Genomic DNA, 72,089 nt, shown 5'->3' on the forward strand with positions numbered 1-72,089 from the left:
ACCTGAAAAAGGTATTACAAGAAAAGAAAATAGACCAATATTCCTCATGAATATAGAAATAAAAATCCTTAAAATATTAGCAAATTGAACCCGGCAACGTATAAAAAGGAAAATACTAATACATCATGACCAAATAGGGTTTATTCCAGGAAGGCAAGTTTGGGTCAACATTAAAAATTTAATCAGTATAATTCACCTATGAACAGAATAAAAGAGGAAAACCATACAATCATCTTAATGATTACAGAAAAAGCACTGGACAAAATTCAACACCCTCCCACAGTACAAAAACAGGAATATAAATTCTTTAATAAAGAGCATCCACACTTAACATCATACTTAATGGTAAAATATTAAAGCAAGGATGTCTGCTCTCACCATTTCTGTTCATCCTTGTTCTGTAGGTCCTAACCATGCAGTCAGTCAAGAAAAAGGCATAAAGATTAAAACAAAAGAGTTGACATTCACAAATGACAAGATTGTTTACGTAGAAAGCCTTATGCACTCTACAAAAAAAAAAAAATTCAATCAGAACAAATAAGTGAATTTACCAAGATCTTACAAATATCAAAGTCCAGGGGCATGCTAGTGATTTAACTGGAAACAAATTTTTAAAACAACACTTCAGTAGCAGTGAAAAACATCAAATTCTAGGAACAAATCTATAGAAAGACTTGGCACTGAGGAGTACGAAAATTGCTGAGGAAAAAAAAAATGTTTAACGTAAATAAAGGCTTTCCTGGTGGCACAGTGGTTAAGAATCCACCTGCCAATGCAGGGGACACAGATTCAAACCCTGGTCTGGAAAGATCCCACATGCCGTGGAACAATTAAGCCCGTGCACCACAACTACTAAGCCTGAGCTCTAGAGCCCGCAAGCCATGTCTACTGAGCCCATGTGCCACAACTACTGAAGCCCGCACACCTAGAGCCCGTGCTCTGCAGCAAGAAGCCACCGCAGTGAGAAGCCTGCACACCGCAATGAAGAGTAGCCCCCACTCACCGCAACTAGAGAAAGCCCACACACAGCAATGAAGACCCAACGCAGCCAAAAATAATTAAACCTAAATAAAAAGACGTATATTCATGAATTGGAAAACTCAGTTATTGTTTAAGGTATCTTCTCCCCATATTGATTAATAGTTATGCAGTCCCTGCCAAAATTCTATCAGGCTTTAAAAAAAAAAAAGAACAAAGACTGGTTGATTAAAATATATTAAAGTTTATGGGACTTGCCTCGTGGCTCAGTGGTTAAGAATCTGCCTGCCAATGCAGGGGACATGGGATCGATCCCTGGTCCGGGAAGATCCCACATCCCATGGAGCAACTAAGCCCATGCACCACAACTACTGAGCCTCCCCTCTAGAGCCACCGAGCTGCAACTACTGAAGCCCATACCCTCTAGGGCCTGCATGCTGCAACTAAGAATCCGCCTGACATTGCAGGGGACACGGGTTCGAGCCCTGGTCCAGGAAGATCCCACATGCCACAGAGCAACTAAGCCTGTGCACCACAACTACTGAGCCTACCCTCTAGAGCCAGCGAGCTGCAACTACTGAAGCCCATGCACTCTAGGGCCTGCATGCTGCAACTAAGAATCCGCCTGACAATGCAGGGGACACGGGTTCGAGCCCTGGTCCAGGAAGATCCCACATGCCATGGAGCAACTAAGCCCATGCACCACAACTACTGAGCCTTCACTCTAGAGCCTGCGAGCCACAACTACTGAGCCCACGTGCCTATAGCCCATGCTCTGCAACAACAGAAGCGACCACAATGAGAAGCCCACGCATCGCAACAAAGAGTAGTCCCCGCTTGCCACAACTAGAGGAAGCCTGTGCATAGCAACCAAAAAATTTAAAAAAAAATAAAGTTTATGTAGATGTACAGTGACCTTAAAATAGCCAAACCGATCTTGAAATGGAAGAACAAGTTGGAAGACTTGCTCGTTCTAGTTTCACGACTTACTATAAAGCTACAGTAATCAAGACTATGATGTCAGGATAAGAATAAATTAATACATCAATGGAACAGAATCAAAAGTCCAGAAATAGACCTAAACATATATAATCAATCTTTGACCAGTGTCAAGTTAATACAGTGGGAAAAGGAGAGTATAACAGTTATTGGTGGAACAACTGAATAACTATTAAATAAGATGAGCCTCAACCCTTAACTTTCCACACACACACACAGGTGAATCATAGATCTAAATGTAAAGCCCAGAAACAAAAGCTTGCAGGGAGAAACATAGACTGTGTTTGACCCTGGAGTAGGTAAAGATTTTTTTGGGGTAGGACACAGAAGGTACCAACAAAGAAAGAAAAAAAGGATAAGTTGGACTTTATCAAAATTTTAAATGTATTCAAAAGTATTCTATATCTTAGGTCAGCTGGGAAGTACAAATTAAAAGCACAATGATACACCAGTTCACATCCACTAGAATGACTGAAAAAGACTAATATCAACAAATGCTGCTAAGAATATGAAGCCATTGGAACACTCCTAGTTTGCTGATGGAAGTGTAAAATGGAACAACCACTTTGGAAAACTGTTCATCAGTTTCTTATTAACGTTAAACACTTACTAACCATACAACTCAGCAGTACCACTCCTACACATTTACCTAAGAAAATAAAAATATGTTCACAACAAAAGCTTGTACAAGAGTGTTGATAGGAGCCTTATTAAAAATAGCCCAAAACTGTAACCAAAATTGATAAAGTGGTGGATTCATACAATGGAAAACTACTCAACATTAGAAATAAACTAATGTATACAATAAGTAAACCTCAAAAGCATCATTAAATGAAAGCAGTTAGGTAAGAATACATTATGACTCAATGTATGTTAAATATAAGAACAGCCATAATTAAAATGATGGAAGAATGAAAAAAGACAAGGTAACTTTCAGTAGTGATGGAAGTGCTCTATGTCTTGATTTGCATGATGGATACATGGGTATACTCAGTTGTTAAAAATTCAAAGAGAAAACCCAAGATCTGTGTATTTCATTGTACATTAATTATGCATCAATTTTTTAAATACCTTGTTAAGTCAGACAAGTGTCTGGAATAGTGAACTATCTCTGGTAGTGTTACAGATGGGCTGAGCACCATTGAAGACCTTACTTCATGAGACTGTTTTCAAAGGTCATCAGTGGAAGTTAATGGAGGAAAACTGATAGTGATATTCAGAGACATTTTTGCTTTTAACATGACACAGTCCATTTGACCAGTGGTTCTTAACCTCTTTTCTGCCCAAACCTAAACCTAACAAGTTTCCATCAAAAATAGTGCTTTAGAATCACTGCCCTGGATATTTGTGTGATCTGCTAACCAGAAGTGCCCCAGGAAGATTCTGTAAGATAGTCATAAACACAACATTTTTGATGATATTCTCTTAAACTTGAATAAGTTTCATGGAGTTAGTCCAGAGAAATGTGAATTAATGTTTAACACAGGTTTTACAGGCTTCTTACAAAATGTCAAAAGAGCATTAAGGTTGACTATTCATTTGAATATTTTCATGTAGTGGTTGCATGACAGAATTAAATATCTATGGACCCACAGTTCCCAAACTGTCATCTGAGATGCCCTGTGGCACCACTGTGAACTCAAGAGGCATTGTGGGACATTTATTTTTAATTTTTATTTATTTATTTATTTATTTTGACTGTGTTGGGTCTTCATTGCTGTGTGTGGGCTTTCTCTAGTTGTGGTGTGTGGGCTTCTCATTGCAGTGGCTTCTCTTGTGGAGCATGGGCTCTAGGCATGTGAACTTCAGTAGTTGCATCACATGGGCTCAGTAGTTGTGGTGCACAGGCTTAGTTGCTCCGCAGCATGTGGGATCTTCCCAGACCAGGGATCAAACCCATGTCCCCTGCATTGTCAGGTGGATTCCTAACCACTGCACCACCAGGGAAGCCCCTGTGGGACATTTTAAATTTTCAAGGAGAACAGCAGTACCTGTCAGAACCACTGGAGATTATAGCCCAAGGTTGTTCAGTTTCAACATTAGATCATGTGACATTACTTTAGAAGATGATATGTATTTATGAAGCTGGTTTTCAGAAGTTGCTGTGATAAAAAGCAAATACCACCTGAAATTCTATGTGCAAATGAGTTGGTAGTGTTCAATATGATTCCAAGATTTGGCAAGTTACATAGTGGCCAGCAGATGAACACAACCCCAATTAGTAATTATGATTTAAGGATGCAATAAAATTAATTTACATGTTTTAAAAAAAGAAAATATTTGGATCTAAATGGTTAAAAAGGGGCACTAAGTATCTTTTGGCAGGGGGTGTGGGGAGAGATAAGGGATGGGGCACCCTTTTAAAATTTCTGCAAAACTAAGGGCTCTGTGAAGTGAGAATGTGAGAACACTGATACCTTGTTCATTGGAAAGCAAATAATGTTCCTGGACATATTTGGGTTTCTTATGCAAAATCATAAAGGAATACATAGGAATACCACCTCCCTACTGTGCTTTAATTTTCAGGAACACATCTAGGATTTTTAAATTATAAAAGGCTATTACAGGGACTTCCCTGGCAGTCCAGTGGTTAAGACTCCATGCTTCCAGTGCAGGGGGCAAAGGTTTGAAACCTGGTCGGGAAACTGAGACCCTGCATGCTGCATGGAGCAGCCAAAAAAAAAAGGCTATTACAGATAATTAAATTCCATAAATATGTGGCTGGTAGGATGACCAGCCATCTTGGTTTGCTGGGACTAAGACGTTTCCCAAGATGCAGGACCTTCAATACTAAAATTGGGGAGTCCCCAGCAAACGAGGACAAGTTAGTCACTCTACTCCCTTCACTGAAAATAGTATGTGGACATTTTGGTTAGCTGCCTAATTTAGAACAAAATGACCTGCCTTGAATTTCACCTGCATTCTGCTGTTCCTCAGGAGCAAGACGTTAAGTGCAGTGGTTCTCAAAACTAGCTGTACATTAGAGTCACAATGAGAGATTTTTAAAAAATGAATATCCATTCCTCACCTTCCCCATCATAATCTAATATAGTCTGGAGATATTTTTTTTTAACTGAGTTTAAAACAGTTTTGAAAACTCAGACATTTCTGTGTTTTAACAGCCTCATCACCTATCTCCTGAACCACTTTAGACAAGCTACTTTCCTCTCCCAAGCTACCTCATTTGTAAAAACAGACACCTATCTCACCAGGTTTTTGTGAATGTTAGAGATAGGAAATGCCTTGCACAGTGTCTGAAACATAGGAACCCTTCTACTGGGACACAGAGTAGCCTGTCCTTGAACACTGAATTTATAAATCATTTTTCTATGTATAATAGGAAAACCTAACTTTTTGAACTCCGAGTTATACAAAAGACTCAGGGAATTATTTCTTTTAAGATAATAATTGTCCTATCACAGTGCTAAAGGGAGGTTTAAAAATAGCACACACTTGAGAAAAATGATGGACTGGGCACATCCAAGATCTTGATGTCCCAGAGAAACATTGAAAAAATGAGGAACATTCACAACCAGCTTTTCCAGAACTCTGGAAAACAGTCAAAACTTTATAGCAGCCAAGTAAACACTGAATCCAAAAAAAAAAAAAGACAACTTTTAAATGGTAGGAAGTCATCAAGATAGCAACATAGGACATGCCAGGCTTTGCTCCTGACTTCACTCCTCTTCACAAGTTAAACTAACAGCTATTCACTGAGAAAATCTTAGAACATGGAGGTGAGGCTGAAGTACTGAAGCTTCTATCCCTGAAGCACCACAGAGGCTGAGACAGACTGCATATGAAGGGTAAGAGAAGCAACTGCATTCAGAGCACATTGCCCCTCCCCCAGGCAAGGGCAACACCACACCAAGAGGGTTCCACTGAGCCTACAATTCCTCCAATGGGAACAAAGAGCGCAGGGTGGACATCCAGCTCCCCCAGCATTGTTGGCTGCTTCTTGGGAGTTCCACTCTGGCCTCACCTCACAGGGAAAGCATGGTTGGAACACCTGGAAAGCTGTGTAACCCAACAATGCTCGAGCAGAGATTACAGTAGGCAGAGCTGATCATCCACAGAGCAAAGCCAGGGGCACCACTCAGCCAGGGAATTGCGAGTGAGGGTTACCTTGATTCAAGACCACAAACAGAGCTTTTCCAGAGTTGGAGCTGGTTCCCTCTCTCTGCCCAGGCAGAGGAGCTAATTCATAGCCTCACCCACTGCTGAGTATAGCTCCCAGCCCCTCTGAACCACAAATCCTGGCTGGAACACCTGGAAAACTGTAGCCCAGCAATAGACTCTGACAGGCACAGATGATCATCTGCAAATCCAGTGGCCCCATTTGGCCAGGGAACTTGGCACATGGGTAGGCCTGAGTCAAGACCACAAATATCCTTGCCAACCTTGGATCTGATTATTCCACTCTGCCTGACAGGAAAATTAATTTGTAGCCTTGCCTACCCAACCAGGGAACTTGGGAAGCTGCATAGCTTATCCAACAGCTCTGCTTACAGTGGCACTTGAACACAGAGCCAGCCTGTGGTTTCCCTGTCTGCAGAACAAAAGGAGTGGCCCCATCTGGCCAGGGAATTCAGTTTACAGTCTTGCCTGATTCAGGTCCCCAAACAATAAACCATGCAGGACCTGGGACCTGTTCTATTGCCCTGCCAGATCAGGCAAGCTAACTGCTGAGTATAGTACCCAGTCCTGATCATCTAGTAACCCTAACCAGAGAACCTATACAGCCTTGCTTGGGCAGGGAACTAAGCCAGCAGTCCATTCCAACTGTTCTCAGCCACCAGCATTCCCCCAACCTCAGATCTCAGGCTGTGAACTCACCACAAAATAGACCCTGATAGCAAGACCCACCTGCCCTAAGATGTTACCAGTTGACAGGTCCAAAAACCCAAACTGAGCTGACTGCCAAGGCAAACCTAAAAAGTTTGGAACAGGAGATTGCTAACTCAGATGCACAGACACCAATGTAAGGAGTCCAGGATCACAATCAGGTAAACAGGACAGCACCAAAGGAACTAATAAAGTTCTGATAACTGACCCTAAAGAAATGGTGATCTATAAACTGTCAGAAAAAAAAAAATTCAGAATAATGCACTTAAAGAAATTTAGTGGACTACAAGAACTAAAGGAAATTGGGGGAAAAATACATGAAAAAGAAGTATAAGAAAGAAACAGAAACCATCAAAAAACAAAGCCAAAGAAAATCCCCAGAAATCCTAGAGCTGAAAAATACAATGACTGAAGAAGTCAACAGAGAGCTTCAAAAGCAAACTCAACCATGCAGAAGAATCAATGACTTATAAGACACTTGAAATTATCTAATCAGAGGAACAGAAAGAAAAAAAAGAGTGAAAAAAAAACCTATGGGACTTATGTACACAATCAAAAGAAACAATACCTGCATTATAGGAACTCCAGAAGGAAAAGAGAAAGGGGAAAAGTATATTTAAAGCAACAATGGCTGAAAACTTTCATAACCTTGGGAGAGAAATGAGATTCATATCTATTCAGAGCCATAAGCCCCAAAGGACAGCAACACTGAGATAAATTGTAATTAAATTGTCAAATCAAAGACAAAGAAATTTGAAAGTAGAAAAAAAAAATAACATACAAGGGAACACTGTAATAGTATCGGTGGATTTCTCACAGAAACGTTATCAAGCCAGGAGAGAATGTCAAACAAAAAAACTGTCAACCAGGAATGCTATACCTGGAAAAGCTGTCCTTCAGAAATGAAGGAGAGATAACTTTCTCAAACAAAAGCTTAAGGACTTCATCAGCATTACCCTGCCTTACAAGAGAAGCTAAAGGGAGTACTTTGAATAGAACTAAAAGGACACAAAACAAGGTAGTGTAAAACTCACTGGTGATGATATATAGTTAGATTCTGTAATATGGTATGGCGGTATGTAATTCACTTACAGCTCTAGTTTAAAAGTTAAAAAATAAACATAGTGAAAATAACCATAACTACAATAACCTGTTGTTGGCTGTTCAATATAAAAAAATATATAGAAACTATAACATCGATAACCTAAACTATGAGGGGGAAAAGTCAAAGTGTAAATTGTAGGGATACTATCAAAGTTGTTATCAGTTTAAAATAGGGTGTTATAATTTAAAGATTTTTATGTAGGCCTCATGATAACTACAAGGGGGAAAACCTGTAGTGATTACACAAAAGAACAAGATAAAGAAGTCAAATACTCTGATACCAAAAGACCTCAAAACAAGAAAAACAAACAAACAACACACACAAAAAAAAAAAACAGGAAAAGAAGCAAGGAACAATATATCTACAAAACAGCCAGAAACAAACAATGAAAAGTCCATTGTAATTCCCACCTATCAATAATTACTTTTCGGTTTTTTTTCCATGGGAAGACTTTTTTATTTAAAAATTCTTTAATAGATACAGCACTGTTAGATTATCCATTTCTTCTTGAGTGTTTTTTTTTTTTTAACATCTTTATTGGGGTATATTTGCTTTACAATGGTGTGTTAGTTTCTGCTTTATAACAAAGTGAATCAGTTATACATATACATATCTTCCCATATCTCTTCCCTCTTGCGTCTCCCTCCCTCCCACCCTCCCTATCCCACCCCTCCAGGTGGTCTCAATAATTACTTTAAACAAAAATAGATTATTTCTTCTGTCAAAAGACAATGAATGGCTGGAAGGATAAACAAAAAGACCCATTGATATGCTGCCTACAAGATACACATAGATTGAGTATGATGGGATGGAAAAGGATATTTCAAGTAAATAATAAGAAAAAAAAAAAAAAGGCAGTAGCTACTATACTTATTTCAGACCAAATAGATTTTAAACTAAAAATGGTAAAAGAGACAAAGAAGGTCATTTATATAATTATAAAGAGGTCAATCCATCAAGATATATAACAATTCTAAATATTTATGCACCTAACATCAGAGCAACTAAATATATAAAATAAAAACTAACAGAGCTAAAAGGAGAAGTAAACAGCAATACAATAATATTTGGGAATTTTAATACCTGACTCAATAATAGATAGATCATCCAAACAAAGAATCAAAGAGAAAAAAGTGAATTTGAACAACAGAGACCAAATGAACCTAACAGACATATATAGAACATTCTATCCAAAACAGCATATTCTTCTCAAGCACACAGGAACATTCTCTAGGATAGGCCATATATTAGGCCACAAAACAAGTCTAAGCAAATTCAAGAAGATGGAAGTCATACCAAGTACTTTCTCTGACCACAGTGGTATGAAACTAGAAATAACAGGAGGAAACTGGAAAACTCACAAATACAGGGAAGTTAAATAACACTCTCCTAAACAACCAATGGATCAAAGAAATTAAAGGAGAAATAAAAAAATTATCTTCAGACAAATGAAAATGGAAACACAATATGCCAAAAGTTATGGGATGCAACAAAAGAAGTTATAAGAGGGAAGTTCATAGAAAAAAACACCTACATTGAGAAACAAGATCTCAAATAAACAACCTAACTCTACACCTCAAGGAACTAGACAAGGAAGAACAAACTGAGCCCAAAATTAGCAGAAGGAATGAAATAATAAGATCAGAGCAGAAATAAATGAATAGAGAACAGAAAAACAACAGAAAATATTAACAAAAGAGTTGGTTCTTTGAAAAGATAAACAAAATTGACAAAACTTTAGCTAGCCAACCAAGGAAAAAAGAGAGAGAACTCAAACAACAAAATTATCAATGAAAAAGGAGACATTTAAAACTGATATAACAGAAATACAAAGGATCATAAGAAGCTACTATGAACAATTATATGCCAACAAACTGAAAAACCTTGAAATGGAAAAATTCTTAGAAACATGCAGCCTAACAAGACTGAATCGGGAATAGAAAATCTGAACAGACCAATTATTAGTAAGGAGACTGAATTAATAATCAAAAATCTCCAAAAGAAGAAAAGCCCAGGACCAGATGGCTTCCCTCATGAATTTTACCAGGCATTTAAACAGGAATTAATACTAATCCTTCTCAAGTTCTTCCCAAAATTGAAGAGGAGGCAATACTCTCAAGCTTATTTTATGAGGCCAGCATTACCCTGATACCAAAGCCAGGAAAGGACACTGCAAGTAAACTACAGGCCAATATCCCTGATGAATATGGATGCAAAAATTCTCAATAAAATACTAACAAACTGAATTCAATAGCACATTATAAGGATCATTCACCATGATCAAGTGGGATTTATCCCTGTAAGGATGGCTCAACATCCACAAAGGGATAAATGTGATATATCACATTAATAGAATTAAAGGAAAAAAAATCATCTAAAGAGACACAGAAGAAGCATTTGAGAAAATTCAACATTTGTTGATGATAAAAACTGTTAGGAAATTAAGTACAGAAGAACCAAACAGCAATGTAATATAGGCCATATAGGACAAGACCACAGCTAACATCATACTCAGTGGTGAAAGATGGAAAACTTTTCCTCTAAGACCAGGAACAAGGCAACGTTGCCCACTCTCATCATTCCTCTTCAACAAAGTACCGAAAGTCCTAGCCAGAGGAATCAGGCAAGAAAAAGAAATAAAAGGCATCAGAATTGGAAAGAAATAAGTAAAATTGACTATATTTGCAGATGATGTGATTTTATAATCCTAAAGATGCCCTCCCCCCCCAAAAAAATGTATTAGATCTAATCAATAAATTTAGTGAAGTTGCAGGATACAAAATTAACAAACAAAAATCTGTGGTGTTTTTGTACACTAACAACTATTATCTGAAAAAGAACTAAAGAAAACAATCCCCTTTACGATAGCATCAAAAACAATTAGAGGGCTTCCCTGGTGGCGCAGTGGTTGGGAGTCCGCCTGCTGATGCAGGGGACACGGGTTCGTGCCCCGGTCCAGGAAGATCCCACGTGCTGCGGAGCAGCTGGGCCCGTGAGCCATGGCTGCTGAGCCTGCGCGTCCAGAGCCTGCGCTCCAGAACGGGAGAGGCCACAACAGTGAGAGGCCCACGTACGAAAAAAAAAAAAAAAAAAAAAAAACAATTAGAAAATCTTAAGAATAAACTTAAGGAGGTAAAAGATCCCTCACTTTAGATGCTGATGAAAGAAACTGGAGAAGACGTAAGTAAATGGAAAGGTATCCCATGTTCATGGATTAGAAGAATGAATACTGTTAAAATGCCCATACTACCCAAAGCCATCTATCAATTCAATGTAATACCTATTAAGCTTCCAATAGCATTTTTTACAGGAGGGAAAGCAATCCTGAGAAAGGAGAAGCAGGAAGCATCACACTTCCTGATTTCAAGCTATATTAAAAAGCTTAGTAACCAAAATGATATGGTCCTGGCATACAAACAAACACAAAGACTAATGCAACAGAACTGAGAACCCAGAAATAAATCCATGCATATATGTCAACTAATATTTGACAAGGCAGCCAAGAACACTCAACGGAGAAAAGACAGTCTCTTCAGTAAATAGTGCTGGGAAAATTGGATATTCACATGTAAAAGAATGAAATTAGACCCTTGTATTTCACCACTCACAAAAATTAACATGAAATGGATTAAAGACTTAAATGTAAGACTGGAAACCTTAAAACAGAAAAAATTCTCCTTTATATGAGTTGTGGTGATGAATTTTTGGTTATGACACCTAAAGCTCAAGCAACAAAATAAAAAATAAACAACTGAGACATCAAACTAAAAAAATTCTACAGAGCAAAAAAAATGATCAACATATGAAAAAAGTCTATGCAATGGGAAAGAATATTTGCAAACCACTAGTCTGATAAGGGGTTAATATCCAAAATATATAAAGAACTCATACAATGCAACAGCAAAACAAATAATCCAATTTAAAATGGGCAAAGCACCTGAACTGACATTTTTCCAAGGAAGATATATGCCAACAGGTGCATGAAAATGTGCTCAATATCACTAATCATTAGGGAAATGCAAATCAAAATCACAAGGAGATATCACCTCACACTTACTAGAATGACTACCATCAAAAAGACATGTGGTAACAAATGCTGAGGAGGATGTGGAGAAAAGTGAACACTTGTGCAGTGTTTGTGGGAATATAAATTGGTGCAGCCACTATGGAAAACAGTATGCAGATTTCTCAAAAAATTAAAAATATAACTGCCATATGATCCAGAACTTCTACTCCTGGGTATATAGCCAAAGAAACGAGAACACTATGTCAAAGAATTATCTACACCCTCAAGTTCATACTAGCATTATTTACAATAGCCAAGGCATGGAAACAACCTAAGTGTCCATTGCCAGATAAATAGATAAGTTATGGTATATTATTCTGCCATAAAAAAGAAGGAAATCCTGCCATTCGCAACAACAAGAATGGATTTGAAGAGCATTATGCTAAGTGAAATAAGTCAGAGAAAGATACTGTATGATCTCACTTATATGTAAAACTGAAACAAACACTCAAAAAAAGATCAGATTCATGGCTGCTATAGGCAGGGGGCAGGAGGTAGAGGAACTGGATGAAGGTGACCAAAAAGTACAACCTTCCAGTTATAAGATAAATAAGTACTGGGGATGAAATATACAACTTGATGACTGTAGTTAACACTGCTGTATAGTATACTATAAAGTTGTTAAGAGACTAGTTCTAAGTTCTCATCACAAGGAAAAGCATTTTTTTCTTTTTGTATAAATATGAGATGATTGATATTAACTAAATTTATTGTGATAATCATTTCATAATATATGAAATTAAAACCATTAAGCTATATACCTTAAACTTACACAGTGCTCAATGATATCTCAATAAAAGTAGAAAAAAAATTTAACAAAAACAAATGTTAGGAAAACTTTGTGACATTTTTACTTGCCCTTCCCCCACCGCTCCTTGATGTGGCAGCTGTCTTGAAAATGACAGCTTCATTCTCAGTGTTGAACCTCAGTCCCTGTCTCTGGATGGTGCAGAGCAGACCTCATTCACAAATTATTGTATATGTCTATATTCTAGCCTCTCTGGGGGTTCCTTAAGGACTGAAGCAAAGCACTCATTTCTGTTTTGCCTAACTCGAAACTCAGGCCAGAATGTAAGGCAAACCAAAAATCCACAAATGCCTGGGTCAAAAGATTACAGTTGAGATACATGATAGACCATCTAAGGACTAGGAGAAAAAGCTGGGGGTGGGGAGTTACTTTGGGCAATTAGGATATTCAAAAGCATATATAGGGAAATTTAGAAAGCCACAAATGTACAGGGCAAGAAGCATGCTTTAAAAAGACCCAAAAGACCCTAAGCCTTCAATTCAGGCTAACTGTTAGGCTTAGTGCAAGCCTGGTTTAGTGTTGAGGGAGTACCCTAGAAAAGTGACAACCTGCAGAAACTGGGAGAGGGGTGTTTGTTTTAGCTCCTGAATTTTAAGGAAACCTATCAAAACACTATCTAAAGACAAGGTAAGATTTCAGTGATCACACACAGGAATATGTTCTTTGCAAAAATAATGTGAAAACATCATTTACCAAATGGACTACTACAGTCCAATAATCAAAATGAAGAAAACCCTAGGGAAGGAGGGCAAACCTGACTTCCAGAATCATATTAGAATATTTAAATGTCCAATTTTCAACAAAAATAATCACAATACATTCAAAGACACAGAAATGCATGGCCATCCAAAGGAATGAATTAAATAGAAACAATTGCTGCAGAAGTAGAGACATCAGAATTAACAAAGACTTCAAATAACTGTCTTGAACATGCTCAAAGAGCTAAAGGAAAACATGGACAAAGAACAAAAGGAAATTTGAAAAGGGATATATGAACAAAATGAGAATATCAATAAAGACACAGAAATTATAAAAGGGAAACAAATTCTGAGGATGAAAAGTACAATAACTGACATTAAAAGAAAGCACTAGAGGAGTTCAACAACCTGTATAAGCAGGCAGAAAAAAGAATCAGCAAACTTAAAACCAAGACAATTACAATGATCATGCCTGTGGAGCAAAAAGAAAAAAAGAATGAAGAAAAGTGAACACTGTCTACAAAACTGATGGGACACCATCCAAAAGACCAACATGTGCATTATGAATGTCCCAGAAGAAGAAAGAAAGGAGCAGAAAGAATATTTGAAGAAAGAATGGCCAAACACATGCAAAATTTGATGAAAGACATGAATCTAAAAATCCAAGAATCTCAATGTCCAAGCAGGATAAACTCAGAGGTGCACACCAAAACATATTATAATCAAACTGGTAAAAGACAAGGTCAGAGAGAATCCTGAAAGCAGCAAAGGAGGAGAAACCCCTCATGATCAAAAGATTCTCAAAAAATTTAACAGACAATTCTCTTCAGAAACCATGGAGGCCAGAAAGCAGCAGGATGAGATATTTAACTTGCTGAAAGAAAAGTAATGTTAACCAAGAATTCCCTATTAGCAAAACTGGCCTTCAAAAATTAGGGAGAAATAAAGACATTCCCAGATAAATGAAACCTGAGGCAGTTCATTGCTATTAGACTGTCCTACAAGAAATGCTAAAGGGAGTCCTTCAGGCAGAAGTGAAAGGACTCTAGGAAGTAACTTGAATCTACATCTATTTTGTGATGAAATAAAGACCTCCAGTAAAGGTAAATACATGGGAAAATATAGCTATTATTGTTGTAATTTTGTTTTGTAACTCTACTTTTTATCTCCTACAAGACTTAAAAGACAAATGCATACAAAACAATTATAAATCTATAATGCATACAAAATAATTATAAATCTATATTGTCAGGCACACAATATGTGAAGATATAATTTGTGACATCAATAAAGGGAGAACAAAACTTTATAGGAGTAGCAATTTTGTATGCTATTGAATTCAAATTGGTATCAATTCAAATTAGACTATATAATGTTGACTATAATCCCCACAGTAACCACAAAGAGAACATTTAACAATTACACATAAAAGGAAATGGAAAGGGAATCATAATTGTTCACCACAAAAAATCAACACAGAAGGAAACAGTAATGGAGAAAATGAGAAACAAAAAAGGCATAAGACATAAAGACAACAAATAAAATGGTAGAAGTTCTTCCTTATACTAATTATTTTTTTTAAGATTTTTTTTGACATGGACAATTTTTTTTTTTAAGTCTTTATTGAATTGGTTACAATATTGCTTCTGTTTTATGTTTTGGTTTTTTGGCCACAAGGCATGTTGGATCCTAGTTCCCCAGCCAGGAATTGAACCCACACCCTCTGCATTGGAAGGTGAATTATTAACCACTGGACTTCCAGGGAAGTCCCATACTAATTACTTTAAACGTAAATGGATTAAACTCTCTAAACAGAAGGCAAAGATTGGCAAAATGGATAAAAGAGAAATAAAAATAAATGATCTAGCTATATGCTATCTATAAAAGACTCACTTTAGCTCCAAAGACACAGATATGTTGAAAGTAAAAGGACAGAAAAAGACATTCTGTGCAAATAGTAAGCAAAAGAGAATTGGAGTGGGTATTAGATTAGTATTAGATAAAATAGACTGTAAGCCAAAAATTGTTTTAAGAAACAAAAATGTATATTACATATTGATAAAGAAGTCACTTCATCAAGAAGATATAATTTATGCACCAACAGAGCCCCACCCAAAATATATGAAGCAAACATTGACAGAATTAAAGAGAAAACTGGATAGACCTATAAGAATTGTTAGAAACTTCAATATTTCACTGTCAAAAAATGGATAAAACCTTTAGACAGAAGATCAATGAGGAAACAGAAGACTTGAATAACACTATAAACAAACTAGACCTAATGGACATATATAAAACACTCCACCCAACAACAATAAAATATACGTTTCTCAAGGGTGCAAGGCACCTTCTCCAGGATAGACCATATGTTAGGCCACAAAACAATTTTCTGTACATTTTAAAAGACTGAAATCATACTAAGTATCTTCTCTGACCACAATGGAATGAAGCTAGAAATCAATAACAAAAGGAAAAGTGGAAAATGCACTTGTGGCATATTAAATGTGGCAATTAAACAACACACTCTTTAAAAACCAATAGGTCAAAGAATAAAGTATAAGGAAAATTTCAAAATATATGATCCAACAATTCTACTCCAAGGTATGTATATATCTGGAGTATATATTTTCAAAATATTAAAAAAGCAACTCAAAGAGAAACTTGTATATCAGTGTTTATTGCAGCATATTCATAATAACCAAAAGGTGGAAATAGCCCAAGTGTGCATCAACAGATGAATGGATAACAAAAATATGGCATACAACAGAATATTATTTAGACATAAAAATGAAATTCTGATACATGCTATAACATGGATGAATCCTGAAAACATATTTTAACAAAATAAGCCAGGCACAAAAGAACAAATATTGTATGATTCCACTTATAAGAAGCAGAATAGGTAAATTCATACAGAAAGTGAGTAGATGAGAGCTTACCAGGAGCTGATGGGGAGAGAGGAATAGGGAGTTATTACTTACCGGTTAGAGTTCCTCTCTGGAGTGATGAAAAAGTTTTGAAGATAATGGTGATGGCTGCGCAACATGAATGTAATTAATGCCACTGAAGCTGTACATTTAAAAATGGTTAAAATGATAAATTTTATGTAATATATATTATTTAAACATTTTTAATTACAATTTTATTATGGTAAAATATACATATATATTACCACAATAAAAAATTTAATGTATTAAGATTTGTTTTTTCTGAGGGAAAATTCACAAGAATTTTAAAGAGAATCTTACAGAGTAAAAACATGACTTGCTTTGTTGTTATGAGCACATGTACTTATGAGCCAATCATACATTTGCACAGCTTTAGATCTCGAAATGTACCATTCATCTGCCCTTCTACCAAGACTGCTGTTTATCAAGGTAAAGAAATGAACAAGCTTTAATGATTCTCTTCTGACAAGTTAAACAGAAGAAAAATATAGGATATAGGCTGCTAAAATTTTACTTTGAGGCTATCTCAGGAAGTAATCTAAATAAGTGTATGATGGTATATTCGTTGCTTTTGGAAAATAGTTAGATGGCTGTGTAATTTTTAGTGAAAGAGCAAGGTAGCACTGAATGTTAAGAATCCCAAGCGTTAATATCTGAATATTTCTCTCAAAAGAAATCTATTACTGGGGAAAGTGGCTAAATAGGTTAATTTGTCAGATGAATTATTCAAATAACCACTAGAATATACCACAGGGAAGAAGATAAACCCTCAAGGAAGGAGAAAACGGGACAAGATGCAAGTAGTACAAAATGTTGAGAAACATATGGATGAGATATAAAACCACAAGAGAGAACAGAACAAGAAACAAGCAGAACAAAATTTTGAAAGCTGAAAAAGCATATGCATGGACTGGCAGACTCAAGAAAGGCAAATCAAGCCAGCAGTGGAGAAAGATGAGAATCAACCCAATTCACCTCTCACAATTGCCAGTCGGCAGATGCAGTACCTCAGGGGGTACTGGACAGTGGCTAAAATAATCAGGACCTGATGAAAACTATTTGGAGGTTATATTCCTGATATCCCTTTCCCAACTCCCCACCACTGCTTGTCTGGCCCTCCCCCACACCAGCTAAAGTCCAGAGGTTTATTCTCTAGAGCAGTTAAAGCAGTTTTCTGGACTGCAGGCACTGGGTACTAAGCCAAAAGTATATGTGTGGAAGGGGATGGACAGGATGGCCATAAAAATGTAGAGTGCCAGAAATCCTGTTCTTCTCCAATATGGCAACTGGAACACTAGCAGACAGACCCTTAGCCTCCAGGAAGGAAACTGGAAACCTCTACTCTGGAGAATCTGACCAAAGCAAGATATTCATGTGGAGGAGCCCACCCAAAAAAAGCCCACCCAGATAACCCTAAAGCAAACCCCTTCCACAAGTCCAAGGCTTCTAATCAGCTTTATAGTCCACTATATGTCTACCATAAGTAGACAGCCAAGGATTGCCAGATGTCCTAGAAAAGCCTAAAACTAGAAAAAGAAATAAATACATGAGAAGAAATTTGGAGTTAACAGATTCTACAGAAAAACAATTTCAAAAGAAAGAACACAGGGACTTCCCTGGTGGTCCAGTGGTAAAGAATCCACCTTCCAATTTAGGGGATGTGGGTTCAATCCCTGCTCAGGGAACTAAGATCCCACATGCCGTGGGGCAACTAAGCCCGTGCTCCACAACTACTGAGCTCGTGTGCCTTAATGAGAGAGTCCACATGCCACAAACTACAGAGCCCACGCACCACAACTACGGAGTCCACAGGCCCTGGACCCTGTGCCACAACTAGAGAGAAGCCCGCACACTGCCAACGAAAGATCCGCATGTCTCAACGAAGATCCTGTGTGCTACAACTAAGACCCAACACAGCCAAAAAAAATAAAGATAAATAAATATTAAAAACAAACACAAACACTATCACAAACATCCTCAATGGTAACAGAACAAATCCATAGACAAGAATATAAAATAAGAACTGAGTACTATATAAGAAATGGAACTTTCAGAAATCATAAAGGGATCTTGAAATCTAAAAATATAGCAAAGAGTTGGAAGACTGAATCAAGGAGCTAAAGAAGAGATGGAGAGAAGGTAGGAAAACAAGAGATCCAATCCAACATCAAAATATCAGTTCCAGAAAGAGAGAAGCAGAGGAGAGGAAATCAATGAACACTGAAAGTTTCCCAGAACTGAAAGATATGAGCTACCGCATGGAAAGAGTTCATCAAACACCTAAGATAATGAATAAAAATAGACCCACACCAAGGCACATCGCTGCGAAATTGCACTACCCTGAGAACCAAGGTATTCTACAAAGCTTTCAAGTCACATTCAAAGAGCAGAAATCAAAATGGTTTTGGATTTCTCAACACAACTGGAAATAAGACAATGAAGCAATACCTTCAAAATTCTGAAGGAAAATTATCTCCCACCCAGAATTTTATAAAATATCCATCAAATATGATAGATATGCAAGGTCAAAAAATTTACCTATATATTGATACTTTCTCTAGAAGCTAACAAAGGGTGTGCTTCACCAAAATGGAAAACAATAAAGCCAATAAAATGGAAAACAAAAAATCCAGAAAACAGATCAGCACAGGAGAAGAATAAATGCAAATCCCAAAAGCTTAGGCACAAGAACATAGATTTAAGCAGAATGATTCAAGAGACAGGTTAATGGTTACACTCATCAAGATCAGTGCTAGTACTGTACTCTTAAACTTGAGGAACAGCAAGCCCAGGTGAAACTGGTCCTAATTATCTGTAGGTTGGTCTTTACCATGTATGATTACATGCCAGCTTTCCATTCCATCTCAGCTACAAGGATCAGCAAAGACACTCACATCACCCTATGGAAGTACTGTCTTGACCTACTCCTTTGAGCTAGAATTTAATTCCTCATGGACTGAGAACCAGTAAATACAAAGAAGTCTACTCCCTCTGACCACATTTTTGTCAGACCATCAATTAGGCAGTCCACACTATAGGCCCTTCCAGATACCCTCTGGTGAGCCTTCTATTTAGCAGGACTCACTCATGACCTTAGCCATGAACTTCCTCAAAAGTGACTTTTGTAAACTCTCATGGAAGCTGAAGCCAGACTATGACCCAAAGACTTCGTTACGCTCTCCCTGAAGCTTTCATGTAATAATGACAATGTTGTCCTTTTATACCTGCCAACAGATTTTTCAGAAGTAAATATATTGTTTAAGAGTGTATGTGTATGTAACAAAATAAAAGAAACACAAAGGAATGATTAACACAAAGTCAGGATAGTGCCTACATCTGTAAGAGGGGAGGGATGCAATTACAACACACAAGAGTCTTCTTAGATTCTAGTAAATGCTCTATTTCTTGACCTTCTTAGATATTACAAATGTTTCACTTCTTAACCTGATGGTGGGTATATGAATGCTCATTTTATTATTACTCTTTAAATCATACACTTTTTGAATTTATAATTTACTTCACAAATTTAAAAAATCATCCTATCCACTTCCTTGCTCAGATTCCAAGCTCAATGAAGACCATTCTGGTAACAGTTTGACTCTATTGTAGCTTTGCCTCCATTAAGAGAATGGACATCAGACCACCTGGCATGTACATTTTTCTTTTTAAAGTAATAAACTGGTGTGCTAATTTTTAAAATAATATTCATAAAATAATGAATGTTTGGTTGATTTAATGACTATGTCCTTATATATGAGATTAAATTGGTTTCTAAATAAATCCCCTGAGAGTCAGTATATCCTCTGCAAGTAACCAAACTCATTCTCAGATCAGGAATTTTTTGATGCTTCAATTTCATCCCATATTGCAGCTTCAATTTTTGAAGTGTCATATTCCCTCATCATATCAAACTCAAGCCATGGCTGACTCCACTTCTGGGCTTCCTTCATTTGCTCTTCAGTTAAACAAAGGTCAAATCTGATCCCCTTAATATTAAATTTTGGACGTTCCCAGCGTTTGGACCACGGCTTGGGCTTCATTTTTACTTTCAGCTAAGGAAGATATAAGGAAAGGAACAAATTAGGCTGACAGTTGCAAGCAAGAATTCTTCTAAAAGTTTTCTTTAAGATGATTCTTAGTTTATACTTGAACTTCCAGTTCCAAGTGTACAACTTATACCTGATTAACAGGAACTTCTTGGCTAGGTTCTTGTGCTATTGGCTGCATATTCATATCAAAAGTGCTGTATTCCGGAAGGGCATCTCGCAAGTATAGCAAACTATCATCCAGCCGTTTCTGTAATTTGACTACCTGGATCTCCTGGATTCGAGGATTATAAAGTTCAAAGCAAATCTCAACACCTAAAAGAGAAGAAAACATATTCTTATAATCTAAATTCAGATTCCTGCATACACCTCATACTATAAAAAAGCTATTTCATGAAGGAATTAGCTCAGGGTTTTGCATGTAGGAAATGTGATATAAATTTGTAACCTTTAAAATGAAGATTATTGAAAGAAATAGAAATGAACAAATCCATGTAGATTAAAACATGAGAAAACCTGAATTAGAATGATCAAGTCTAAAGAAAACTGTCTTCTATAAATATATTGAGCCATTTATCTCCTCGATTTTGATAGTATTAAATTAGTTGGAAGTTTGAACAATTCTTCACTTCGCTATGTTCTTGTTTATTTCCCAATTACTTAAATAAAACTCTATCTTCTACATTTTGACTCTTATCTTCTACATTTTGAGCAACAGAATTAATGGTGCAAAAAGAGTAAGTACATTTTTAAATTCTAACTTTGATTTAGAAGTCCTCTTAAGATGGCCTAGGTTTGTTAACACTCTGGAGCCCTCCATAGGAGAAACAGCTTTGAGTGTTTCCAAGATGCTGACATAAAAGGTTAATATATATCATCTGTATCATCAAACATTTAAAAGGAAGAGTGTATTCTGAGGTTTCCTGGAATAATCCCAAGAGAAATATAAATAGTAAAACATATGATCAACGTTAACATCAAGTGTTTTTTTTTTTTTTTTTTTTTTTTTTTTTTTTTTTTTAAGATATATTCTAATCTTCATTCTTTTTTTTTTTGCGGTACGCGGGCCTCTCACTGTTGTGGCCTCTCCCGTTGCGGAGCACAGGCTCCGGACGTGCAGGCTCAGCGGCCATGGCTCACAGGCTCAACCGCTCCATGGCATGTGGGATCTTCCCAGACCGGGGCATGAACCCGTGTCCCATGCATCGGCAGGCGGACTCTCAACCACTGCGCCACCAGGGAAGCCCACATCAAGTGTTTAATATCAGGATTTAATCCAGTATCCACTGTAAATCTATTCTGTTATAGGCACTGATTTAGGAGCTGTGCCTATAGCAAAATCAAAATAGGTAAAATCCTTCTCTTCTCATAAAGCCTACATTCTAGTGGAGGACAAATGATAAATAAACCAACAAGGTATTTTCATATAGTGAAGACAATACAAGGTGATGACACTGTGACTGGGGAGGGGGCAAATTTATGTATGTATGTATGTATGTATGCATGCCACACCGCATGGCTTGCGGGATCTTAGTTCCCTGACTAGGAATCGAACTTGGGCCCCTGGCAGTGAGAGCACTGGGTCCTAACCAGTGGACCACCAGGGAATTCCCAGGGGCAACTTTAAATAGTATAGTCAGGGAAAGCCTCTCTGAAAAGATAACATTTAAGTTGATACTATAAAGAGCCAAGAATGCTCCAGTCAGAAAGAACAGCAAATGCAGAGGCTCTGGGGTCTTAACAAACCTGCCATGTTGGAAAAACTAGAAAAAGGTCCATTTGGCTGGAGCATAGTAACTTGGTGGGCCAAGAAAGTAAGCCAGAGATACTGCACAGCTGCAGGCAGGAGATGATGGTGGCATGGACAAGAGTGGTAGCAATGGAGATGGAGAAACGGGCAAAATTGGGATAAAAGTTTTGGAAATTAAGCCATGAAAACTTGCTGATTGACTGGATGTGTGAAAGAGAATAACTAAAAATAGCTCCTAAGTTTTGGGTTTAAATAAATGGGTGTGGAGTGGTACAACTTATGGAAATAGAAAAAACTGTTAAAAGAACACATTGTGAAGGAAACAAAGAGTTCTGTTTTGAACTTGTTTTATGCTTATAAGATGCCCAAATGGAGATGTCAAATAGGTAGTTGTATGTGCAAATTTGGAACAAGGAAAGGGTCAGTCCTTGACACATAAATCTGGGAAGTTAATACCACATGGATGGTATTTAAAGCCAATGGACTAGAAAGAATCATCAAAGTAGGAAGTATCAATGGGGAAGGTACAGGCAGGTCACAAACAGTCAAAATGTTAATGGTAGAAAATAGCAAGAGAGAACTAATACTTTTGAGTATTCTGTGTCCAGTACTTCATATAGAACATCACAATAAACTGACCATAACCCTGGGAGGTAGAAACTATTATCTCAATTTTAAAGAAAAAAAATCATCTCAGGTCTATCACACCTTTGCTCCTGCCTTTCTATTACAAGATTTCTCCAAGTACACAACCTGATTGTTGGCCCAAGTTTCTGTAATCAAGTTCTGCTGAGTTCCTACATGCACAGCACCACAGGTCCTTATAGGATAAGGAAGACAGCAACGATTCTCACATGTTCAATTTCTTTCAATATACTACTTCACTGTTGGGGACCATGAAGCACACAACTTTAAGTACGAAAAATGTACTGTTCCTGCCAATTTTTTTGTCTTTATTTCTTAAAAAAAGTTTTTTTTAGTTTTATTCATGTTTATTTTATTTATTTTATTGAAGTATAGTTGCTATACAATATTTTATGTTACAAGTATATAATATAGTGATTCACAATTTTTAAAAGTTATACTCCATTTATAGTTACTATAAAATATTGGCTATATTCCCCATGCTGTACAATATATCCTTGTAGCTTATTTTATACATAACAGTTTGTACCTCTTAATCCCCTATCCCTATATCACCACTCTTCTCTTCCCACTCCCCATTGGCAACCACTGGTTTGTTCTCTATACCTGTGAGTCTGCTTCTTTTTTGTTATATTCACTAGTTTGTTGTATTCTTAGGTTCCACATAGAAGTGATAACATACAGTACTGGTCTTTCTCCATCTGACTTATTTCACTTAGCATAATACCCTCCAAGGCCATCCATGTTCCTGCCATTTTGATTCATAATTTTTCTAGAATTTTACCACTTGTTCCCCTATCTTATTGACATAGCAAATGTAATTTTGCGTTTTAAAAAATTCCTCCAATTCTTATAAAACTAATAATTGTGGTGACTGTTGTAATATAAAGCAAAATGGGGGCCATTCATTTTAGGAGAAAGTTAACTTGCAAGGACATCATTATGCTTATCTTAATGTTTTCAAGGGTTATTTGCTCCTAAAATGAATGCCCCCATACTGCTTTATAGTCACTTGTCTCCTCCTTTGATGTTGCCATGATTTGGAAAGTCTACTTCTAATGGTTGTTGTCCCTGTAACAAAAGAAGCCTTCAGGAGAAAGCAAAGCACCAACTATATTTACTCAGCAACCTCAATTCTCATACCATTCTTAGGCCACAGGCTCCATGTCATCCCTCTGAGCTCCCTTTCACTTTCAAGTTCCAGATGTCTTCACCCAGGATGCAGAAAATAAAAAAGACTCCTAAGATAACATTTTCCAGAAAATCAAAATAATGAAATGAAACCTACCTTGTCCTTCAATAGTATTCCTAAGGATAAAAGTAGCTCCAAGTCCTGTTCCTGATCTCTGGATGCAAATTCCCAGAAACTGGCTGGTTTTTCCATTGGCATATGGGTCAGCAGTAGTAACACGAAGAATGCTTCCTCCAAATTCAAAAGAAAAGTGAACTTTTACATGAGACGCAGAATCAAACAACAGCATTTCCAGGTAACTTCAAACTTCCTAAATATTTTAATATAATATTAGGAATAAGTACCTCATATGGGCAAAACACAAATAGGTGAAAAACAATTTTCTCTTTGTCGAGAAAACTAACCCTCCAACCACTAATAATAAAAGCATCCAGCTCTTACTGACCAACATAGAACTCTGGAATGTGGAGTATTTTTCTCCTTTCTAACATATCTTTTCTTTCTATTTGAAATTTCAGAGGATTTGTTCTTCCCCTTGGAGGAATGAATTCAGGACTCAAGAACCTGTGAAAAATACAGAGTAAAATAAATTAAAAGCAAACTTAAAAGACCACTAAAAAAGAAACCATTGCTTTACCAAAAAAAGTGAAAGATTAGGATGCTGACATGTTTTATTCTTCCTTCTCTAAATAAGAAAAGTCCATCTTATTTCTAAAATTGTTGTCAATTCTCATGAAAATAGCTAACAATTTCTGAGTACTCACCCGGCATTGTGTTAAAAGCTTTATTAAACATCTATAGCATAACTTAATCCCTACAACAACAAGGTGAGTTTGGTGTCATCATCTCCTTATTACAGATGAAGAAAATGAAGCTTGGAGACAGTAAACAACAGACCTACTACTACATCAGCTATAAACTTATCAAGCCAAGATTAACAGACTTATTACTACATTAGCTATAAACTTATCATGTCTGTCAGATTCCAAAGCCTGTGACCCACAGGCCTCACGCTGAGTTGTACATGTTATAGTAAATTATGTTGGAAAAGATATAAACATATAAATCATCAATTGTAAACTAGCTTTAAAAATAATCTCCCTATTAGCCAACTGATTTTAAAGTCATTATGAAATATCTAATCTGTAGAAAAGTATAAATGACATTACAATGAAAATATATGTCCCTGTCACCCATCTCAAGGAATAAATTAACAATGTAGTTGAAGCCCCTGTGCACCCCTCCCTACCCCCATAGTTAATTACTGTGGGGTAATTAACTAAATTTTGTGTGATGATTATTCCTATGAATTTCTTCCTTTTCCTCAATTTCCTACTTTAAAATGTTTCAAATCTACCAAAAAGGTGAAATAGTAATACAATGAACACGCATATATACTTCACCTAATTTCACCTACTGCCAACATTTTGCCGTATTTGCTTTACATGTACATATAATTTTTTTCCAGAACCATCTGAAAATGTCAAACAGCAAGCCATTTCATCCCTCAAACTTTAGAAGGCTTCTGCTAAGAATAAGGACTTTCTCTTACATTTATCACAATACGTTTATGACACCTAAGAACTTCAGCATTAATTCAGTAGTATAATCTAATACAGTTCATATTTAAATGTACCTAATTGGTCCTGGAAAAGGTCTTTTATAGCTGTTTGTTGCTCAATCCAAGCTACAATCAAGCTTCACATATTATATCTGGTTGTTAGTCTCTTAAACTAGTACTCTTCCCCATATTTGCATTTTTGTAACATTGACTTTTTTGAAGAGTCAAAGCTGATCATCTTATAAACCATCCCTGGATCTGAATTTGTTTACTGTTTCCACATACCTAGACCAAGGATATACATTTTTGGTAAAAATATTACAGAGGTGATGATGTGATCTTCTTATTCCATCACATCAGGAGACACATAATGTCAGCTTGAATGGCTATTGGGAAAACTAGGTTTGATTGCTCTGTGAAAGTAGAGAATTTCCCCTGTATATTTTTTTATACTTTACATATGTATGTATGTCTGGGCAATACAAAAATGCTACCATACTTGTCAATTCTTCTGCAGGTTGCTTTTTTCACGCATCATAGTTGAAGTTCATCCATGTTAACTCTAGTTCATTCATGTTTCACTGCTGTATAATAGTCCATTATGAGAATGTATTTACTCATTCACCTACTGAAGGATATCTAGGCTGCTTCTAAACTTTTATTACAAACATTACTTTTGTGTTCATTTTTGTACATGTCTCCTTGTACATATTACTTTCCTTAAGTTGTATACTGTCTGGGTGGGAAGGTACAGACAACCTCAAACTTACTAAATTTTGTCAAATTGTTTCCCAAAGTAGTTACTCCCATTTAACTGAATTATATTGTGTTGCCATTTAAGAGAAATATTCCTTTTCCACCTTAAAAAAAAAGGTTGTACTGAGAAATCTTTTCTGAATCTCTAGGTTCCATAAATTCAAGTTTATTTCAACTTAGAACCACAGGATATTTTAAATATTAAACACAAATACATATGCAGAGATAATCGAATCGACAATATAAAGCCCTTTCATAAAGCCTAAATCACACCAATTTTCCCCCCTAAAATTCGCTTTTTAATAAGGTTGTTATACAATTCTACAGAAACAGTTTCTGCAAATCCTAGATCTAAATTTACACGTACCTACAAAGTTACCACTGCCTGCTTAAGTGAACCAGGCTTTTTAAGCACACTGTTTTGAAGAGCAAATTTAAGAAACAAATTGGTAGAAATTTTTACCATCGTATCGCTTTTACAGGGACACTAAAACACAGTTAGGAAACTAAAACAGGGTGAGCCAATCCATTTCACCTAGGGAGAAAAGATCCGTTCCTTAACTTCAACAGGTAAAATACAATGTATTTCACAGAAAAATTCTCGATACGGGCCAAAGAGCTTCAAATCTGGGGAATCCCTACTTGAAATTCTGATCTAATATGACTGCAGAGAAAGTTCAATGCCGGCTTGGGAGAAGCGAAGTCAAACCTGAGTTGGGTGCGCTTCACGCATTCATGAATCCTGCACACAAGCTCTTATCTGGGAGTTCCAGACCCCAGGATAAGACCCGTTTCAGACCTCGGAAGCAACTACAGGTTCTAGAGCGCACAGACCCAAAAGGCACGAATCGCGTCCAGGTCGGGGCTCTCACCTGCTTTCCCGGCGCTGGGGACCGCGCTTGGCCACGATAATCGGTTTCGGCGGTGGCTGGAACGCGCCGGGCTCAGAAGGTCCAGTGATCTGCCGCCGGCTCGGCCCCGCGAGGGCCTCTGCGGAAGCGCACCACAGAGGTCAAGACTGCTCGCGCCAGCCCAGAGCTCCCGCGAAACCTTGCAATCGCCCCCAATGCGTGGTCCCACGAGAGGCCTCCTCCCATGTCGCCCCTGACTTCCAGAATCGCCTCCCCCTAGCCTGACCCTAAGCTCCTTCTGTCCCCGGCTAGCAAGCCCCGCTGCACTTACGGCAGGCGACAGAGGCCGGCGCAGGGCGCAGAGCCCAGGCGCATCGAAAGGTCCAGCCCAGGGCCATTGCAGCCCGGCAGCCCCTGGCAATAGAGGCCGCCATGCTTGCTCCCTCAGTCGAGACTACAACTCCCAGTAATCAGTGCGACAAGGTCGCGGTCACCTGAGCCAGATGGCGCCTGCTAAGGGACAAAATAGCCAAGTCTTTCTCCACCCACCCCACCCCCACTCCCCACGAGGGCCCGGATATCTTAGGAAAAGTGCACTGTATTTCTCTAGTTCTCCTCATGTGCCAAGTTATATCACTCTACGGGAGTGTTCTCTCAGCCTAGAAAGATTTCCCCCCTCTTTGAATCAACTCTACCTTCAATTTCTCAGGCAAGACTTGAGTATGTCAAAATTCTCATTATAGGCTCTCATTCTGCCATTAGCAGCTCTGATGTTATTTGCAATTTTAATTTTTAGTTTAATTTTTAATTACTTGTGTAATTATTGGATTAGCGTCTAACTCCGCCATTATACTGTAAGCATGGAGTTTGTCTTTTGCTCACCATTTTCTCTCAGCATCTAGCTGGTCCTCACTCTTTGTTGAATGCAAAAAAAGGAAAAGAAAATGGTTCCTGACAGAAGGGGTGGCAAAGTCCCTGAGACTACAGAGAGCATTACTCCCTTGAGGAGCTAAACTTGAGTTTGGGCTGAGCAACTGTAGGTAGGGATTATATTACCCTGAAAACTGGGTTCACCTTTTGTTGGGTGTTGAGACAAGAGACACAACCAAGCCAATATCAGAAGGAAGGATGTATTACTTACAGCAAGTAAGGGGAACACCTGGGATCTTTCCCAAAGCAGTGTCTCCCTGCACAGCAAATTTGAAGAAATCTTAAGCTAAGGGTACATGCATATTCATGAAGGGGTTGGTCCATATATGCATATTCATGAAGGGGCTTGAAAAGGAGAATCCAGCATAGTATGTTGCAGCTGAAAGCTAGCTAAAGCAGTTTTAGTCTCCATTATTTTATGCTCTACTCACTTTCTTTCACTTGCCTCCCACAAGTGATTTCTTTTCCTAGTTAATTGCTTTTACAAATGATTACTTATTAGTTCGTGTTATATTGTGCACCTGGTATTTTTCCTCCTTTGAAACACTCCCTAACACTCCCTTCCATTGTGAGCATTCTTCTGTTGTGGAAGGGGGACCCCTTCCAGGGGTCTTGTCTAACACTCAGAAATGAATTGTGCAGGAGACAGGTGCTGACAAAGCAAGAAACTTTATTGAGAAGGGGCACCTGGGCAGAGAGCAGCAGAGTAAGGGAACCCAGGAGAGTGCTTTGCCACATGTCTTGCAGTCTCAGGTTTTGTGGTAATGGGGTTAAATTCTGGGTTGTCTCTGGCCAATCAGTGTAACTCAGGGTCCTTCTTGGTGGCACATGCATCATTCAGCCAAGATGGATTCAGTGAGAAGGATTCTGGGAGGTTGGCAGGACATATGGACTGGAGTCTCCTCTCTCCTATTGACCTTTCTCAAATCCTTCCAGTTGGTGGTAGCTTGTTAGTTCCACATTCCTTACCAGGACCTCCTGTTGTAAGATAACGTATACAAGTGGTTACTATTGTGCCTGGCCAGGGTGGGTAGTTTTGGTCAGTGGTTCCCCTAACAACTCCCCACTGAGAGACTTCATACTCAAGATACTTCTTGGGAATTGGGGTAGTGGTTTCTTTCTTCTGTAACTACTTCCTGCTGAGAGTGGGCGTAGTCCTGCCTAGTAGAGTAGAAGTCTCTCTCTACCTGATCTAAATCAAGTTATCCCATGTCTGAAACCGGCTTCCACCCTTGTAGTAACAACAATTTCTCCTGAAACTGTTGGACCCTGTAGGAGATAAACCTTGTAAGCAGTTGAAACACACAGGGGCCAAACAGGATTGTCATCACTGGGCCCAGAAAAGGAAGGCAAAATTTGGGGTGAGGGCTGCAGGGTGTGTGACTTTCTTCTGATTGGCTGGTGGTGAGGTAACAGGGTGATGCTCCAGGAATCTTGCACTCAGCCTGAAGTTACAATCCTCCACTTGGTTGGGGGCCCCAGTTCCGCAGAAGAACTCAAAGATATTGTTATGTATACTACTTGAGGAGGAACCAGGACCCTGCCCCAAGGCTGCATTTTTGTTTCTTGACTGCTCCTCCTTTCTGCATTCCCTCCCTTCCCTGATTAGTAATGGTTTGAATCTGCCCTTTGGAACTCATGGAAGGTCAAGGAAGCTGAATGAAGCCTATTTCCTAAAAACAAGAAACAAGGGACACAGAAAGGTTTTTGTATCCAGGGGGGCCCCACAGGGTCCTGCTCAGTTTCAAGATCACAAAATGGCTTAAACCCAAAATGTCTTCTCTTATGTCAAAAAGCTGTAACTGGTTCTTTTTCTCTGGGGACCCCCTACCCTATCTGCTTCCAATAGGTGGCAAAACTAAAAAGGTAAATTGTAAGTCTTGTTAAGAAATTTGAAATTTGTACTCTCAGCAATGGTGTGCCACTGGAAGGATTTCACACTCAGAGTTGTCGTGGTCTGAATGCAGGTGGGAAAAGAATTTCTAGACACAAGGAAGAATGAAAAGAAGATAGGATTTATTAGAGGGAAGGGTAACTGCCAGAACAGCGGGCCAACTTCCTGATAGCCAGGGGGAGTTGACCCTAAGCAAGGGTTTCTGGTCTGTTTTTATAGCCAGGGAACAAGAGAACCTGGGAATCATCTGCTGATTGGGCAGGGTATGTATACTTACAATGTGCAGAGCGTGAGAAGAATGGGACAAATACCTTTCCTTATTTGGGATGGGAAAGGGACAGGGCATGCTGCTTGGGAGGGCTTTGGGACATTGTAATGGTTGCAATGTGACATAGTGATAAAAGTCCTGTAACTCTTTGTTCCAGCAATATTGGCCCTTTGACTTTATCTTGTTCTTTGTCCTTGGAGCATCAGAAGAGTGAGATGATTACTTAGTTACTTATTGGTCGTTCCAGTTGAATTAATGTCCCAAAGTACCTCAAGCTCAATGTGTCCATATTGAATACACTATGTTCACCTCCAAACTTCCTCTCCAGTATTAGCTATCTCAAGGAATGGCTTCAAAATCCAATCTGTTGCTTAAAGCCAAAAATCTCATTGTCATTTCTGATTCCTTTATGTCTCTCCCTAGGAAAAGCTCCTAAAACTACACCTGGCACCATCAACTATCTCAAATATCTTAAACTTTCTCATCCTCCCATCCATATTGCTAATCCAGGTTACCATCCTTTCTCCTCAGGATCACTGCAAACCACTGCAACTGTCTTCTCATTGGTCTTCCTGCCTCCAGTTCCCTTCAGTTGTTCTCCACATAAAAACCAAAAAGATGGCTCAGAAATGCATACCTAGTCCTTGTTTTTTCCCAGTTTAAAGCCATCCACAGTTTTCAGTTGACAGATAAAAAATCAAATTCTCAAAGAAAGCGAGCCATGTTCTGAGGACAGAATTCAAAGTACTGTGAGGAGGGACAAAGTCTTCTTTTAACTCCAGCTTCCTTGATTAGAACAGAATTTAACTTATAATAGCAAGGAATTACACAACCAAAGTTTCAGATTAGCTAATTTTAGGCTCTCTCTGCCCACCCAAAAAGGATACTTCAAACTTTTAAGAGAAGTAAAAAGGGAGGAGAGACAAAGATAATTATGACTGGTAGCCATGTTCAGAGATCAGGCTTGCCTTATTCACTTGCATTTTACCTCAGAAGATAAAGATGGAGAGATGGGCTAGGGCCACTGGTCCTAGAGAGATTAGCAGATTGAGCTGCTACAGAAGAACGGGAGGGTGGGAGTTGGAGGAATACATGATGGGTGGGCAGAATCCCATGCCTACTGTTAGGCATATGGGAAGATAAATGGGGAAATCACTGTAGCATACCAACTATGGAAAGAGATGGCTGCAGGGATCAGCCCTAGACTACCCAGAATTATTTTTTACTAGAAAACTGAATTTCACTAAGATTTGAGGAATACTAGCTTGAGAAGTATGTTTTATCTGAAAGAAAATATTCATAAAATGTAATGACTTAGACTTCTACTTTCTTTTTAGGTATTTGTTTATAGACACATATCAATGCATTTTAATCAACATTACCTAGAGAATCATGGAAGGAAAATAACAATTTGCTAGAGGTGAATTATTTCTAACTGTATACTAATGTTGATTGGTTTGTTATCACAGAAGTAACACATACTTGAAGGAACTGGGATTTGATTTCCCCCTGCTTACAAGTGAATAAGTTGTTTTTGTCTCATAAACATTGGTAGAAGACATGAGACTCCTGAGACAAAGCATCAGCATGTTTGCAAACATTTCCTTTGCCCCCAAACCCCACATGTTGACACCATGGGCACAGATGCAATGGGTTTGCTTCACAGCTGAGGAACACTGAACTTAGTAAATCCTTTGCTTTTATAGCAAGCAGTAAACAAGCCTGTGCTTTGTCCTGGTGAGACATGGACATTTATCCCTCAAGGTTGCTCATTGTAAACTCAATCTTGAGAAATGGTCTGGATAGCATACCCACTAAGACACGTAGGAGCTCAAGAGACCCATGGAAAACTCTCTCCCAATAATACTTCATCTAGGAAATGTGAAAAAAAAAATAACAAGGAAAATCTACCTCCTAAACTTTGAGAAAGGTTTATGGATGGCCACGGGAATCACACTTAAATTTCAGGTGATAAAATTTTTGAAACTGGGACACAAATACTCCTGTTAGGTACACCTAAAACCTCTCACACATTCTCGACCTCATGGTTTGGGATTGGGATTACTCTCTCAGGGGGGTCACTGAGGGGCCCCCATTTCCCAAATTCTCAAAGACAATCCTTCAGGTGTCCCAGAGATGGTGCTACTGTCCTCCATATTTGAACATGGTGAGAGTTTCCTCACAGAGCCTGTCCACTTCTAAGCCCTAGCCTCTTCCCCAGTATGCTGTAAAACCTGAGCAAGTCACAGAAAAGGCTTGGAATAGCAGAGCATCCAGACTATCAGTGTGCTGGATCCTCAAGGCCACTGGCAGCCTTGGCTGGAGAAGCATGTAACACAGTGGTCTGTATGGATTAGTGGGATGTTTCCCACAGAGGCTACTAATCCATATGGATATACTCCATGAGTGGTTTCCAAACCTGGCTGTTCCCTCCCAGTCTCTTGTATTGGATTTTTATCTGTACCTGTTTCCTGGCTTGCTGGGTATTCCCATACAATCTCCCACAGGGATCTCAAATTCAATGTGTTCCTAATTGACTTAATCATTTCCTACCTATCCAGATCTGCTCCTGCTCCTGCATTTCTGTCTTGATGGATGAAATACTCAGCCACCCCACTGCCCAAAGTACAACCTTGAGAATCTTGATTGACTCCTCCATCTTGCTTATCCTGGATCATCCATCTAAGACCAACTCTTGTTGATTTTACTACATAAATATTCCTTATACCTATTCTTTCCCCTGAATTATTTGCCACTTCTCTGGCTCAGCTCTTCATCATTTCTCCAGTAGATTTGCAATATCTTCCTTATTAATCTCTCTTCCAGGGATTCTCAAAGGAGATGCTATTGGCATTTTGAGAAAGACAGTTGTGCATTTGTGCAAGATGGTTTCAGCATCCAATGATTGCATGCATGAAATGTCAGTAGTGCCCCCTAGTTGTAAGAACCAACCTCTCCTCCCACAAGTGGTGCTAGAAAGGAGTTAATGCTGATCAGAGACACAGGGATATCAAGGGGCAAAGTAGAGTCACAGGAACCATCAGGGCTGACCTGAGCCTAATCTGAAGGCAGGAAACTGTGTCCCTGATGGGGCTCCTAGGGTAGGAATGTGGTTCCCCGTGGGGTGTAGATCCAGCAGGCACTGAATCTCTACTCCATACCTCATCCTTCTTTAATTGTCTTCTCTTTCAAATTTTCCTCTTCTTACTCTACACATTAACCTCAGGATTGTTTACACTTGCAAGATCCGAATGTCATATAAATGCCAATTTCTACCAAACTTGACTCTCTAGCCAAGATATCTCTTTTGACCTTGAAATTTTGTATATATTGAAATTTAGTGTATAAAAAGGGTGGCTATTCAAATCATTCAGAAAAGTAAATTATTCAAAAATTTGTCTCCATACATACAGAGAAAAGTTTAGATCCTTAACCAATTATAGAAGTATGTTCCTGATGGTTAAAGGAATTGATATAAAAATTATAAAGTCATAGAAGAAATAGTAAAGGAATGTATATTTGAAGATTCCAGTTTGATGGTGATATAAGAAGATCCTGAATTCACCTCTTCCCACATACACACTGAGGCTATAGCTACATATGGAACAATTTCCTCTGGAAAAAACCTAAAGGCTGGTTAAGCAACAACTACACACTGGTAAATCAGAAGAAAACCACATTGAAGTGCGTAGGAGAGGCTGGGATACAATCTCATTATAAACCTCATCCCCAGTTTATAACTCACAATCAAGAGGGAATTCAAAACCTGGAGCTTCGCTCTGAAGAGGGAAGGATTTGAACTCTATATTGGGAGCCCCAAATTTTAAGACCTGCACCTACAGAGTGCACCAGAGATAAGACCTGCACCTGCCCCCAAAACATCTAGCTTTGAAAAACAGTAGGACTTGCTTCCACAAGACTGTAGCGATCTGAGAAACGGGTCTTCAAGAACTCACCTGCTCCAAGGCCCAGGGCAGAAGCAGCCTATCCCACCCAAACTAAGAGTCTACTAGAACACTCTACCAGGATGCTGGTTTGGAGACTGGTGGGCACTATCTTCGCTGTCTCCCTCTATCTTGCTAGTGCTGGATGCAAAGATCACAAACTTTCAGTCACAAAATTAAAAGAAAAAAAAACAGGCATGTAAAATTCACATAAAACAAAAATGAAAAACTATGAGAGAGATTGATAAACCCAATCACAGGTGTACCTCATTTTATTGTGCTTTGCTTCATTGTGCTTCACAGATACTCCAGTTTTTACAGATTGAAGGTTTGTAGCAACCCTGGACTGAGCAAGTCTATCAATTCCATTTTTCTAACATCATTTGCGCACTTTGTGTCTCCGTGTCACATTTTGGTAATTCTCGCAATATTTCAAACCTTCCACCAGCAAAAGAATTATGACTTGCGGAAGGATCAGATGATGGTTAGCATTTTTTGTCTACAAAGTATTTTTTAATTAAGGTATGTACATTGTTTTCTTAGACATAATGCTATTGCACACTTAATAGACTACAGTATACTGTAAACATAACTTTTATATGTACTGGGAAACGAAAATATTCGTGTGACTCACTTTATTGCAATATTCACTATACTGTGATGGTCTGGAGCCAAATTTGTAGTATCTATGAGGTATGCCTTTATATCAATACTGATACGAATAACAGAAGTAACCATAAACAAAAGTAAAGACTGAGTAGTTATAACCAAGGACTAATATCCAGAATATACAAAGAAATCATACATATAAAATAACACACCTACTTCATTATTGAACTGTAGAGAATATATTAATAAGCATTCACAGAAGAAAATAATATAAATGACCATGAAATATGAAAACAATTTCCATCTAGTTTGTAATCAGGGGAATTAAAATTAGAGCAACAGTTAAGATTATTTCTTCAGAGAGAGAATATAAGTGGAGACAAGTATTACTCCACACATTGTTTTTGTTTTTGTTTTGCGGTACGCGGGCCTCTCATTGCTCATTGCTGTGGCCTCTCCCTTTGCGGAGCACAAGCTCCGGATGCGCATGCTCAGCGGCCATGGCTCCACCGCATGTGGGATCCTCCCGGACCGGGGCACGAACCCCCATCTCCTGCATTGGCAGGCGGACTCTCAACTACTGCGCCACCAGAGAAGCCCTCCACACATTGTTAACAGGGTTTAAGATTTCAGTACTGAGGTAACAGGAAATTTGGCAGTATCTTGGAACTTAAAGTATACATACTCTTTGACTCAGTAATTCCACATCTTATCTACTCCTAAGGAAAACTCTCACATATGCACAACACACACAGGAGTGTTCATTGCAGAAATGCTTGTTATAACAAAGAATGGAAAGAAACTTGATGGTTAAGTATAGTGTGACAAATCAACAGCTAAATATACTGTGGTTTGTTCTATCCTAAGACATTACACAACAGATTTAAAAATCACTTACACTACTGGGCATATACCCTGAGGAAACCATAATTCAAAAAGAGTCATGTACCAAAATGTTCATTACAGACAATATTGAGAACTCCCTGGTGGTCCAGTGGTTAGGACTCTGCCCTTTCACTGCTGAGCGCTGGGGTTCAACCCCTGGTCAGGGAACCAAGATCTCCCCCCAAAAAGAAAAAAAAAGCAAAGCAGTATCATACACTTATATAAAAAATAAGCAGAGTGAAAAGAACTGCTTGCCTTATAACGGAAAGGAAATATTTGGTAACATTTGGTAAAGGGTGGTAGCCATGAAGGAGTTAAACTGTTAACCTTTTTTTTTTTTTTTGAAAGCAAGGAGTCCTAACCCCTGAACTGCCAAGGAATTCCCACCTTTAACGTTTTGAGAGTTTTGTTACAATACACACCCGTAATATTACCATAAGAAAATTAAAAGAATATACCCGATGTCATCCCTCCCCTTTCCTCTTCAGTAAAGGAAACAAACGGTGAGGATGAAGAACAAAACATAAGCAATTACATCAGAAATGAATCCTTCAGCTTGAGTTTTCTCCCTTTTATCCTTCCCAAAGGAAAAAAGAACAATCAAGAGCAAGCAGTAGGCCCACCAGGTGGCACTACTGGCCAGCTTCACACTCAGAAAAAAGCACTACAGCTCATTAGGGTTTTTGAAGCCTGACGCTATTTAGAAACACTTCTCTGGTAACATACAATAGAAATGGTCCCTGAAAGTGTAGTCTTAAGCCTCTGCCATTTGCCTTTGTTGAGATTAGGAAGTTTATTCCTATTTTGTTGATGGACAGATTTCTCCCACTCCCCACCCAACAGTCGTTCAGGAGAATATATTTCTTATAATTACATTCCGCAAATTTAACAAAGCACTTTGAAATCCATTAAGTAATATTTCTCAAAGAAAGCATAATTCACAAAGTTCTTAATTAGCTAGTACCATACAACTACCCAATAAGAAGTGATTATCATCCAACTGATAATGGCCTCTAACCCTATAACTATTCAACACACAAGAACCAGCTTCCTAGTTGGTGCGGGGCTCCTCTCTGTGATGAGGATACTAGAAAGTTGATGCTACCTATACTGGAATAAACCAGATATGGCTTAAGTGTAGATTTGAGGTTATTTTTAATCCTGCTTTGTGTCAGGGGTTCAGTGTCAATGGAGATTTTTAATGCTCAAAACAGCAATAATTATGTTGTATCATTGTGCTTCTTAGATATCTAAGTGGAAGTGGTGAGTTGGCAGTTTATATAAGTCCCAGGTACAATAAAATCATCTGAGCTAGAGATAGGGTCCTTGTATGGCTATTAGCATAAATGATGCCATCTTGGGCCCATAGAGTTCCTCCTGTCCTTCCACTGACCCTACCCAGTGCTGTACTATGTGGCAAATCACTTCTCTGTTATTAAGGGCTTTGTAGTTAATACATATTATTTAATAATCATTAGGACTAGGTTGCCTCTATACTCTGTTAGTCCCCAAACAATGATGAAGACCTGATGTAATCCTGGCACCCATGAGACTAGTTACCCATTCATAAATGTTGACTTAGGAATGCATATCCTGTTTCCAAGCATGTACCCCCATACCCTAGGTTAACTATAAAATTGTCCCAATGGCCCTTTGGTGGTGCAGAGTGCATTTGTTAAGGCTTTCAGATCGTCATCTGCCTGATCCCACCCGGTGAGTATGTTACCCTATAGTAAACTGATCCATTGATTATATGGAGCTGCCTGCCTCGTTTTTCAATCTCAAGATGCCTTCTCAGTTTGGTGGGCACTTTTTGTTCCCTCCCTCCACCAGCCCTCTTCTGAGGAAATACAAATAAATACAAGCATTAGAGTAATATTAATTGAGATATTAATTGATGTTTTTCTCCTCTGTGTATTTTCCTTTATTTATTTTTTTTTCTGATCTTTCCCTCAACCATCTCCATCCCAGAAGTTGGTCCAGTTTAATTGTCTCAGAGAAGAAGAGCAATAGCAGAAAACACCCTGCTAGTCTCTGGCTAAAGCTCATATTCACTAAGGAGATTAAGTGAGAAGTAAACACCACAATAAAGGGAGTACCTTTAAACCTAAAACCATAATTAAAACTTCCTTTGGGTGGGGTGGGGTTGGGAGGAGGTTGGGAGTCTGAAGAGTAGGAAGATTCCAGAAAGGAATGGTTATAGCCTCCCAGTGGTGGTTCCCACTTCTGAAGCCCAGAGCATTTGATGGGTCCTGAAGAGAGGGTCTATGCATGATGCTAACTGGGCAGAGTTCTTGGGTGAGTGGGGAGAAGAAAGGGCATTCAGACTCCAGAGAGATCTTAGAGGACCCAAGGCCAGTGAACAAGCAGTGATATCAGAGAGATGGAACAGAGCTGTGGGGTGTGGCAGGGATGAACCAAAATATATTGGAATTAAATTTCCACCCTTCCTATGGAAAGTGGCATTCCTGGTCGTGAAGCTCCAAATAGAAACAAGTAAATCTAGATGAAGTTATATTTCATTTATATGAGTCTGAGGACAGAGATTCCTCCCTGAAACACAGATGTGTCTTGTTTTCTTATCAATACTACGCAGTAATGCAGAAATTAATACTAGACAGTAATACAGCAGAAATGAAGAGTAGGAGAAAGAATCTTGAGACAGTGATGAGAGAGAACAGATAGCCGTAATGACCAATTTGATGTGGGGGCTAAAGGAGAAGGAGGCAGCATCTGCAATGAGCCCCAGGTTTCTTGCTTGGGGCCTTGGGGGTAGAAGTTGAGACCATTTACTAGGACATGGAACACATGAGCAAGAGAGTATTTGCGAGCCTGGGAGACTTGGGGAAGTCACGTAATTCTCTCTCCTACTCTGTGGCCTCATCTCTAAAATGGGGGCAGTGCTGCATACCACAGGGCCCCGCTCATTTCACAAAGACCTGTTAGAGTGCTGTGGGCTAGAGTTGATAACTGAGATGCTAACAGTTGAAAAATACAACAGTTGATGGGGAACATTAGACCAGAAGGAAATTTAAAGAATGAAATGTTCCCCATCTCTCTAAGTGAATAGATCAGAGCCAGAGACATCCCTTCTAGTTTGACACTGCTACTCAGTATCCACATCATGGCCCACCTTTACTGGACCTCTGTCCACTGTAAAATGAGGACCACAATGTGGTACCACCTCTAACTTAAGCAGGGGCAGGACATTAGGAGGGAAGGAAGAGGGACTTCAGATGATGGTTACTACTGATTGATCTGTCTTCAGAAGCATGGCAGCAGCATGCAGGGTGAGTATGGAGCTAGGTCATTGCCCAGAGAAGACTGGATGCTGAAGAAGGACAGAAGCAGGAGGGACATGAGATGTGGGGGAGGAGTTGGTGCCTTGTAGATGGCTGGGGAATTGTTGTGGGGGAAGGAGAGCAGAGAACATCTGTGACCTAGGAGAATCAGGATGGTTCAGGCCTGGGACTGCCACATCAGCCCCCTACCTGGGCCCTGGAGAGCATTACCAGGCTTAAGGTAGCCCCAGGATGGCAGTATCCTTTGAGAGCTGGGCAGAGGACTCATAAGGCAGGTCCTCACCACAGGGTCCTCAGTGTAGAGAGGAAAAGAGAAAGAGAGAAGATCATTGGCTTCAACAATCTCTGAACTCAACGACACCCATTCTGGTCCTGAACGACTTCCTTTTCTGGCTAAATGTCACTGTGGAGGCACTAGACTTTTCTCCCAAACAACTGACAGGCCCTTGAGGGTAGGGACTCTAGTTTCTCCTCCTCCTCTGGCTTCCAAAGCCCCAGCAAGGCATGGCAAAGAGAGAGTACCATGTAAAGATTCAAGTCTCACTCAAATAGTTAGAAAGGCTAGTTTGTGTAATAACAAAAATTCAGGAGGGAGGGGCAGTCACAGAAAGTGGGAAAAAAAGTGGTGGTTTTCTCATATAATGCACGTCCTTGAGGAAAAGAGCTGACCTCAATCCTGAGACACTGCTGCACCTTCATAATGATTCATGGAAAGAAAACAGCTATCAAAAATGCTGTATAGAAGGAGGTCAAGATTGTGGAGGAGTAGGAAGAGGTGGAGTTCATCTCTCCCCACAAATGCATCAAGAATACATCTACAAAGTGAACGATTCTCACAGAGCACCAGCTGAACACTAGCAGAGGACCTCGAACACCTAAACTGACATGAAAGATCCCTGTATAACTGGGTGGGATTAAAGAAAGAAGAAGGGAAAAAGAAGAGAAGAGGAAGCAGGACAGGACCTGTTCCCAGGGGTGGGGGTAGCTGAAGGAGAGGAGAGGTCCCTCCATCCGTGGAAGTCCCCTCACTGGTGGCAAAACCAATTGGGACAGAAGGGGAGGTTTGGGGGCTATCAGAGGACAATGCAGCAACTGGGCTGTGGGTGCAGGCAGGACAGACTGAGACTTACACAGACAGTCCATGCCACAGCCCTGTACATCCCAGCCTGAAACGTGTGTCTGTCAGTGAAGATGGGGGCTGGGTGCTGGAACCTGGGGTTTGGAGAGCAAACCCTGGAAGAGGGCTGTTGTTGGCTGCAAGGAAAAGGCCTGAGGGGATGGGAGTGAAGAAGTCTGCAACCAGGAATGCTTGTGGAGGAAACCTGGACTGCCATAGAAACAAAGCACCATTGTTAAGTGACACACAAGGGGAGAGGCTGCCATTGCAGCCTCTCTCCCTATACTGGCCCTGTCTCCCTGGGCACTGGGAGGGACCTCCACTGGGGCTGGCTCTCGTGCGCCTGCAACCTCTGGCTCCCTTACACAACTTGTCGCCACCAGGGCTGGCTCTCTCATGCCTGTGGCCAGGAACAAGGAAGGGCCGCTGCTGGGGCCGACTCTCTTTTACCTGGGGATCCCAGCTCTCATGTGCACCCATTGCTGCCTGGGATCCCATGACCCTGCCCACTATGCCACCTCCACACACCCTCTTCACCAGGGCACTCTTGTGTGTTCCAGAGCAGCTTGGGAGCAGACTCTGTGGGTGGCCCACATGTAAAGATGGAGCTGAAACCACAGCTGAGCCACAGGGGGCCATACAACTAAGGAAAAAAAGCTCAAATATCTCCTTGCAGCTGTGAAAACCATGAATTGACACCCCTGCAACTGGCTTTGTAAACTCAGTGCCTACAGACATCTGAATGAACAAAAAGTGCTCCTGAAGCCAAGATGGTTCTGGCTTTAGCAGCTGTAGACTTTGTGGGCATATACACATGGGGGCTGGGCCAGGCTAGAGTCTGAGCTGCCCCAAGAGCACCCACAGTGGGTCCAGATCCATGATTACTGCAATCCTGGGACCAACTTCAGTGAATCTGTGCTGGTGGACTGGTGAAATCATCTGAGAGACACCAGGGCCAACTGCTAACATACTCAGAGTTAAGGTGTAACCAAGATCAGTGTCAACAACAGTGTAATCTGAGAGCTCACACAAAGGGTGAAAGGTGACACAACAGAGAATACCTACAGATGAACAGCTCCAGAAGAGGAATACTCAGTCACTTCCCTCCTAGTGTGAGTGAGTAATCCCACCTAGCTTGCATCACAGATCAGAAACACAGTGAAGAAACAGATTGGGGGGCCTCTACTCCAACAACTAGGGGGCAGAACACACCCCTGAAGGGCAATGAGAACCACACAACAAAAGGGAGGCCCTGCTCAATATCCAGGGCAGGCTTTGGTCACCACACAAGTCAAACCCCCTATCAAGGGGATAATGGCACAAGCCTCTGAACCAACCTCACCCACCAAGGGGAAGACACCAGAAGCAAGAGTAACTATGATCCTGCCACCTGTGCAAAGGAGACCACAAACACCATAAGTTAGACAAAATGAGATGACAGAGAAATATGTTGCAGATGAAGGAACAAGATAAAAACCTACAAGAACAACTAAATGAAAAGAAGATAGTCAATCTACCTGAAAAAAAATTCAGAGTAATGATAGTAAAGATGATCCAAGATCTCAGAAAAATAATGAAGTTATGGATCAAGAAGATACAAGAAATGTTTAACAAAGACCTAGAAGAACTAAGGAACAAACAGAGAGGAACAATACGTTAACTAAAATGAAAAATATACTGGAAGAAATCAATAGCAGAATGACTGAGGCAGAAGAAAGGATAAGTGAGCTGGAAGACAGAATGGTGGAAATCACTGCCATGGAACAGAATAAAGAAAAAAGAATGAAAAGAAATAAATGAGGACTGTCTCAGAGACCTCGGGGACAACATTAAACACACCAACATTCCAATTATAGGGGTCCCAGAAGAAGAAGAGAAAAAGAAAGGCCTGAGAAAATGTTTGAAGAGATTATAGCCAAAAACTTCCCTAACATGGGAAAGGAAATAGCCACCCAAGTCCAGGAAGCACAGAGAGTCCCATACAGGATAAACCCAAGGATAAACATGCTGAGACACATATTAATCAAACTAACAAAAATTAAATACAAAGACAAAACAGTAAAAGCAACAAGGGAAAAGCAACAAATAACATATAAGGGAATCCCCATAAGGTTATCAGCTGATTTTTCAGCAGAAACGCTACAGACCAGAAGGGAGTGGCATGATATAGCTAAAGTGATGAAAGGGGAAAAAATACAACAAAGAATACTCTACCCAGCAAACCTCTCATTCAGATTCAACAGAAAAATCAAAAGTTTTACAGACAAGTAAAAGCTAAGAGACTTCAGGACCACCAAACCAGCTTTACTACGAATGAAACAGTAACTTATCTAGGCAGAGAAACAAAAAGAGGCCACAACTAGAAACAAGAAAATCACAAATGGGAAAGCTCACTGGTAAAAGCAAACATACAGTGAAAGCAGGAAATCATCCATACACAAATATGATATGAAAACCAGCAACAGTAAGAAGACAAGAGTACAAATGCAGGAAGTGGGAACTGCATTTGAAATTAAGAGACCAGCAACTTAAAAACAACCGTGTATACCTATAGTCTGCTATATCAAAACCTCATGGGAAATGCAAACCAAAAAACTACAATAGATACACACACAAAAAAGAAAAAGCAACCCAAACACAACACTAAAGACGGTCATCAAACCAAAAGAGAAGAGAACAAAGAACAAAAGAAGAAGGGAAGAAAAAAGACCTACAAAAACAAACCCAAAACAACTAAGAATATGGCAATAGGAACATACCTATTGATAATTACCTTAAATGTAAATTGATTAAATGCTCCAACCAAAAGACATAGACTGGCTGAATGGATACAAAAACAAGACCCATATACATGCTGTCTACAAGAGACCCACGTGAGCCCTAGGGACACATATACAATGAAAGTGAGGGTATGGCAAAATATATTCCAAAGAAAGGGAAATCAAAAGAAAGCTGGAGTAGCAATACTCATAACAGATAAAATAGACTTTAAAATAAAGACTATTACAAGAGACAAACCAGGGCCCTACATAATGATCAAGGGATCAATCCAAGAAGAAGATATAACAATTGTAAATATTTATGCACCCAATATAGGAGCACCTCAATACATAAGGCAAATGCTAACAGCCATAAAAGGGGAAATTGCCAGTAACACAATAATAATAGGAGACTTTAACACCCCACTTTCACCAATGGACAGATCATCCAAAATGAGAATAAATAAGGAAACATAATTTCTAAATGACACATTAGACCAGATGGACCTAATTGATATTTATAGGACGTTCCATCCAAAAACAACAGAATACACTTTCTTCTCAAGTGCACATGAAATATTCTCCAGGATAGATCACATGTTGGGTCACAAATCAAGCCTTGGTAAATTTAAGAAAATTGAAATCATATCAAGCATCTTTTCGACCACAATGTTATGAGATTAGAAATCAATTATAGGCAAAAAAAAAAAAAAACCTGTAAAAAACAGAAACACACAGAAGCTAAAAATATGTTACTAAATAACCAATGGATCACTGAAGAAATCAAAGAGGAAATCAAAAAATACCTAGAGATGGGCTTCCCTGGTGGCGCAGTGGTTGAGAGTCTGCCTGCCGATGCAGGGGACACGGGTTTGTGCCCCGGTCCGGGAGGATGCCACATGCCATGGAGCAGCTGGGCCCATGAGCCATGGCCACTGAGCCTGCGCATCTGGAGCCTGTGCTCCATAACAGGAGAGGTCACAACAGTGAGAGGCCCACATACCGCAAAAAAAAAAAACAAAAAAACAAAACCTAGAGACAAGTGACAATGAAAACACGACAATCCAAAACCTATGGCATGCAGCAAAAGCAGTTCTAGGAGGGACATTTATAACCATACAAGCCTACCTCAGGAAACAAGAAAAATCTCAAATAAACAATCTAACGTTATACCTAAAGGAACTAGAGAAAGAAGAACAAACAAAACCCAAAGTTGATAGAAGGAAAGAAATCATAAATATCAGAGCAGAAATAACTGAAACAGAAACAAAAAAAAAAAGCAAAGATCAATAAAACTAAAAGCTGGTTCTTTGAGAAGATAAAAAAAATTGATAAACCTTTAGCCAGATTCAACATGAAAAGAAGGGGGAATTCAAATCAATAAAATTCGAAGTGAAAAAGGAGAAGTTTCAACTGACACAACAAAAATATGAAGGATCATAAAAGACTACTACAAGTAACTATATGCCAATAAAATGGACAACCTAGAAGAAATGGACGAATTCTTAGAAAAGTACAACCTTCCAAGACTGAACCAGTAGGAAATAGAAAACAAGAACAGACTAATCACAAGTATTGAAATTGAAGCTGTTATCAAAAAACTTCCAACAAACAAAAGTCCAGGACTGGATGGCTTCACAGGCGAATTCTATCAAACATTTAGAGAAGAGGTAACAACTATCCTTCTGAAACTATTCCCAAAAATTGCAGACGAAGGAACACACCCAAGCTCATTCTATGAGGCCACCATTGCCCTGATACCAAAACCAGACAAAGATATCACACAAAAAAGAAAATTACATGCCAACATCACTGATGAATATAGATAAAAAAATCCTCAACAAAACATTAGCAAACTGAATCCAACAACACATTAAAAGGATCATACACCATGATCAAGTGGGATTTATCCCAGGGATGCAAGGATTCTTCAACATTTGTAAATCAATGTGATACACCACATTAACAAACTGAAGAATAAATACCATACGATCATTTCAACAGATACAAAAAAGCTTTTGACAAATTTCCACACCCACTTATGATAAAAACTATCCAGAAAGTGGGCATAGAGGAAACCTACCTCACCATAATAAAGGTCATATATGACAAACCCACAGCAAACATCATTCTTAACAGTGAAGAACAACAGGGATCTTAGTCCTCTAAGATCAGGAAAAAAACAAGGATGTCCACTCTTGACACTTTTATTCAACATCATTTTCAAAGTCCTATCCAGAGCAATCAGAAAATAAATAAAATGAACCCATATTGGAAAACAAGAAATAAAACTGTCACTGTTTGCAGATGATATGATATTGGGTTGACCAAAAAGTTCGTTCCATAAGATGTTATGGAAAAACCCAAATGAACTTTTTGGCTAACCCAATACTATACATAGAAAATCCTAATGATGCTACCAGAAAACTACTAGAGCTCATCAGTAAATTCAGTAAAGTCACAGGATACAAAATTAATACACAGAAATCTCTTGCATTCCTATACACTAACAACAAAAGATCAGAAAGAGAAATAAGGAAAGAATCCCATTTATCATTGCATCAAAATAATAAAATACCTAGGAATAAACCTACCTAAGGAGGCAAAAGACTGGTACTCAGAAAACTGTAAGATACTGATGAAAGAAATCAAAGATGATGCAAACAGATGGAGAGATATGCCATGTTCTTGGACTGGAAGAATCAATATTGCAAAAATGACTATACTACCCAAAGCAATCTACAGATTCAATGCAATCCCTATCAAACTACCAATAGCATTTTTCACAAAACTAGAACAAAAAATTTCACAATTTGTATGGAAACACAAAAGACCCCAAAGAACAAAAGTAATCTTGAGAAAGAAAAATGGAGCTGGAGGAATCAGGCTCCATGATTTCAGACTATACTACAAAGCTACAGTCATCAAAACAGTATGGTATTGGCACAAAAACAGAAATATAGATCAATGGAACAGGTTAGAAAGTCCAGAGAGAGACCCACGCATCTATGGTCACCTGATCTATGACAAAAGAGGCAAGCGTACATAATGGAGAAAAGACAGTCTCTTCAATAAGTGATGCTGGGAAAACTGGGCAGCTACATGGAAAAAATGAAATTAAAACATTCTCTAAGCCCATACACAAAAATCAACTCAAAATGGATTAAAGACCTAAATGTAAGATCAGATACTATAAAACTCTTAGAGGAAAACATAGGCAGAACACTCTTTGACATAAATTGCAGAAAGATCTTTTTTGATCCACCTCCTAGGTAATGAAAATAAAAACAAAAATAAACAAATGGAACCTAATTAAACTTAAAAGCTTTTGCACAGCAAAGGAAAGAATAAACTTAACGAAAATAAAACCCACAGAATGGGAGAAAATATTTGCAAATGAATCAACTGATAAGGAATTAATCTCCAAAATATACAAACAGCTCATGCAGCTCAATATCAAGAAACAAACAACTCAATTAAAAAATGGGTGGAAGATCTAAATAGACATTTCTCCAAAAAAGACATACAGCTGGCCCAGAGGCACATGAAAAGATGTTCAACATCACTCATTATTCTAGAAATGCAAATCAAGACTACAGTAATGTATCACCTCACACCAGTTAGAATGGCCATCATCAAAATCTACAAACAATAAACGCTGGAGAGGGTGTGGAGAAAGGGGAACCTTCCTACACTGTTAGTGAGAATGTAAACTGGTACAGCCACTATGGAGAACAGTATGGAGATTCCCTAAAAAACTAAAAATAGAGCTACTATATGATCCAGCAATCCCCCTCCTGGGCATATATCTGAAGGAAACCATAATTCTAAAGGTAACTTGCCTCCCAATGTTCACTGCAGCACTAGTTACAATAGCCAGGACATGGAAGCAACTTAAATGTTCATCAACAGGGGAATGGATAAAGAAGATGTGGTACATATATACCATGGAATATTACTTAGCAATAAAAAACAACAAAATAATGCCATTTGCAGCAACATGGATTGACATAGAGAATGTCATACTGGGTGAAGTAAGTCAGACAGAGAAAGACAAATATCTTATGATATCGCTTATATGTGAAATCTAAAAAAATCGTACAAGTGAGCCTATTTACAAGACAGAAATTTGAGTCACAGATGTAGAAAACAAACTTATGCTTACCAAGGGGGCAAGGAGGTGGAGGGATAAATTGGGAGATTGGGATTGACATATACACACTACTATATATAAAAGGTATTATAAGAACCTACTGTATAGCACAGAGAATTCTATTTGTTGTTCTGTAATGACCTATATGGAAATGGAGATGGAGTCTAGAAGAGAGTGGAGATATATATATAAAAAAAATTCAGAACTGAAATTAGCATTCAATCTTGTCCCATCTTCCTACCTGCAGGAGAAAGTAGGTGAAAAAAACCTGCTGTCTTACAGCCCCAGGTTGTCAGCTTCTTGCGCTTTCAGCTCATGTTCCCCCAACCCCCTATAGAAGGTTGGCAAGTGGACTGGACACCAGTAATTAGGAGACAAGGACAGGGTCTTCTGCCATGGGACCTGTGCCTAACATAGCCTCCGCGAGAAGCAGTTATCTGAAGCTGAGTCTTTCCCTGTGGTACATTTATGGTCTTTTCAGACACCCCCTGCCAGTCCCTCTGACCATAGGCCTTGTGACGTGGGCAGTGCCTTCTGCCCCTTTGGATGTCATTCCCCCAAGTCCCTGGTTTGCTCATGTCCCATTCTTCATTGAATCTCACTGTTGGGGTCCCCTCAACCTCCAAGACTCTGCTCTCAGGCAAGGCTTAAAACATCTTCAGTCAGGTTCTTCTGCCTTTTCACAGTCTGTGAAACACTCACACATCCTTACTCTGACAAATTCTGGGAGAACATTCCAGTTCTGAGGCAGCATCTTTTATCCTGCTGCCCAGGCTGCCTTAGCTATATCAACATTTCCTGTACCCTCCCCTCCCCGCCTTTGGGAACACAGTGAAAGATCTTCTATTGCAACCACAGAAGCCCCCTTCAATAAGTTTGAGGGGGAAAGACTGCCTCTGGACACTCCTCAAAAGGGAGTAGGGACTTGGCAACAGCACCCTACAAATAAATTTTTGTGAAACTCCCCGCTCCCCTCCTCTCTAGATACAGACTCTTCTATATTCTCAAGTAGGGGACAGTGCTTGAGGATCATAGAATCAGATCTTGGAAATTCTTTTGTGAATTCTGCACATTGTGAGCTGGCCCACCCTCAACCTTGCTCAGGCTTCAGTTGAGACTGAGGCAGGAAAAGTCCCATCTAACAAGTCTGTGACATAAAGCTCTAGTAGGATGAGGTGTCAATTCAGAGATTCTCAATTCACTCACTCATTTACTCACTCCCTCATCACTCACACAGCACCTGTTCTTTGAGTCAGGAAGCTGGAAACAGTCCAGGGACTGTCAAGCTTAACTGGACAGTCAAGCAGCCCTTATTGCATTCAATTTGAATTGTCTCTAAGTCAACAGTTTTTAGTGAGGCTAGTGACTGGGACTAAATTCAGCAGCATATGGAAGTGGTCAAAATTGATCCACAAACTTGGGGTGGAAATGTGGGCATATCTCTCTCATTTTTCCAGTTTCATAGCAAGTAAGCTCCATCTACACAGCCGAAAATCAGCCTTTCCTTGAGGTCGCCCCTCTGACCTGTCCGAGATGATCTGAGAAGGTCCAGGATGTATGATGGAGAGAGCACTGGGATCTGCTGTGTCCGCTGCTGCCGCTGCTCAATGCTGCCACACGGTGGCGCCATTGAAAGTCCTTCAGCCTTCCACAAAGGGGCTTTTGTCCTTGTCCCCGCACAGCGGCTCAGGTTCTCTGAAGGAGAATGACCCCATTCCCTCCAGCGGTAACTTCAGCCAGGGGTGGCCCCCACACACCAACTAGAGCTCACGAGGTTGCAGCTTAGCTGAGATCTACTGCCAGTTTTTTTTCATAGTCCCCCTCCAGGTGCCAACTGGTTCATGGATCAACAGGGCAGCACAGGCTCCCAGGAATCTCTGTGAGCCTTTGTTTTCAACTCAAAACACGAAGTGTCCTGTTATCACCTCTTCTTCCTGAACAACTGGGCTAATTGCCAGTCATCTAGAGTTCTGAAAAAAAGTACTCTCAATAACTTGCTAGGGAATTCCAGGATGCCCTTGTAACAGGGAAGAGGCAAATCTGACTTCATGTTGGATCTGTTTCTTTTATTTTAACCTTTGCTTCCTGTTGCTTTTGTTCACTAAAAGGATACTGTCTATACAAAACGGCCTATACAAAACACTGCCCCTCTGCCTGGATGTTAAACCAAAGTGCCTTTGTTCAGGGAAACATCCTGACCCTGTCCACCTGTAGATGGATGCAAGGAAGAAGAAATTAACACATCCCCTCCCCAAGGCTGGCCATTCCAGGGGACATTTGCAAATCTTACGGCCTTTTTACTTTACTTCCTCATCTCCTGCCCCTCTCTGTTCTATAAAAGAAACTGGCATCCGAACCCAATAAATGGTTTTTTGCAGACGTTAGTCTGCCATCTTTTGGGTCTGCCAACTTTCCAAATAAAGTCATATTCCTTGCCTCAACACCTCGTCTCCTGATTTATTGGCTTGTTGTGCAGAAAGCAGAGCGAACTTGGACTCGGTAACACCCTATGTCTTCCCTTCCCCTTCCCTCCACCTCATGTTAGCAGCCCATGGAGGCCAAATTGGTTTTCTGTCAGAATCTACAGGCCAAGAAGAAGATGGCACTATTCTCACTTAATAAAGGGGCTACAAATGTAATCTTGTAATCTTCCTAGGCATCCCTCAAAGTAAGGGGTGCCTCAAAGTCACTCTGCCTCAAAGTAAAAGCATGTCTCACATGTTTTAAGATCTGGAACTGTCCATGGCCCTCACCTTCAGAGCAGACCTCTGGGAGTGCATTTGAAAATAGTGCCACAGTCTGACCCCTCTGACTTAAGGAAGTGATTTTAGATTCCAAGGGCTTGTTCATGCAAGTTTAGAAACTTTTAAAGTTTCTAAGAACAAAGGTTAGTCTCCATGGAGATGCAGAGTGGGGAACCCAGTGTTTCTGTTGCAGGGATGGAGGTCATGGAGTGCTGGATGTCACACTAGTGACTAAACCACATCTCACCTTTAGTGAATAGGAGTCAGGCACTGAGGGGAGCAGAGGTGAGAGGGTGAGGCAGTACATCCCACAATCTGGGATAACAACAGTTAACATCTTTGAACATGGGCTATATGCAAAGCATTTTGGGGGTTACTTTGCATATGTTAATTATAATCTTCATGATCACTCTATTTGGTAGATATTTATTACCCCCATTTTACAGATGAGGAAAGTGTGACTCAGAGAAATAACCAGTCCAGTGTCACACAGCTAGTTGTGGAGTTGGGATTCAAACCCAATTCTTAGGACTCTACAACTCATTCTCTTCCCATTATCCTATGTTGGCTCTCAAGAATAGTGTCCAACTTGGAAGATGGATGGCAAGGAGAAGGTGGCTGGGAATGGATCTTGCCATATTGAAGGGTTCCTTGTGAGATTTAAAGTTTAGAAAAATGATAGTTTTTCCTGTGAGTCAACGATGAAAATTATTCTGACCCACAGTCCCTGGCAGAAAGAGTGGTGGAAGCCAAGGGCACAGAACAATTGTGATCACTTCTTTTCCTTGGTAGTGGGTGGGCTTCTTGTTAATCTGGCATCCTCTTTAATGTCTCTGTGCCTTTGCCCTCACTGCTCCTCTGCCTGGAGTTACCTTCAACCCCTGCCTTGCTCAGCTTGGGGAAAGTCTGACAATCTCCTCTGCAGAAGAAGGTTTTCTTTTCCTGATGCATCCCCCAATACACAGGTAGAATTAGGCACTCTCTCATCTGTGTCCCCATTGTTCTTGTGCAGGCACTAGTACAGCATGCATTATTCAAAGCACAGTCATTGTTTAGGCCTAGGGCTAAACATGATGGCAGGGGAGTTATTTTTTACACAAGACAAAAACAGATGCCAGGAATGCTCAGAGCCCCAACCATTCAAGAACAGGGAGCTATGAAGGGAGGCTGCATAGCCCAAAGGCAGACATGGTTAGGGGCTGAAGCTGGAACCAGGAACCAGGAATCTGGAGAGGGTGACAGAAACAAGTGCTAGCAAGTCAAGCCGGAAGGTGCAGTATCTAGTGAGGGGCCTGCATGTAGATGGTTTGTCCTCAGTAAGCAGGTGATGAATCAGAGGAACCAGTAATGATGAACAGCCTTTCTTAAGCCAAACCTGAGGCCGTATTTGTCACAGGCAGTTGCTGCAATCAGGAATGAAATCATAATTCTCCCAAGAACTCATCGTGCTCCTGGAACTTCCCTCTGTGCTTCCCGGCTGACTTCCCCACAGGTTTGACCAAAGACCTGCACCACTTGAATTGGTACACCACACCAACCATCCTGGCCAGCCACACTCTGAGCAACACTTCCCTCTCTAGGTGTCTGTTTGCAGAACTGTAAATACCTGAGCCCCACATGACAGTTCAGGATAACTCAACCCCTTCATTTGGGAGCCAGCCCTTACTCCTGGCCATGAATCTACTTGTGCCCAACACCCCTTTGTTTTCCTGGGAGTTGGGACTATCCTTGATTAAGCCTCCAGGTCTTCCCTATTTCTGCATTTAATGAGCTCATTTCTTTTTCACTTAGCAGGTTTTAGGGCTGGTTAATGAGTGATGGGGTTCTCTTTAATAGCCAAGTTGGGCCAAGCTCAGGGCACTTTTGCTATTTCCAGCTCTTAAGTCCCCAACGTCTCTTGCAGTCTCTCCCCACCTCGGGCAATCACCCTCCTCAGTACAGATCCAATCTGTGGAAGTTTCTGGAGTACAATGACTTATAGGCCTTGGGGTTTTGTTTTGTTTTGTTTTCTTTATTCACATATCTTCCCTGGGACAGTTGTTTCAAGATGAGCTTTTACTTTTTTTTTTTTTTTACATCTTTATTGGAGGATAATTGCTTTACAATGGTGTGTTAGTTTCTGCTTTATAACAAAGTGAATCAGTTATACATATACATATGTTCCCATATCTCTTCCCTCTTGCGTCTCCCTCCCTCCCAAAGAAGAAGCTGTTGAAGCAACAGGGAAAGAGATTTTTGGGTTTTTAACAAAGTAATTAATTAATTTTTTGAGAGTTATGTTTTATTCGGTGGGAATTTTTAGGACTTCAAGCCCAGGAGGCGGCATCTCAAGTAACCCAGAGAGAATTTCTCTGAGGAGGGGAGGTGCGGAGCCAGGTTATATAGAAGTTTTGCACCAAAGGCAGGTATTCAGAACATCAAAAGATTACTGTTAATTAAAGAAAACCAGATATCCCAAGTTAAGGAAAGTAAGAATGTGTGTTTTTAGTAAAGAAGGTATACGGAATGTAATTACGTTTTATTGAGGAAAAACAAATTTATGCATTTTCAAGATTAACTAATTTTAGATTGAAGTTAATTAAGTAAATGGATTTTGTCATTTAGTAAGCTAATACAAGACTGGAATTTGATTTCTCTCTCTGTTAGTGTGCTCCTTTTTGATAATAGATTATGTGAGTTTCTGTGCCTTCAGCGATCTGTATTTAATTTTTAAAATATTTTTGTGACTTTGGTTAAATGAATAAGTATTGTTTCATAGAGACCTATGATCCTGTTATGTTTTCAAACCTTTTTGATATTTTTAACAAACTTCCCAAATATCAAAAATTAAACTTCTTTGAGATTTGTTTTTAAATACAGAGTTTCTTCTCTGGGTTTTGTCTGAAGCTTTTGGTAGATTTTGGGGTGGGGGCTGCTTGTGAATTCCAGGGAGACTTGCCAGAGGCTGTTTGCACTTCCTTTGTGTGAAGCTATTGTAAAGAGCTGCCAGAAAAGAGCACTAATGAAAGGGAACTTGGAAGCCTTGCTGTGGTGATTGGCACCTGGGAAATCTTCAGCCCAGAGACAATGAGTGTAGGATCTGTGTGGCAAGAACAGGAATCTACAGTGACTCAGTTCCTAGTAGCTCCTCATGGTAATGACATCGCAGCTGCTTTGTTGAATCATGTACCACAGGAAGTTTAGCCCAAAGAATCTCCTTATACCTTTGCCCCTCCATCCATCTACGCATCCATTGATCTTCCATCCATCGATCTTCTACCTGTCTATCCATTTATCCATGCAATAATTGAAGATTGAGCACTTACTGTGAGGTAGGCACTGGGCTAGGTACTGGGGCAGCAGGAGGAATGATTGCACACAACCATAATGAATAACCACAGGTCATCTTCACACATTTCAGAGTGAGGACTCTTGTGTGGTGGAGGCCAAAATACAGTGGGGAGGGACTAGAGAATAATTCACAGAAACCTCAGCATGCCATGGTTGGGTAGTTCACAGAGTGATTTTTAACTACTTGTCTCCTTCTAAACCTCTGAAGTTTGGGCACAACACTCCTCCCCCTGAGCTCTGCTTGCTCTCCCTGTGAAGTCTTGGTTTTCAGCCTGCGTCTGCATGGGGTCTAGGCTGTGGGTGGCGGGTATTAGGGAGTTTGAGGTGTTTCCATCCCAGGTGAGATCAGAGAGAGGAGCTCAGGTGGAAAGCAGTCTGCCTTCATCTCTGTTGGGTTGCATATGTATTTTTGTTCGTTAAGGCTGCTGTAACAAAACACTACAATCTGGGTGTATTAAACAACAGAAATTTATTCTCTCACAGTTCTGGAGGCTAGAAGTCCAAGATCAAAGTGACAGGGAACTTGGAAGCCACACTACTTCCTTCTGAGAGCTGTGTTGGTTCCTTCTGAGAGCTGTGAGGGAGAATCTGTTTCAGGCTTTTCATCAGGCTTCTGGTGGTTTGCTGACAATCTTTGGCTGTCCTTGGCTTTTAGAGTCACCACCCCAATCTCTGCCTTCATTTTCAAATGGCATTCTTATGTGTGTGTCTCTGGGTCTAAATTTTTCTTTTTAATAAGGATATCAGTCATATGGGATAAAGGTCCACTCTAATGACTTAACTAATTATATCTACAATGACCCTATTTCCAAATAAGGTCACATTCTAAGGTACTGGGAGTTAGAATTTAGTGTATGAATATTAGAGGGACAAAGTTCTACCCATAACATCTTGTTTCTGACTTTATCCTCTTCTTCCTGCCATCAGCAGTGTCTAAGAAAAAGAGGTCAGAGTGATTTGTACTGGAGAGCGGCATGACCCGTGGAAGTCTCATGGACAGCTGCAGAAATGAGGAGCAGCAGGTAGCAGGTGCCAGGGATTTTTGTCTTCTGTGCTTTTGTGCTCAGAGATAGCAGGAACCTGAAGGGGAAGAAAACCCCAAGCATGCAGCCCTTTAGCCTGGGATACAGTTACCAGAGGAGAGCCGGGGGCAGATTGCCCGTAGGATATGGGTGAGGCAATCCCTTGGGTATGAGGGAAAGGGGAGAATAGGGATCAGAGCCCAGAGTTCTGAGACTTTTGGGTAGTATTGTGGGCAGGAATTGGAGTATGAAAGTGCTCACGAGGGCACCTGGGGTGACTGAGGCTGTGTGACTGACCTGGTGTTCATGTGTGCAGCCATCCGAGATTCGCTGAGATTCTCTTAATCACATCCTCTTTGAAACATGAATGCATTTAATTAAAAAGCATAATTAAAGTGGGACATTGTAATAGAGTACTTGTAGAGGCTGACAGATAATTTTTAAAAAGAAAATAAGGGATATTTGCTTACCAAATATTAAAATTTAAGATAAATTATTGTCATCAAAAAATATGTTTTGGCACATGAATGAATTTCTCAAAGGAATAGGCTAGATGTCAGGAATGGACACACTATGTTTACATACTTAAAAAAATATTTTTTTAATTTTATTTTTGTAAGCACTATCTTTTTTTTTTGAATTTTTGAATTTTATATTTTTTATACAATAGGTTTTTATTAGTCATCAGTTTTATACACATCAGTGTATACATGTCAATCCCAATCACCCAATTCATCACACCACCCGCCTCACTCCCGCACCACTTTCCTCCCTTGGTGTCCATACGTTTGTTCTCTACATTTGTGTCTCAATTTCTGCCCTGCAAACCAGTTCATCTGTACCATTTTTCTAGGTTCCACATATATGCATTAATATACGATATTTGTTTCCTCTTTCTGACTTACTTCACTCTGCATGACAGTCTCTAGATGCATCCAGATCTCAACAAATGAACAATTTCTTTCCTTTTTATGGCTGAGTAATATTCCATTGTATATACATAACACATCTTTTTTTTTAAACCACATCTTCTTTATCTATACATCTGTCGATGGGCATTTAGGTTGCTTCCATGACCTGGCTATTGTAAATAGTGCTGCAATGAACATTGGGGTGCATGTGTCTTTTTGAATTATGGTTTTCTCTGGGTATATGCCCGGTATTGGGATTGCTGGATCATAAGGTAATTCTATTTTTAATTTTTTAAAGAACCTCCACACTGTTCTCCATAGTGGCTGTATCAATTTACATTCCCACCAACGGTGCAAGAGTGTTCCCTTTTCACCAGACCCTCTCAACAACAGCATTTGCTGTCTGTAGACTTTCCGATGATGCCCATTCTAACTGGTTTGAGGTGATACCTCATTGTAGTTTTGATTTGCATTTCTCTAATAATTAGTGATGTTGAGCAGCTTTTCATGTGCTTCTTGGCCATCTGTATGTCTTCTTTGGAGAAATGTCTATTTAGGTCTTCTGCCCATTTTTGGATTGGGTTGTTTGTTTTTTTAATATTGAGCTGCATGAGCTGTTTATATATTTTGGAGATTAATCCTTTGTCCATTGATTTGTTTGCAAATATTTTCTCCCATTCTGAGTGTTGTCTTTTTGTCTTGTTTATGGTTTCCTTTGCTGTGCAAAAGCTTTGAAGTTTCATTAAGTCCCAATTGTTTATTTTTGTTTTTATTTCCAGTACTCTAGGAGGTGGATCAAAAAAGATCTTGCTGTGATTTGTGTCAAAGAGTGTTCTTCCTATGTTTTCCTCTTAGAGTTTTACTATGTTCGGTCTTACATTTAGGTCTCTAATCCATTTTGAATTTAGTTTTGTGTATGCTGTCAGGGAGTGTTCTAATTTTATTCTTTTACATGTAGCTGTCCAGTTTTCGTAGCACCACTTATTGAAGAGACTGTCGTTTCTCCATTGTATATCCTTGCCTCCTACATATTTCTCAGTTAGAGAAGTTCCTTTAGCATTTGTTGTAGAGCTGGTTTGGTGGTGCTGAACTCTCAGCTCTTGCTTGCCTGTAAAGCTTTTGATTTCTCCTTGCGGGGTAGAGTAATCTTGGTTGTACGTTTTCCCCTTTCATCACTTTAAGTATATCATGCTACTTCCTTCTGTCTTGTGGAGTTTCTGCTGAGAAATCAGCTGTTAACCTTATGGGAGTTCCCTTGTATGTTATTTGTCATTTTTCCCTTGCTACTTTTAATAATTTTTCTTTGTCTTATTTTTTGCCAATTTGATTAGTATGTGTCTCAGCGTGTTTCTCCTTGGACTTATCCTGTATTGGACTCTCTGCACTTCCTGGACTTGGGTGGCTATTTCCTTTCCCATGTTAGGGAAGTTTTTGACTATAATCTCTTCAAATATTTTCTCGGGTCCTTTCTCTCTCTCTTCTCCTACTGGGACCTGTATAATGCAAATGTTGTTGCGTTTAATGTTGTCCCAGAGGTCTCTTAGGCTGCCTTCATTTCTTTTCATTCTTTTTTCTTTATTCTGTTCTGCAGCAGTGAATTCCACCATTCTGTCTTCCAGGTCACTTATCCGTTCCTCTGCCTCAGTTATTCTGCTATTGATTCCTTCTAGTGTAGTTTTCATTTCAGTTATTGTATTGTTCATCTCTTTTTGTTTGTTCTTTAATTCTTCTAGGTCTTTGTTAAACATTTCTTGCATCTTTTGGATCTTTGCCTCCATTCTTTTTCTGAGGACCTGGATCATCTTCACTATCATTATTTTGAATTCTTTTTCTGGAAGTTTGCCTATCTCCAATTCTTTTAGTTGTTTTTCTGGGGTTTTATCTTGTTCCTTCATCTGGTACATAGCCCTCTGCCTTTTCATCTTGTCTATCTTTCTGTGAATGTGTTTTTTGTTCCCCAGGCTGCAGGATTGTAATTTTTCTTGCTTCTGCTCTCTTTTTCAGATTCTTTTCCCTTATAGTTTATTACAAAATATTGAGCATAGTTCTCTGTGCTATACAGTAGGTCTTTGTTGGTTATTTATTTTATGTATAGTAGTGTGTATATATTAATCCCAAACTCCTAATGTATCCCTCCCTCCCTTCCACTTTGATAACTATAAGTTTGTTTTCTAAGTCTGTGGGTCTATTTAAGTTAATTTGTATCATTTTTCTTTTAGATTGCTCATACAAGCAACATCATATGATATTTGTCTCGCTGTCTGGCTTACTTCACTTAGTATGATAATCTCTAGGTCCATCCATGTTGCTGCAAATGGCATTATTTTGTTCTTTTTTATGGCTGAGTAATATTTCGTTGTACATATATATGCCACATCTTCTTTATCCTTTCATCTGTTGATGGACATTTAGGTTGCTTCCATATCTTGACTATTATAAATGAACATTGGTGTGCAAGTATCTTTTCAAATTATGGTTTTCTGTGGTTATATGCCCAGGGGTGGGTTTGCAGGATCATATAGTAGTTTATTTTTACTTTTTTAAGGAACCTCCATAGTGACTGAACCAACTTACATTCCCATCAACAGTGTAGGAGGGTTCCTTTTTCTCCACACCCTCTCCAATATTTATTATTTGTAGACTTTTTGATGATAGCCATTCTGACCTATGTGTGGTGATACCTTATTGTAGTTTGATTTGCATTTCTCTAATAATTAGTGATATTGAGCATCTTTTCATGTGTGTGTTGGCCACTGTATGTCTTGTTTGAAGAAAGTCTATTTAGATATGAGCATTTTTTGATTAGGTTGTTTGTTTGTTTTTTATATTGAGCTGTATGAGCTGTTTGCATATTTTGGAGATCAATCTCTTGTTGGTTGCATTGTTTCAGCAACCCCATTTTAAGCTGTCATTTCAGTAGATATAAAAGTACCAGTACCTAAGAATATATGACAGGGGTGTTTATGGAAGTACTGTTTGCTGTGGCAAAATATCCGTTAATGATAAAATGGCCAAATAATCTTGGTGCCTCCATGCTGTGGGATATTATGTAACTATCACAAAGAATAAATAAGTTAGATCTATCAACATATTCACGTGGAGAAATGTTAATATTTTAAGTGCAAAATCAAGTTTTTTCCAAATGTGTATACCATAATTGCATTTTTGTAAAAAAGTTGAATAAGCAAATAAAGTTCAAGACTCATGCCTGTTCTGGGTTAGCATGTATTTATAACAGCTTGGACAAGTAAGGCTTAGCAGCATAAATTCCCTCAGGTAATATGAATGAGAGGGAGTGATTTTTATCTTATTGTTTCTATACTATTGGTTGGTCTGCTTTTTACAAGAATCATGTTTTTGCTTTTTTAATTAAAAGGAATTGGTTAAAGGCAATTTTTTTTTTTTTTTTTTTTGCGGTATGTGGGCCTCTCACTGTTGTGGCCTCTCCCATTGTGGAGCACAGGCTCCAGATGCGCAGACTCAGAGGCCATGGCTCATGGGCCCAGCTGCTCCACGGCATGTAGGATCTTCCCAGACCAGGGCACAAACCCATGTCCCCTGCATCGGTAGGCAGACTCTCAACCACTGTGCCACCAGGAAAGCCCTAAAGGCAATTTTAAAGTGAAAAAAAGGACAAAGTGCTTAAAATATTTCTATGACTCACTGGGCCCTCAGGTTAAAGTCCACTCTCTTTAATGGACTCACAAGGACCCTGGAATCTGATGTCTGCCTACAGCACCAGCCTTTTCCCCCTTTATTCTGCTCTTTTTCCTCTGTTCTCCAGCTGTGCAGGACCAGGAGCATTCTTGGCAGCATTATTCCCTCCTACACACCTGGATCTCACTTCCCATGGGAATCCCTGAGACTGGGCAAAGTACCCACCTTACAGGTCCTAGAGCTCCTTGCACCTATGTCCCTGATGGTATTGCTATATTGCCTGTTTACTTAGTTTTATCCCCACAAGAATGGAGGAATAGCTTTTGTCATGGTGTCCCCAGTGCCTTGTCTAGCTCATTGTAGGTACTAAACACAATAAATATTTGTTGAATAAATAAAGGAAAGAAGAACAAAATGAATGAATGTCAGGCACTAGAGATACAAAGAAGAAAACATAGTCTGTGCTCTCAAAATTGCATGATGGAGAGACAGGCATGTAAACAGCCCATTTATAAAAGAAAGAGATGATTATTGTTATAGGACAGAGGGAACATAAGCTACCTAAAGTTACCTGGAGAAAGTCTGGAAGATTTCATAAGTGAGGAAACATTTAACCAGAGATTAGAAGGATAAATAGACATTTACCAGGAAAATAAGAGGATGGAGTGATGTTTCTGGCCCAAGAACCAGCCCCTTCAAGAGCACAGAGGCATGAAAGAGCAAAACATATTCTGAAAAACTTCAATAGATTTGGTGTTGCTTGAGTGTAAAGTTCAGGTTGGGAAAAGGAGTATAAGAAAGATCATAAATTGAAGCAGCTATATTGATGAAGGTCTCTGTTTGGCCATGCACATGAGTTTAAAGTTTACATGGGGAACTACTGAGGAAGATTTTAAGCAGGAGTGTGATATGAGAGGTTTTAGATCATACTGACAGATATGAAGTTTGGGGCAGGAGATAATCATCAGATAAGGGGAGATTGGCCAGGAGTGCAACAGAAAGGAGGTTACTACAACCTTCTATTGGAGAAGTAATCTGGGCTGAACCACAACAGAGACTAGGCTTCAAAGGGGAGGGATTGGTGAAGTACTAAGGAGGTCAAGTTGACATGACTCAGTGTTTGATGGGCTGGAGTGGTCAAAAGTCAAAGTGACCCCTCAAATTTCTGATTTGGCAACTTCAGAAATATCACAAGAAATATCAGAGGAGGAGCAAGTCTGAGAAAGGTAGAAAACAAACTCAGTTTGGATCATGTTGAGAGTATTCATCTCCTAGGGCTTAAGTTCAAACACTGCATGGCTCAAATCAACAGAAATTTACTCTCTCACAGTTCTGGAGGCTGGAAGACCAAAATCAAGATGGTCAGCAGGGCCATGCTCCCTCCAAAGGCTGTAGAGGAGGATCCTTCTTTTCTTGCCTCTTCTTAGTTTCCGGGTGGTTGCTCTCAATCTTCAGTGTTCCTGGGCTTGCAGCTCCAATCTCTGCCTCTGCCATCAAATGAAGTTCTCCCTGTGTGTCTCTATCTCCATATGGAATTTTCCTCTTCTTATAAAGACTAGTCATATTTGATTAGGACCCCCCCTACCAACCTCATCTTAACCTGATTATATGTGCAAAGACCCTATTTCCAAATAAGGTCTCAAACACAGATACTGGGCATTAGGACTTCAAAACATATTTTTGGGAGACTCAATTCAACCCATTACACTGAATTTAAAGGGTGGTGGGACCTTTGGTGGAGGTGTCCAGGAGGCGCCTCAATAGAGCGTTCAGGGGGGAGAGTCTTGGTCTACATATCTTTAATTAGAATATACCAGCAAAGAGACAGCATAAAGTAATCACAGCAAATACGTAAGTGGCCTGAGAAGAGAAACCTTGGGAAAGTCAAGGTTATGGAGCTGCAAGGGCCAGAGGATCCCATGCAAGAGATGACTGAGAAGGAAGGGTTAGAGTGTAAGTGTCTGCAAGGGACTCTTGTGCTGACCATCTTGACTCATGTTAGGGGTGTTTGAACCCAGGCTGTCTGGAACTAGAGTCTACTCATTGAAGCCCTTCATCGTACTCATGAGCTTTGCCAATTTCTTGTTGAAATTTCTTGTCTACTTAGCAAGTTTAGACCAAGAGAGGGGACAAGAATGATATGGACAGTTAGGAAGCCCTCAGGGGGCCTGCTGTCATGCTCTAGGAATTAGGATACAACTTTGGCTTTGGGGAGAAAAATAACAGTGAATTTAACAAGAAATGCAGCAGAGCCTGGGTACCCAGTGTCATCACTACCCTGTGAGCTCTACATGTCTTCTGGGCTGAGTTCAGCTGTCACCACGTGCAGGCCTACAAAGGACATGGACTCACAGACTGAGCCCCTTTTTTCAATTAGTGAATTATGCATCAGAACCAGTGACTCATAACCTATGGGGATTGACAGGGCCCCCAAAGATAATCCAGTTTGACTCTGATTTCACAGGTGAGAAGCCAGAGGCCGAAAAGGCAGAGCAAGGACTATGGCAGATTAAAGATGACTACAAATTCTTTGACACTTCTCCCATTGTAAGTGAGAACTATATCCCTCCCCATGAATCTGGACAGGCTCTATGACTGCTTAGCTAATAGAAAGCTGCCTAAGTGACACTGTGCCAGTTTCTGGACTCAGGTCTTAAGAGGCTAGCAGCTTCCACTTCCTGCTCTGTGAACATGGACACTTTGAACACAGATGCCATGCTTTGAGGAAGCCCAAATAACCCCATAGAGACACATAGGAGAGGAATTGAGGTCCCTGGTCAACAGTGCCTGGTGACAGTCAGCATTTTGTGCCAACTTGGAAGTGGATCCTCTAGCTCCAGTCAAGTGTCTTCTGCTGAAAACCCATGGAACAAGAACAGCCATCTCTGCATAGCCTTTCCCCAAATGCAGATTTATGAGCAAATTAAATGCTTGTTGCTATTTTAAGGCACTAAGTTTGGGATGGTTTGTTATGTAGCAATAGATAATCAGAAGAAGGTGCTCTGATCCTCAGCCAATGTTTCTTTCACACTAGTGCTCACTGTCTCCCTTTGGGTCGTGCAGACCACTCACCAGTCTCAGTGGTCTGTGAAGCTGGAAAAACTGGTGCATTACCCTGCATGAGGACTGCTTGATGATTGCAGGTCTTCAGCAAAAGTCACCAAACCTAATGATCATGAGAATCCCTGGGATCTGGGGCTTAAGTATATAGATTCTTGAGGCCCATCCCAGTTGTGTATTGAATTAGAATCCTTAAGTGTGTGACATTTCTATTTTTTAAAGCTTCCCAGGTGATTCTGATGATCAGCCAGCTTTGGAAACCATCAATCATGATTCATGCATGAGCAATTTGGAGAAATGTCCCAGCATCACTGACATGCACAGATTATCCTAAACTAGGCATTTCTGGAATTTTTCTATTTGTATTAAGATTCCTGGGCAGAATGAGTTATTCCTACTTCCTGGTTAAGCCAATCTGAGGCCCAGTTCTTAGCATGGTTACCCTTCATTTAACTTGGTGTTGGCCTAGGATCCTCAGTGTAGATGTTTCTGATGACCCTGGACCAGGCTAATGTGTGTAAATAAAAGGAAGGGACTAATTAGTCATTAGTGTTGTTTGCCAAATATTTATTTGAAGAGGCTCTCTCCTTTTCTTGGCATATAATAGGATTGCATTTCCTGGCCCCTGCAATTGAATAGAACCAAATAAATAACTCTGGCAAATGAACAGAAGATGTGTGTCACTCTTGGGCCAGCACATTTTATTACAACCAAGACCCTCCAGAATTCTCTTTTCATCTGCATTATGAGTTGCAATGTTCCGGACGGTGGTTGTTCTATCAACACGGGCTCCTGAGTGACAATGATGTACAGAGCCTCCTTGTTTACCCTACAAGGTTTGTTGATGTTTGTTATTGTAGCATAACCCAGACTAGTCTGATTGGTAGAGCCAGAAATGGTAGGCTTATCACTCTGAAGCCTCCTCTCTCTTATGTTTACTGGTTAGAAGCATACTCTATAACCAATTTGAATTTTTATGTTTTTCCACTTTAAAGACATTAATTACAAAGTTCTATTCCCGTTCTTGCATGAACGAACACTTTTCCTCCCAGAAAACTTGTCAGGGACCTGTCTATTCTCAGAACAGACAGTAGGTACTGAGAACATGATGTTACCTGTTGAAAGGTGATGGCTTTTGTTTGCCTATTCCATGGGACTCTGATAATTATGAATGCTGGGGCACAAACTAAATCATAGAAGATTCTACTTAGATGTTTCAAATACTATGTGAAATATCGTCTTTTTAAAAGGCTGTCTTACAAGGCATGTTTCCTGATTTTTCTGATAAGCTGCTGGTGTGAGATAATGTCTCTGTGAGTGAATGAGTGTAGGTTTTCTATACCCAGCAATAGTGTGCTCTATATTAAGACTATTTTCAGACATCATTTTTCTCTCACATTGTGGTAGAGAAGTTGAGAGCCCTGATATTCAAAGGGAGGAAGTGTTACTTTGTCTCCTGAGCCAGCACGTGGGGCTGCATCTATGCAGCTGTGACTTGTTATTATTCTTTTCCTTAGACAAAGAACATAAAATGAGGGGATGCTTTCTTTCATCTTGTTTGCAAAAATAGTCACCAATGCTTTCTGGTATCCTGGGTAGTAGGTTTTTTTTATTATTTAACAAGTAATTAAGTCTCTCCCTACTTGATCTATACTTGAATTTAGCTTCTGAATTTAGAAGTTTTAACAATTTATTCAAGTAACGTGTATATATTCTGTTAATAATTCAAATATTGCAAATAATGTTGAAATCCCTCTTTGCCACATCCCATTTCCCATTCTCCTTCCCAGGGTGGATTGCTGTTACTAATTTTATGTGCATGTCTTTAAATTTTTATACACATATTTATACATAATAAATGTACCTTCAAAATTATATAGCATTTTTGTGTGTTTTAATTTATTTTACATACATGGAATTTGTTGTACATACTGTCTGCAAATTGCTTTCTTCACTTAACATATCTTAGAGAGTTATTCAAGTCAGTATAAATAGAGAAATCTCATTGTTTTCTATAATGTGGATGTGACAGTACATTTAATAATTTCCCTACTTAAAACACTAAGGTTATTTCTCAGATTTTGTATTATATATAGTGTGACCACAAACATCTTCATATATGTGACTTTGTGCACATATGTGAATGTTGACTTAGAGTTGACACAGGAAAATGTAATAGTTTTGTCAAAGCTTTCATTTAATTTTATTAAAAAATATTATTTTAAAAATGTAAAATATACACAACATTACAATTTTAACCATTTTCAGTAGCATTAAGTTTATTCACATACTGTGTAACCATCACCACAATCTATCCACGGAAATTTTTTCATCTTGCAAAATTGAAACTCTATATCTATTACACATTAAACCCATTTCCCCCTACCCTAATCCCCAGACCATGACCATTCTACTTTCTGATTCTGAATTTGACTACTCTAAGTACCTCGTTTGGGTGGAATCATACATTATTTGTCCTTTTCTTATTGGCTTATCTCACTTGTCATAATGTCTTCAGTGTTCATCTATGTTGAAGTGTTTGTCAGAATTTCCTCCCTTTTTAAGGCTGAACAATATTTTATTGTATGCATGTGCCTCATTTTGTTTTGGAACTTTCATTTTAATGGATTCTCCTCAATCTCCCTCCAAGTGGCTGCATCATTACATAACAGCAGCCATTTCCCCCTATTTTTGCCAAAATTCTACATTAAGAAACTTCTTGAAGACAAAAGTGATCTTTCATTTTAATTTGCATTTCTCCAATTAATAGTGAGATTAAACTGTTTTTATATTTTTATTTCTGTAAATTACTTCTTTACAATCTTTCCTCACTTTCCTATTGGATTATCTTTTTCTCATTGATTTATTGCAGTTCTTTATATATTCTGCATATTCTCCTTTGTCGGTCATACTCATTGCAATTATTTTCTCTGAGTATGTCTCTTTTAACTTTGTGGCTGTTTTCCTGCTTGCCCCATTACCTCTGTTTTCCATTAGTCAAGTTCTTCTATTCCTTGAGTTTGGCACCTCTTTTTAATGGTGTTAGCTTTCCTCAAATGTTTAATGATTTGTGATTGTGAACGATTCTTTGTATTTTTTTCCCTTTTAACGGCTATGCACGCATTCTTGTTTGCAAGCCTGCATAGGATAGGTGAGAGGAAGGAGAGAGGGGCATTGCATGCTGCTGTGCTTGTCGTCTAGTGTGCATAAAGTGAGCCTAGGCAGAAGCAAATTGCTGCCAGGTATGTTACTCTGATAGACTCTTAGGCAGGAGAGCTCCTCATACTTGCAAGGGGCTGCGAGTTGCCCAAGGCAAGTCTGTTTTCCTGTCCAAGCACACATGCTCATTGCTCATCTCTGAGTGCAGACAGCTCTCTCATCTGCTGCCTGATCCAAGTAGATCAGTCCAAGTAAGACGAATGGGTGGGAAAATGGGAAGGTGGAAGGAGAGGAAGGATTCCACAAACCTGATGGCTCTTACTGTGGAAACTTAGATACTAACCCAGTTAGTGATTCCTGGATCCCTCCTTCTCTACCTACTCCTCCTGGTAGGCTGTGCCTTGTCTTTGCTTCACCTTTCGTAGCTGCCTGTATGCATTTTGGTTGTGGTTTTCTTCTTCAATCCAATCCTATCTGTATCCCAGGTTTTAGTAATTTTTTTCCTGATTTCTGGTCCGCTGAGCAGGATTGTGGGCCTTGGCAAGCAGCTCTTAATTTTTCCTTTCTGTCTCCCTCACTTTCAGGAACCCAGGCTCTCTATGAGAGCCAAGGGACCTATAAGAATGGGGAAGGATCAGAAAGATTAATCATCTCAGTGAGTTTCAGTCAGTGTGTTATTTGATCCTGGTGTGACACCTACTGCATTTTGCTCTTTACCAATATACACAATACCTTGGAAAAATTTAGTTCTCATGGGCCATTACAATGAAAAGTAGAACTGGCATCTACATTTATGTTAACAGAGACTGTGGTTGTCCCCAGCTTTCATTAATCTTCTATCAGGAAATTTTCTCCTATGAGTGTTTGTATCAGTTTTCTTACATGATAAGAAAAAGTGAGCAAGGCTGAATTTTCTTTAAGACTAAACATTGAGAGATACTTAAATAAGTTGAAACAGAGAATAGAAGTTTATGTTATTTAATATAATCAGAGGAGTTTTACTGGACTTTGTTCTTGGATCCAGAATTTTGAAACAAGAATTTTACCCCTAAGAGACCCTATTTATCCATCTTTCAATGGCTGGGAGAATTTTTCATCCTTGGTGAAATGACATGACACTCAAGCACATTAACCTTTAAACTGCAAGGGGAAAAAGTCAAGAGTACCTCTCATTTGTTGAAGGAAGTGAATTTATTTAGATTCAAACTAGACATATTTTCTTTTATCAAACTGCACTGAGTTCAGTAAGAATACAGATGCATGGAAATTAAAAATATTTGATGGAAATGAATTCACCGTGTTAGTCCCAGATTTTTTTTTATGCATTCTCTCATTTCATCCTCACAGGAGTTTATTTATTTATTAATATTCTGTATTCTTTTTTAAAAAGTTCTTTATTTTCTTTCTTTCTTTCTCCTTTCTTTCTTTCTTTCTTTCTTTCTTTCTTTCTTTCTTTCTTTCTTTTTCTTTCTTTCTTTCTTTCTTTCTTTCTTTCTTTCTTCTGCATCTGGTCTTAGTTGGGATCTTTGTTGAGGCATGCAGGATCTTTGTTGAGGCATGCAGGATCTTTCATTGTGGACGTGGGCTTCTCTCTAGTTGTGGTGTGTGGGTTTTCTCTCTCTAGCTGTGGTGTGCAGGCTCCAGGGCATGTGGGCTCTGTAGTTTGTGGCACACGGGCTCTCTCATTGAGGTGAGCAAGCTCAGAATTTGTGGCACGCGGGCTTGGTTACCCTGTGGCATGTGGGATCTTAGTTCCCCAACCAGGGATCGAACCTGCATACCCTGCATTGGAAGGCGGATTCTTTACCACTGGATGACCAGGGAAGTCCCAGTCCCAGACTTTTTTCGTGCATACAAGTTATTCTTTAAGTTTCTGTAGCAGTTCCTAGAATGGAAGTATCAGGATCTTCAGAAATGATGAAGATTAGCTCTAACAGTTTGTTAAAAGTACGTTGTATCCACTGGGAAGAAGTCATAATCCTGGAGTTTTGGAGAAAAGGATATGCATACTAGACTAAACTATGAATATATTCCAAAGGCTTGATAACAACTTAGGCTCTTGGTACCAGTTCTATAATTAACAGGGACAAAATTGAAATGAGACCAGTAACAGGCCTATAAATGTTTTATAGAAACAACATTTATCTAAATGTGCTTTGATTTGCTTTGGTATTAAAGCTAAAAAACCCAAATTTGGGGCTAGCAACAGACAGCAAACAGACTATGAAATTTATAAACAGTTCACACATATAAGTGGCCCATCATTGGAAAAATTAAATGCCCAGCTGGACGGGGTGCCTTTGGAGGGTTACTGACTTATGACTAGTGTCTGCAACAGTTTCTGGATTCCTAAATACCCAAGGATAGTTGTGCTAGATGGGCACAGGCACTGGTATCATCTGGCCAGACTACGTTTTTTCCCATGTAAAAGGGATGATACTCTCTTTCATCTTTCTGCATGAGATTGTTTTCATCGGCATTCTGTGAGGGACCCTCATGGAGAGTGGTTGACTGGCTCATCCAAGCAAAAGCTCTCCACAACACAATGCAATCCCTGTATACTTTGTGTTCAGAGTTTTGTCTGTGGCATTTCAGCTCCCTAACTTGGATTTTCTGTGCTCTGTATTTGACGGTTGCATGAAGCATTTTTGATAATGAGACCTAAATCTTTGTTCTGGATAAATGTCATCTGTAAGTATATGCTTTTTAGCTTGGATTATTGCCTTATTTATTTTACGAACATTGTGTACACTAAGATATAATTTTGGGGTTTTTTTTGTCCAGGGTCTGTGACAGATTCTAACTCCTCTCTCTCTAGCTTTGTTTTCTGTCTTTATACGTGGAACACTCATCTCCAGTTGAGATATCTTTGGCACACATTTCTATCTTGCTGGCCCTCCTGCTTCTAAGCCATTTGTGACTGCTTAGAAGCATGTAGACAATTTTTTTCCAGCTCTAATGGATTAAGCCACCGTTCATGTTCTTAAAAAAATCCTTATAACTTATTTTATGCTGGGCAATTTTAAGACTTTCATTCTCAGTCCTTTAACATTCTATAGTCAGGCAAAGCCTGGAGGAGTGAGAAGAGAAGTTGACTTCTAAACTGTTATATATAATAGAACTAGTTCAAATCTTTTTATGAATTTTTTATTACAAAAGTATTATCCATCTATTAGACAAAGCTAGAAAATAGAGGAAAAAACCACAATATCCAGAGAAAATGTGCATTAGTTTTGAGAGTTTTTTTTTCCTAATTTTTTCTATTCACTTAAATTGTGTAGTAGTTAGGGCTACAACTCAGATTTGTATCCACATTTCAAATTTCATATTACAATATAAACATTTCCTCATGTTAATACGAACTTCATAAACATTTGTAATGGCTTCAAGACATTTAATAATAGAGATGTACCATAATTTAACAACTCCTATATTGTTGAACATTTTGTTTCCAAATGCTCATGAGTGCACATAATGATGTAATGAACATCTTTGTGCATATGGATTTTTAAAATTATTTTCTTAGGTTGGTAGTTTGCTGCCTAGAACTAGACTCAAAATTCCAGAAGTCTCTCCAACATAAATTTCAAATGTTTAAAGGAGAAAAACAGGGAAATCTGAATAAACCTCTTACATAACCATGGTACATTTAACAAAACAAAGAAATTGACATAGGTGTCATACATTAACTAAAATATAGACTTTTTCAGTATTTCCCCATTTTTCACTCATGTCTTTTTTCTGTTCTAGGACACAATCCAGGATACCATGTTGTTTTTAGGGTTCAAATTTTAGAAAATGGTGACAGTAGCTTATTCAGAAAGGGAGCTGAGTTTTGTGTTTTCTGGATCCTTGCTTAGCTCACAATGTCTTCCTCTTACTGAGTCATAAATGACAACCTTGTTGTGGGTGGGATTCTTGAGTCTTAGTTTTCCTCCTTTAAATATTTGAATATATTATCATGTTCCTTACACATTTTTTTTCTTCAGTCTAGTCATTAAGAGCCCCTTGAGTTTTCCTTCTATGATCTGGTTCCTCATATGATCTGGTTCCTTATATGATATTTGGCAAGGTTTCATAGCTCTGACTGCTTGTAGCTTGTCAGAACTTCACTGGTCATTTGCTGTCTAGAACTGGATCAACACTCAAGAAGTCTCACCAAGGGCTTCCCTGGTGGCACAGTGGTTAAGAATCTGCCTGCCAGTGCAGGGGACATGGGTTCAAGCCCTGGTCTGAGAAGATCCCAAATGCGGCGGAGCAACTAAGCCTGTGCGCCACAACTACTGAGCCTGCGCTCTAGACCATAGGAGCCACAACTACTGAAGCTCGCGCGCCTAAAACCCGTGCTCCGCAACAAGAGAAGCCACCGCAATGAGAAGCCCGCGCAACCGCAATGTAAAAGTAGCCTCCCAGCACCCCCTCCCTCCAAGGGGCAAAGAAACAAAGACCCAATGCAGCCAAAAATAAATAATAAATTAATAAATTTTTAAAAATGTCTCACCAACACAAAGTACATTCCATCTTCAACACTTGGCTTTTGACACAGCCCATGATTCTCATACATCCTTTGGCAGCTGTATCTTTCTTGACTGAATGTCTATTCAAATCAATTGTTAATACGAAATAAAAATTTGGTTTTAATATGAGGAAATGCTTATGACATAAATAATATAATTTGAATATTCCCTATTCAAATGAAATAAAATGCATGGATTATTTACCCTAGTCTTAACCCATGCATTCTCAATGGGAGTAAACAGTGAAAAAAAATCTCTATGTTACAATGGCTGTGGTTCTCCAAAGCTCAGCCTTACCTAATAAAATCTTATTCCTTGGTATTTAATTTTTCTCAGGGAGAGATTAAGTCAAAGTAAAATGTTCTCCTAAGGGGGGGGTGTGATAATGAAAGTCATATAGTTATTATCTTCAACAAAATACGGATTTCCCAATCTGTCAAGATGATCTCAATTCTTTGGAGGGTTAAACGTATAAATATCTTTATTATGAATTGATACAAACCATCAATAAACAAAGCAGCACTTTGATCATAAACACTCTGGCTACCCTCAAGACTGACCCAAATTTAGGGGCTTGGTATGATTGCTCACAGACAAAAGATTCCTCCTCATAGATAACATGATATTATTTTGAATACAAATATTATGATATAATGAAAGACTCTGCTTAAGAAGCTGAAGACAGATTAGGGTTAATGGTATTTCCTTGGTTTATCAGCTTAATAACCCAAATTAAATAGTACATGAAATTAGTCTGGAACAACTATTAATAAATATTTCACAGTCCCTAATGATCATTGCATTTTCCCTCAATGCTTAAAAATCACCACCATCACCATCATCATCATAATCATTATCATTATCATCATCACTACTTTTCACTGAGCAAGTGGTATGTGCAGGTTTGATGCTAAATGCTCTACTTTCATTACCACTTTAGATACTGTTATTTTTTCAATCAATCTGGAATTTATTTTTTTAATGGTGTTAGGTGGATATTCAATAGTATTTTCCAGATTTGGAAATTTCCATATGGAAATCAAGTTGTCTCAGTTCCACTTATTAAATAGCCCATCTTTCCCCCAATGATTTATAATGCCCCCTCTACTTTATACCAAGGACTCATTTTTACTTGGGTCTATTTCTGGGCTCTTTATTCTATCCCATTGGTCTATTTGTCCATTTATAGGCTGTTATTATCTTAGTAATTTGTTCTTGCTGTCTTACTTTTCAGTAAACCTATATAGCTTGTGGAGTAGGTTCTTCATTTCAGAATTATCTTGGCTACATCTTGACCTCTTTGTGTGCTCTTGGTGAGTGAATTCTGTTCTTTCTTTCTCTTCTTGTAAGGACACTAGTCTCATTATGAGGACTCCACCCTCATGGTCTTATCTAAACCTAATTACCTCCCAAAAGTTCTACCTCCTAATGCCATCACATTGGTGATTAGGGTTTCAACATATGAGTTTTGGGGGACATAAACATGCAGTCCATAACATGTCTAAAGGAGTAGAATTCTAACCCTCTTTGCCAATTTTTGGATCCATAGATTCATGGCTTCCGCTCCTGTTCATTACTATCTTGTTCACAGAAGTGTTTATCTTGTTTGTGAGCACACTTTATGTTACTTAAAAATTTTTTTAACTGTTTTTTACTATCTTTGGGAAAGATGGGAGAATTTCAAGCCAAAATGCTTGAAACAGAACTATGCGTGTTTCATTGACTGAAAACTTCCCAAAGTCTCAGCTGGATTATCTGTGGTCAGCTCAGCAATACTACCACCTGCTTCCCTGCATTAAGAAGGAGAAGCTAGAAATGACATTCCCCAGAATTCCCTTTTCTCTATGATTCCAGGGTAGCATCAGTCAATGCGAGGCATTTGCATAAGATTGGAAGGCAGAGGAGTAGGAAGGGCCACACTCTCTGGAAGCAGATGTGAGGCTCTCAGCAACTTCAGGGTATTCTTCTGAATGAACTTCTTGGGTACTATACTGTAGGCAGTTGAGACAGCCAGCAGTAGCCTCTAGAGAATCTCTCACTGCATAGTTTCTGGCTAAGATGCATGGTAGGAATTTCTCAAAGTTTTCTGATATTTGAAGCAGTGTCCAAGTAAGCTCTTTAGAACCTCTTACGATGGTGATGCAGGCTGAGATTGTCACAAATAGCCTGCTTGACCTTTGCTCCCTAGTCCTGCAAACAGATACGAAACCCTCAAATATCCCATTTTAAAACTTTAGTACTTGGAGTAGATCAAGGAGTGTGGTAGTCAGCCTCCAAGATGGCCCCCAAAGATTGCTTGTGAACCTCCCTTCCAGACTGAATCAGGGATGGCTCTGTGTAACCCATAGAATCAGGTGGAAGGGCTGGTGTGTGACTTCTGAAGCTAGGTCAGAAAAGGTGTTGTGGCTTGCATCTTGACCTTTGGAAAGTTTGCTCTGGGAGAAGCCAGTTTTCAATTCATAAGGAGACGCAAACAGCCCTGTGGAGAGGCCCACTTGATGAGGAACTGAGGCCTTCTACTAAAAACCAGCACCAACCTGTCAGCCATGCGAGTGAGTTGCTTTGAATGGACCCTCTAGT

General features: G+C 39.3%; 1 protein-coding gene and 1 non-coding gene across 2 annotated transcripts; both read right to left on the bottom strand.

The window, feature by feature from the left end:
- Window positions 1-19,951: 19,951 nt before the first annotated feature.
- On the bottom strand, window positions 19,952-27,703 carry MRPL19 (mitochondrial ribosomal protein L19). The gene is made up of 6 exons (XM_024758863.1): window positions 27,580-27,703; window positions 27,270-27,387; window positions 24,526-24,644; window positions 24,177-24,311; window positions 20,627-20,808; window positions 19,952-20,499 (listed from the first exon to the last, which is right to left on the bottom strand). The coding sequence occupies exons 1-6, from the start codon at window positions 27,680-27,682 to the stop codon at window positions 20,278-20,280; spliced, it is 879 nt and encodes a 292-aa protein (XP_024614631.1). The 5' UTR covers window positions 27,683-27,703; the 3' UTR covers window positions 19,952-20,277.
- Window positions 27,704-36,324: 8,621 nt separating this feature from the next.
- LOC112409000 (small nucleolar RNA U3) lies at window positions 36,325-36,534 on the bottom strand. The gene has a single exon (XR_003005063.1). It is a non-coding gene; the product is annotated as a small nucleolar RNA U3 (small nucleolar RNA).
- Window positions 36,535-72,089: the final 35,555 nt, after the last annotated feature.

The sequence above is a fragment of the Neophocaena asiaeorientalis genome, unplaced genomic scaffold, assembly GCF_003031525.2.
Source record: "Neophocaena asiaeorientalis asiaeorientalis breed wild unplaced genomic scaffold, Neophocaena_asiaeorientalis_V1.1 scaffold285, whole genome shotgun sequence".
NCBI lineage: Eukaryota > Metazoa > Chordata > Mammalia > Artiodactyla > Phocoenidae > Neophocaena > Neophocaena asiaeorientalis.

What these genes read in the sequence shown, in the direction of transcription:
- MRPL19 (XM_024758863.1), bottom strand. Translation starts at nt 27,682, where the DNA reads ATGGCGGCCTCTATTGCCAGGGGCTGCCGGGCTGCAATGGCCCTGGGC. An exon ending in CATTCCAGAGTTCTATGTTG is followed by an intron (nt 24,312 to 24,525) that starts GTCAGTAAGAGC and finishes TTGAATTTGGAG; the next exon opens with GAAGCATTCTTCGTGTTACT. An exon ending in AAGAAGTTCCTGTTAATCAG is followed by an intron (nt 20,500 to 20,626) that starts GTATAAGTTGTA and finishes TATCTTCCTTAG; the next exon opens with CTGAAAGTAAAAATGAAGCC.